Below are 72,089 nucleotides of genomic sequence, written 5' to 3'. Positions count from 1 at the left end.
TCAAAGATGCCTTGGCCGTGTTCCACTAATAGCGCAGAAAGCCATTAGCCGGAGTCGGCTGAAAAGGGAAGTGGCTTAGCTATCTGTAGTCTCACAAGAAACGCTTCTGTAATGTCAGATTGCGGTTACCGAGTGGTTCAGCTTCGCGTTTCTCATAGCGAGAGTTATTTATTACCCACGGAATCAACAGACTTTCCCTTGCTCACTTGCATAAAACCAAGAGTCCTTTCAAGTTGAATCAGTCTAAAAGGAGAAGCAACACTTAAAAAGGCCTGGCTTCCGGTTCCAGTCGGTCATGTAGGGAAGAAAGGGAGGAAGCACTTTCCGTGGCCTGCCTGCGGATGCTGCAGGATTCTCCCTTCCTCAATCACGAAGTTGGATTCACTGGAAATATTCCTTTGGGTTGAGACCGGGCTCCCAAGACAGTCTCTGCTCAAATAAGACCCTGTATCAATTCGCCATCATTAACCTAACAGAAGCACCTATTTTGCTGCGGGGAGGGGGGCTACTTCCTAGTCTTTTTCTTTGTGATTATTAAAGGCTGCAAACTCCATATCTCTATGGTCTTGGCCAGAGGTGGGTGTTGTACGTATTCCTCTGGTTGCACTGGTTGGTTCAGGAATGGACATGTGACAGAATCCTGGCCAATCAGATGCCGTTCCTCAGTTTGTTCTGAGACATCTTATGTGGGACAGGGTAAGGGTGGGGATGGAGAACTTCTCTCTCTCTCTCTCTCTCTCTCTCTCTCTCTCTCTCTCTCTCTCTCTCTCTCTCTCTCTCTCTCTCTCTCCCCTCCCTCCCTCTCCCTCTCTCCCTCCCTTTCCCTCTCTCTCTCCCTCTCCCCCCCTCTGTTTTCCAGCATCCTTCTATTAAAGTCCCATTTAGACTAAGCTTGTTTGTGCTGTGCTTTTGCCAGAAGCAAGAAACAACACACGGATGGACACTGACCTGTGAGGTTTTTCCTTCCATCAACAACCTTCTTGGCTGGGCAGGAAAGGGCCTACCTGCTGGCCTGCCTCTGCTAGCTATCACCATATTTGGACCAAGGTCTGTCAGAAATCCTCTAACTACCAGGAATGGACGTGAGCTAAGGAAACAGTACATTGAAAAACGTCCCCTTCCCCACGAGAACGGGAGCCAGAGAGTGCAGGCGTCCGGGTAGGGGCGGCTCTTCCTGGTGTTTGTTTGTTTTTTGTTTTTGTTTTTTCTTGAAGCAAGAGCTCAAAACATGTTTTACTAAATCAGCTGAGAAGATCTTTGCCTGCTTCTCTAGGGCAAACTTCCATCGTTGCACTTTCTTGCTCACCTGGCCTTGGCATGAGTAATGGAGCTGTTCAGGTCTGCACTATGGGCTGGCACAGCCAAGACCATGGAAGGGGAGGAGGCATCATGTGGCTAGAAACAGAAGGAAGCTCACACCAGGGACTCCAGTGCGCCCTCACCAACCCCCATCTCACACTTCTTCAGGACCCTGCTGAGCTTCAGCCTGGGACAGGTCAGCCATCTCAATGATCTTTCTCAGCTGAATCATTTTTTAATGCTCAGCCACAGTCAGCGGGCAAGCAGATGGTCGGCAATTCTCCGGTTCAGTAGGAAGGTGGCTGTCTGCCAAGGAGAGGTGCTCTGGGGCTGGGGGAGCTGGGAGGCTTGCCAGAGTGTGGCCAGGAGGAGCACATGGGCATGGAGACTAATAAGCCCCTTTTATAATGTTCGATTATAAACAAGCCCAGAATTTGTTCAGCGCTCAGCCACAGCTGCGGGTACCCTGTAGCTGGATGGGGCAGCCCATGTGACCCTTAAGATGTGGCAGCTTCCTGGCTCGCAGGCTTTCTGTGTGGCAGAAGAGAAGTTCTGGGAATAAGGCTGAAACTATCATGTAACTTAAGTCAAAGCTTTAGCCACACTCACTTCCTGCATTGTTCTAAGGTGTTAGAAGGACTGCTGTCCTTACAGTGACTATTCGTGTGTGTGTGTGTGTGTGTGTGTGTGTGTGTGTGTGTGTGTGTGTCTGCGCACGCAGGCGCAGGCACACACACACAAGCACACGCACCCCAGTCCAGCCCAGGTTTGTGGAAGGAAAAGGAGGCATGGGAGATACATGCTGTTCCTAAGTTCCAGCTGGGTTGGAGAGGCAGACACAAGCGTCACCTGGGCTGCTTGTTTTGAGGCATGGTTCGAAAGTTCTAGAATGGGCGGCAGAACAATGATGGGGCTGTGAGGGCCTTGACTTGAGGATAATTCTTTTGAAGGCATTAGTCCGGAAGAGTGAATTAGGAGCCCTGGAGGAAAAAAAAAGCTTAGGAAGCAACTGAGAACTTGAGGTCTAGCCCATAGATGCCTGCAGGATGGGAGAACCTCATAGAAGTAAAAAGGGTCTGATGGGAGTGCTGTGTGGAAGGCAAACGGCAGAGGGATCAAAGATGAGGCGTAGCACCTGTAACTGGGGGGTGGGCAGGCATCCATTGCAAGATTCCAGGTGCCTTGGCTAGCCATCATAACAATAGTGTTGTTCCCCTAGCCTCCATTTCCTCCCTGCCCTCAGAATTTACTGCCCCCATCTCACCCTACTTGGAATTTACTACCTCAGACCCCCATTCACCTAAAAGGTCACCTATTGTTAGCCTAACCACGGTTGCTGAGTTTTGCTTCTATAAAGGGTATTCAAACCCTCCGCTTTTACAGAACGGGGTCTTCCATCTCTTCGGAGTTGGTGGACCCCGGCGTGTTGACTCAATAAAATTCCTTTGCTTTTGTATCGACTCTGGCTCTCAATTGGGCTTCCAGGCATAGACTCTGGCGATTGGAGTCTAGCACCACGTGTAGGGGTGTATGACAACCTCTGCTGTTGGTCCTCAGGTGCCTTCCACCCTCTCTCTCTCTCTCTCACTGGCCTGGAACTCCTAGCTGCCTCATAGGGAATCCCCCTGTCTCTGCTTCCCACATCACAGCACTGGGATCACAGCTATGCTCCAAACCTGGCTCACTACCTGAATTCTGGAGAGCCTAGTTCAAGTCTTCAGCTTGTAAGGCAAATGCTTTACATACTGAGCCATTGCCCCGGCCCCACTCTGTAGGAATTCTGAATTTGCTGCAAGCACTGCTGGGCGGTGAGAGTCAGGAGAGGACACCAAATACTCTTCACTAACAGGAGGGAAGGAACATTTTGCACAGAACAGTTGTATGAACAGCCATGTGCTTCTGGTCCCTCTTTTGGAGACTCTGACACCATGGGCTCCAGAGGAAATGACCGAGCAGCTCATCGCAGTGTGACTGACACTTCCCAGAGCAGAATAAAGGCACCAGCGCTACAGTGTTTTGATGCTGGAAACCTATCTTCCTTTGGAAAGCATAACAACCAAAGGTTATCTGGGGCTTGGAAGGGACCTTTTCCCCAGTACTAAGGTGTTGTTTTGTTGTTGTTGTTTTGTTTTGTTTTGTTTTTGTTTCTTTCTTTCTTTTTTTTTTTTTCCCCCCCCGAATAATTTAAAGTTTACAGGAAGGTTGCTGAGGCAACCTTTGCAAAGAGTTCCTGAGTAACTGCAATCTGCTGCTGTTCACGTCTTTCTCTGCCTTTGTCCAGATAGAAAAGTGGGTGCTCACATGGATGCTGTTGAGACACTCACATTCCCCATTGATGCATCTGATAGGCTTCAAGTCACACAACTGTTAGATGCTGCTGCAGGGCGTGGCTGGCATGCCCTGCCTTCCACCTGTGGGCAGGGTTTCCCCTCTCCCAGAGACTCACTGTTCAAACCATACATTTTGGGTTCATTAGCCCCTTTTCTGCCCTTTTCCCACCTCACTGCCCTCTCTCCTTCCCTTCCCCCGACCCCCAACTCACACTCTCCCTTCCCCCACCCCTCCTGTGCTGCTTCCAATAAACCTGCATTTATAGACTATAGTTTCGTCGCCGATTAGCTCAGTCCACTTATTTAATCAATCATCAGGTTAGCATTCTGCTTCAGTCTGCCTACCTGCCACTTACTTCATCTCTTACCTGCCACGGGGGTGTGGCCCTGCCCAGGGCTATATAAAAGGACAGTCCTACCTCACCCCTCCCTCTTAATCTCTTCTCTCTCTCTCTCTCTCTCTCTCTCTCTCTCTCTCTCTCTCTCTCTCTCTCTCTCTCCCTCTCCTCATTCTTCTTCTGTCTCTGACTCTGGGGTGCCCCTCCCCCCTTTTCTTCTTTCCCCATGCTCATTTAATAAATTTCATATAACCTAATATCTGGCACCTGGTATCTTATTGTTACTTTGTTATCTTACAGCTTTATATATTAATCATAAAGCTCATGACCGGGGCGGGGGAGGGGGATTGAGCCCCATTCAGCCCAGCATGCCCGACTCGTGGGGCCACTCCCTGTACCTCATCGTTCTCCACTTGCTCCGATTCCATCGTCTTTAAACCCCGGAGAAGTTGAGTACCCAGCCTGGCAACTCAGGCCCACATGGGGACAGCGTCTCTCCCACCTCCCTCTCCGCCTGATGCAACTTTGCCCTTGGTAACTTTGTAAGTTATCCTATCCCCCAGCTGCTGCCGAGAGGCAACAGGTGTCTCTTAAGGGGGTCCTGGACTCTGTGAAGATGTGGTCATCCTAGAGCGAGTCCTCCAGAACAAAGCCAGACCTTTGTTCCGAGGTAATCCCACATTCCAGAGGCATCTGTTTGTGGATTTACCTCACCAAACTAACCAATCTAACCAATCACAGGGTATCGAATTGGAACGCCACTTCCATATTCTTGTGATTTGGCAAAGGCTAGGAGATAGGGTTGCCACTGGGTGTCTGCATGAAATTTTTTTCCAAACTACATTTGTCCAGGCTTTTTTCTTTTTCTTTTTCTTTTTTTTTTAAGCTCACTCTCATCCCTCTCCCTCCCCTCCCCAACATGGTCTGGTAAATTCCACCCCCTCTCTCCAACCCTGCCTCCTCCAAGAAAAGCCTGCACGCTTCTGGCATTCCTGAGGACTCTCCCTCCCCCCCTCACCTGGAGCCACCATTTGTTTAGATCGGCTTTCCTTTCAGATGATGGTCCTCAAACCTGTCAGAGAATCTGTAGAATAAGTACATTTAAATGCTTAATAAAGATGCTTAATGTGACAGAGATCCCAGCTTCTAGCGGTGACCCCAGGGCCTCCAAAAAGAGAAATGACTCCCCTTGGATTGTGATACTGGCAAGTCTGCCCTAACTGGCCTGCTGCAAAGGCCTTGCCCAAACTATGGACACCTGAAGAGTTGACTGCCCTGTTTTGCCTAGACAAAGTAAGGCGGTCATCTCACAAAGATCTCTCCACAGAAAGATCTCTCAGATCTGGTGGGCAAGGGCTGATGCTGCGATGCTGCCCTAAGATCTGTGCCCAGAATAAAGCCACTGACGCCACAGGAGCCTACAGGGAAGGCCACCTGGATAACAGGCAAGCCTCTGTCATATTAATCAATACTTAGGCCGCTTGGATTATGCTCCCTGCTGTAGTTTATCTTTCTCGTGTCTCTGATGGGTTTGAAGATCAGCTTAACAACAAAAACCAAGGCTTCAGCTGCCTTCTCAGAAGAGTGTAAAGTCTATGTACAGTCTGAGAATCTAAGAAGTGTTTGAGGGTAAGGTGGTGTTTTAAGGTCGGTAATATAAAAGCTCTTCCCCCCGCTAGGCTACTGTTGTGTTTAGACTCTTCAGGGCTTTAAGGTTAATCAGATTTTAAGTTGTCTCCCAAGCCAATTCATCTCTTTTTGTAAACTTAAGAAGATTCTAGTAAGCTTCAGGAGAGCCACTAGAAGCCACAGGTCACACTCCAGGCAACTATTTCCTATTTCAGAGGATGGGATTCCTCTCCCATTCCCTGATATTTTGGGACTCCCCTCCCCCCAACTACCAAGACCATGGGCCTAAAGGTTTCAAATGTAAACTCCTTAACTTTATCTTCTGCTCCTAACATACACATGTTCCAGCATCCTGCCAGGTGCTGCATCCAGAACGCAGGTGCTCGGGCCTAAGCCTCTCAGACTGCTTCAGCTAGACCTGCAGTTTCTTAGCCACAGATGGTCTCACAGATCCTGAACAGCAAATAGAGCAACCTGCTCTTCCCGGGCTTGTCCAACATTTCAGCCTTTTGACTCCCTGTCGCTGCCCTACTGTCAGCAGGAAGCAGTCAAAGATTAGATTTCTGTTCCCGTTATCCATTTATTATCAACAAAAGGCTGGGATGTTAGATGCTGTTGCAGGGCGTGGCCGGCATGCCCTGCCCTCTACCTGTGAGCGGGGCTTTCCCTCTCCCAGAGATTCACTATACAAACCAGACATTTTTATTTCATTGACCCCTTTTCTGCCCTTTTCCTAGTTCCCTGCCCTCTCTCCTTTCCTTTCCCCCACCCCGAGTTCCCACCCCCCCTTCCCCTCCCCCTCCCGTGCCACTTCCAATGAACCTGCATTTATACATTATAGCTTCTTCACCCATTAGCTCATTCCTCTCATTTAACCTATCAGCCACGAGTGATGGGAAACAGTACGAACGCCCCCTAAGAATTGCTTACGATTCTCCGTCCGGCAGTCCCGCTTCTATTTGGCAATAAAATGGAGAGGCACGACTCAAGGGAAGCTGGCTGTATGGAAAGTAAATAAATAAAGGGATACAACAATGAAAATCCTCCTCACCCTGACTCCACCCTAAGACCCTTCGCAAGCTATCCATGTCACGTGTGGGGCACAGCCACTCACCGAGGGCCACATAGTCTTTACCTAGCCTAGACAGGGATCTACATTTACTGCAAATCCCAACTGAGAGGCCTGTTTGAGACATGGGGAGAACCTTCTGGCTTTTCCTCTTCCCCTGTCCTCCCTGGCTGTCTTTGCCCCATCCTCTCTTTATTACTCCGTCCCTTATTTTGTTTGAAGACCGTGTTTCCTTATGTTGTCCAGGCTGGCTTGAACTCCTGGGCTCAAGGGATTCTCCTGCCTCAGCCTCTCCAGCCAGAGATAACAAACTCATGGACTATGCCCAGGTACCAATGCTATCACAGAATCCAGAATCCCCCGTCAGGGAGGACCCCAATCTCCTCTTTGCAGACAGAGACAATAGCCCTCACCCCCATCCCCACTTCCTCCTTTTCCCATACTTCCCTTCTACCATAGCTTTAGGCATTGAGGTGACCACGCTACATTTTCAAGCACCCCACTAATGTGATTATCCCATTCAAGAGCAAACGCAGGACCAAGGAGGATAGGTGAGCCCTGAGCCAGGCATCAGAGGTTCCGGTGGCCCTGGTTCTAAGGCTCTTTTATCAGCAATCAAATCAGATGCCATTTTTATCCTTCTTAGCCACCCGCTGGTTTCTGTGATGTGTAAACATAACCAAACCACCTTACTGCCTCACTTGTTCTCTTGTCCCACAAGGCCATGCCAAGTCCTTCTCTGTCTGTCCTGGCGCCTCAGCTTGCTCTCTCACTGTGCTCACATCACTTTTTCACTTGCTGGGTCACCCCTGCACTCCTAATCCTGACAGACGTGTGTTGAAGACAACGCGCTGCTATGTGAACACAGGCCTGGGAGAGCATTCCTGCTCTGGTACTTGATGTAGGCAGGGCATGCTCTTACATGTTGAATGAGCAAGAAGAACCAAGCAGGTAAACAAACAAGCACTGTGTGCAAACGTGTTTGCAAATTATGCAAAGGGCCAGAGCACAGTTCTAGCTAATTCCTGGTCATCTAACCTGTCCAGATCAGCCGCCTTCTCAAAGAACTTGCTCTGATCTGTGGCCTGTGTCTCAAACCTGACTCCCGCTCTCTAGCCCCAGTGATCTGGCAGATGCCGAACCTGAAGGCACCAGTCTCACATTTGCTTATCAATTGACAGATAAGTTGCCTTGACAGTTTATCCCACTGTCTGAACTACCATATAGACAATAAACCAGAAGATAAAAGTGATTGAATTGGAACATTATGTGGATTCAGAGCTGGGACAGCCATGTTGGTCCATTTCAAGGACCAGAATCCAACAGGGTAAGAGAAGCTGGAAAGAAAGACCTGGGAGAGATCATCTGCGCCTCTCAGAACTGGATGCCCTAAACCCCAATGGCACTTCCGGTTCCCTGATCTTCATCCTGTCCTTGGACTTCTAGAGATTGTTCCTAGGCATTATATATAAATTCTTCTTTGCATAACCTGGAGAAAGGCGGGGCTTAGGGCATCTGTTCCTTCCACAAAGGTAGCCTTTCTCAGAGACACTGGGAAACAGGACAGACTTACAGAGGAAGCATAGCGCAGGGAGGGGAAAATACCCATTGGGCTCAGCCTTTCACTCAAGTAAGAAGAGAACCAAGGACTCCTCTCTGGCCCACAGCAAACTCTGAGTTGATCATGGCACTTGCCCTCCTGAGGATAAACACACAAAGATCCTGTGCGAGGTAAGTAGAAAGCAGGCAAGGTTTCCAAGGATGAAACCCTTAGCTGGCTGGCATGTCACAGCTGGAGCTGAGGGCTAGCCATTGGTGGCCAGTCCCAGGGGGCCTCCCAGTCCTCTGTCCAGACTGGCTGGCTATGAAGGGTGTGGTACTCGACCAAGCCAGGAGCTGGCCAGGCTCACAACAGGCAGAAGTGCAAGCCAGCCACACAAGCAAAGGACTCAATCAAGAGAAGAGAGAGAGAGAGACAGCTAACTCGAGGCATGGCCACTAAGCAGATGAGCGTTCCCACCCAGAACTGAAAAGTAGCTTGAATGCCTCTTGTCACAGGCTGTGAAACCCTGGAATTTTGTGGTTCTAATTTGTCTGCCTCAGAGGACCTTGTGTTTATTGCCTTTCTTCTATAAGAGGCAGAATCATCAAATTTTTTTTTTTGCCATTGTTGAAAGCTCTCTGGTTTCTGCCCAATAGTTAAAGCAAGAATAGAAACTGCCCATTCCCAAGCTGTTGTTTGCCCTGAACATAGAGCAGATACGGCTGTAGTGGTGGCTTCCAAACATCTAAAATTTACATCTGTTTCAACTTGGAACCGAAAAATGATGGAAGGAGAATGAGCATTTAGTCAAACGCATGTACCCATTACACATGCCACAACACTGACGTGAGGGGCAGAGGAGTTGGTCCTCTCACCTTTATGTGGGTTCCCGGGGTCACACCCAGGCTTTCCCAACATGTCCCTTCACACTCAGCCATCTTGACCCTTCCACCTTAGTTTTTAAGGCAGGGTCTCCTACCCAACCTGGAGCTCATTGGTGGACAGGGGGAATGCCTGCGCATCGATCCTGAGGGAGGCACGGCAGCTTCAAGGCTGTAAGCGAGTGCGCCTTCCACTTTGAAAACATTATCTTCCGAGGTTGTCCCTAAGCATCCTTGAAAAGGCAGTCAGCACACGCACAGGAAGACGGGAGGCCAGGGGACAGTCACTCGCTCTCAGTAATGCGACGTAGCAAAAGGACGAACCATTAGGACCTGTTCACTCTTAGACAACAGCTACACGGATGTCATTACATTATTTTCTTCCCCAACCAAAAAGAAAAAAAAAATGAGGCCTTCTAGAAACGAACTAATTGCCTCAAGACTTAAGTTTTACAACAAAATATAGACTCCTCTTTGGGGTGCTACAGAACTCCTTATTTGGACAAGTGAGGCCATTCTGGCCCTTACAATCTATAGACAGTATTGACTGTTCAGCTCTGAAGGCCTTTCACTGTTGCCTCCTCACCCGGCACCCTCACAGATGAGCTAGGGACAGATACCCGGAAGTCACACACGCGCACAGTTACTCATTCACCGAATAAATGACGCCTTGGGCTATGCATATCTTTAATCTCAGTTTTTCATTGCCACCTTTGGGAGGACCGTCCCTGATGCCTCAGGGACAGTGGCATATGAAAAGATGGTGGGCACAGGAAAGTCAGGCGGTGGCAAGATACATGTGACCTTACTGTCTTGTAGGGAAGAAAAAATAAATAATAACTGAACAGAGCCCAGAGATGTAATTAGCTCTTAGAAATGCTAATTACCAAGTAACCGCCACCTCCCCACCCACCCCATCCTGGCGTCCCTTCCCCACTCACCACCACCTTTCTAGGGAACGGTCACCAGAGAGCTGGCAGGAATCTTGTGACTTTCCTCAGCAAAGTCACACGTAATTTACTTTCTTTTCACTTCTGAAATTGTTCTTTTGTTCACTTTCAAATTCTGAGACTGTAGGAGTTATTGTTGTTGAAATAGGGGCAAGACCAGCTAACGGCGCCCTCCCCGGCAACAGTAAAAATGTGGTCACAGCTCAACATAAGCAGACACCGGAATAACATGTCACATTTATGAAAAGCTTTAAATTCATATTAAGTCCATTTAACACTCCTTAGTTTGAAGAGGAATCGTAGTAGAACAGAATCCCTTTATTTAAAGAGCTCCTCCAGCAACTACGTAAAAAAAAATCTTTACTTTGAAAAATGAAATGTACCTGTTTTCTGATCTGATGTCAAATCAACTAAAGTCACATAAATAACAAGCATAAACACAAAACCAGGTTCTAGTTTCTCTCTGAAGCTGAACAAAGGTATAATCTACTATATGGGAAACGCTTGGCAGTCATAAATAATTTCATAAATAGGCTTCATCTGCCCCCTACTGGACAGAAGGTGAATGACAGGCTTTGCTACAACCAGAAAGGAGATGATGATGTTTGCCCTAAGAACCTAAGGCAGTAGTCCTCTCAAACTTCCTGACCCTTTAATACAGTTCCTCATGTAGTGATGACCCCAACCATAAAATTATTTTTTTGCTACCTCATAAATGTAATCTTGCTACTGTTATGAATCAAATGTAAATATGTGTGTTTTCCAATGCTCTTAGGCAACCCCTGTAAAAGGGTCCTTCAACCCCCTCCAGAGAGGTCTGGACCCACAAGTTGAGATCCACTGCCCTAAGAGGTGACCATGTAGCTCATTGCTGTGTCTTCACACATAGCTTGGCATCTGAGATACACTTACTATATGTTCTGGGTGAATGAAAAACAAGCCATGCTTACAATTCTGAGTAGGCATGGTAATTCCAAGAGTTATGAGGGGGGGAAAAAAGCAAATATTTTACAATGCTCTATCCATACATGCTCGAAAATAACTTGGTACCCACTGAGCATGCACTGTCACTTGGACACCAGTCCAGAACAATCTTCAAATAATACCTTCAGGCCAGATATAAGTGAATTTTCTAAATATGACTACCAAGAAATTATTTCTTTTGAGTGTCTACCATCTAAAAGCCACGGAGTAAAATAAAGCCAAAGAATTTCCTCCAAGACAACAGAGCATATTGGGAAATAATACAGAGTTCTCTGTGTCCTGGTGATTTAACTGCACTCAGCCCCCAGTGACATGTCTTGCAAAGATTAGTGAAGGCAAACATGGTGACATAGGCACCATTTTCGGTAGGGGTACCATTTATTAAATATAAGTACTTCATTCTGGGGCTGAGAGTTCAGCATTTCACATACCTTAGTAGCTGGGTACTTGAGAGAAATCAGGATTTCACTGAGGAGTGAGACATGACACTCATGTGCAGAACACTCCAAGGGGAACATACTTAACTGTCCTGTCCTGTTTCCAGTAGAGCACTCTTGTCTGCTACCCATGCTCACCTTGCCCTGTGCTTTTCTGTAGGGCGATTGCATTCTAACAAATGATAAAAATTTGCTTTGTTACATTCATTGCTGTCTGGTTTTACTACAAAGGCTTCCTTCCCCCTTTTGCTCACTACCAGCACCCTCATACCTGTTAACTACCACCCAATAAGTGACTGTGGAATAAATAAACAAACTGAATAAGTATTTCTACAATTGCTATGCTCTCCCTTAACAGCTCTCCTCCTTGGCCCTCCCATATGACACCATCTTACACTGTTGACTTATAACTGCTTTGTATTTACATATGACATGTTGCCTATTAGGTTTTGTGGAGTGATTAAGTTAAATGAGTGAATAAACACTGCTTCTATTATAGCTATAATCCCAACCCCACCACCGCCATTACTCCTCTTTCTTGGCTTTCTGAAGTTAACTATATTTTCCTTGAAATATTCCACCTGGAAAGAAAGTGAGCCAGAGAGCAGGAAGTTAGTCAGTGACTAGGATAATGTTTCCTGTGCTCCATCTATGTGCTCCATCTATGATTAGATGAAATGCCAATTTATTTTTGAGATGCCAAGAAGGTGGTGTAAAAAATATGTTGGGATTTTTCATTTGTTCATACTTAAAGCATGCCCTGAGTGATGAAATCTAGAGTGATTCATTCTAGATGTGCACCTGCTGAGGGGTGGAAAGCAAGGTAGATGGATCCCCTTTGGTCCTATAGGCTATCAGTGATGTGGGGAGCCTGTGACATACAACAGAGCAATGCTTATGAGCACTGAGCTTCGTCTCCTGTGGTACATCAGGGACTTTATAAAAGTACTTAGGAGACAACATAAAAATACTTATGAAACAACAGAGAAATTTTAGATGATGATTGGATATTAAATACTAGGAATCATTTGCCTTTTAGAATGACAAGCAACTATGGTTGCTAAAATTATGGTCTTATTTTACAATCCATATGGAAACATTTATGATTGAAATGATAAATAGCTGAGGCTGCCTTCAGAGTAAGTCTACTGTGAGATGAATGGAAGTGCACATGTGAAAACAACTTGGCTGTGTGGCATGCCATTTGATCTGGGCGATGAACCAATGGGAATTCATTATATTGTTCTATGCTGTGTTTGGAAATTTTCATTAAATGTCTTGAAACGTCCCTTTGTCAAAGTCTTCACTAAGTTCTCATTTGATGTCACATACCCAGCACCACTATTCTTCAATCAGGGGGGGAAAAAACAGTCCATAGGCACACACACAAGACAGAACAACCACCACAAAGCCTAACATTCAGTCAACACTACCATTTGCACATCTAAGCGCCAACTTTGGTGAGCAATACCACTAGAGGCAAACCGATATAAAACTGACCGGAACTTTTTTTTTCTTTTCTTTTCTTTCCTTTTCATTCTTCCCAAGGCCTCTACTTGCCCCACTCTTCTCCATAGTTTACCTACAATGTCCATTAAAAGGGCTGGAAAGATGGTTCAGCAGTTAAGGGGTCATACTGTTCTAGCAGAGGACCTAAGTTTGGTTCCTAGAACCCACACTGAGCAGTTTACAAGTACATGAAATTGCAGCTCCGCTGAATTCAATGCCTATGGGCACCTACACACTGGGGCCAGAGGAGGGGCGCTAATCTCTTTAACCACCACAGCCAGTAGAGTAATGATCCACAGGAGGCAAGAAGGCAGTTTGGTTCAACACAACTAAGTAGCTAGTGTTGCCTTAAACTTCAGGAGTCTGACCCCACATAGTTTATTTTTGACAGATTTACGCATAGCACAATTTGCTGAAAAATCTCCCGGTGCACAATGAAGCTGAAGACATGACTGCATTGACACTCTTAGTAAAGTAAATGTGACATCTTCCATAAAGATGGGTCTGGAAGAAGAGGCAGCGTGGCCTTGGCCACACAGCTAGCCCAAAGGTCACCCATACTGCTAATTATGACCACTCCCAGCCTTCCGGTTGGAAAGCAGGTTATACATCCCTCTCTTTGAAGGACAACCCTGTGTGTTTAACATTCCGTGAGCACAAGGACCTCTATACTTAATGCGTGTTCATACACACACACACACACACACACACACACACACACACAATTTTAAAATAATAATTTTAAAAGGTTTGTAAGTTTCACAGGACCTTTTTTATTAAATTTATTTTGAATTTATTCATTTTACATCCCTATTGTAGCTCCCTCCCTCTTCCCCCCTTCCCCCTCCCCAGTCCTCCTCCCCTACCATCTGACCTCAGTCTATCAAGTCTCATTTAGACTGCCTTCATCCTCTTCCTCTGTGGCGTGGCAAGGCTGCCCCACCAGGAGGGAGTGATCAAGCTGGCAATGGAGACCATGCTACCTATCAAGTCCATCTGAGCTGGGGGTCTAGGTCCTCTCAGTGCATGGTTCTTGGTTGGTGCATCAGTCTCTGTGGGCCCCCCCCCCCCAGCCCAGATTTCTTGGCTCTGGACAGGATCTTTTAAACATCGTGTATACCATATGAATTTGGATAAGTGCAGCTCTTTTTCAATGCCAATTAAATGTACTCATTCACTTCTAAGAAAGAGCTTCTCTAGGTTTTTGGCAGGAAGATATTTATGTGTTTGATGTGACACTTATTTTATCCAATAGCCTTTACTTCTGAAATATATGTTTTTAAACTGTGATACATTTTTAAAAGACTCGGGAAGAGCCAGACACAGTGGTGCACACCTGTAATCCCAGCACTGGGGGAGGCAGAGGCAGGTGAATCTCTGTGAGTTTGAGGCCAACCTACTCTACAAAGTGAGTCCAGGACGGCCAAGGCTACACAGAGAAACCCTGTACTGGAAAAAAAAAAAAAAAAAAAGAAGAAGAAGAAGACGACGACTCAGGAAGTTAATATTTGTGCATTCTGTTCACACTTGTGCCAGGTATTGTCCTATGGGCTAGAAATATGACTGAATAAAGACAAGCCCTGCTGTCTGGAGGCCAGCATAGTCAAAGACATACAAAAATGTGAGCACAGAGAGAGGGAGTGTAGGGTGTAAAAACTACAGTTAGTATTGTGTTATGGGTGGCAATAGAGATGCTGGCCTGTAAGCTTAAGACATGAGTTCAATTACCTATAGTCACATGGTCAAGAGAACCCACTCCTCAGGTTGCCCTTTGACCTCCACATAGTCACTGTGGCACATGTTCACACAAACACCCACACATAGACACACACTAAATAAATGAAAAATAATACAGTGTGCTGGAAATTTGCTGAGTTGATTTTAAGCACCCCTACCAACCACCATCTCTCTCTCTCTCTCTCTCTCTCTCTCTCTCTCTCTCTCTCTCTCTCTCCGCTCGCTCTCTCTCTCTCTCTCTCCTCTCCCTCTCTCTCTCCCTCTCTCACCACACTCCGCACCACACTCACACACACACTCACACACACACTCACACACACGGAACCATCATATAAAATAACAGATGCCGGTTTAGTTGGCCATAACAATCACTATGCATATGAAAAAGCAAATGTGTTGTACAGCACCAAAGTCTGAGACTGGCTGGCTGTTTTCGACTTTGCCATTTTCTATTAAGGGCTCACACTACTCGGTACATTTGTTTCAAAATACTCTTGACAGTGGAATGCAGCACTCCTGTGTTCCAATTCGCTGAACCCAGCTTGCCATCTTATTGGATTCCTCATTAAAGAATTGGATACATTCTGATCAGTTTATATTTTATAAGACAGTCATGTTTGAAGGTTGTATTTCCATAGCAGCCTGAGTCTCTGTTCACTTATAAAATGTAGATAGTGCTCTTCTCTGCAAAAGGCGATGAAAGAACACAGACTGTTGTAAAAAGTTGCACGCCATCTTTGAACACTCTCTAAATAGTTAGATTGCAATGATCAGCTATGCCCAAAACCAGATCCTTAAAGGAGTGATAACAGAGAGAGATCCAGGCTAGTCGGCCCAGACATAAAATAACATCTGAAGTTAAGAATGGATCTATATATGGGAGATAACCCTGACTTTTAAATATGAGATTATATTCCAACCCATTGTCAATATTTATCCTTCCTAAACAGGCTCCACCTCTCTCACAGGGAAACAACAGACTACATTATCATTTCATATGGCTGTGCAGAAAGTTTTCCTAATTAGCAAACAGACAAACCTGTAATCCTACTTCTAAGTACTTCCCTAGCACTAGATCTAACAGATCTGAATGATCTGAGATGTTTCATATATTCATAAAGAAAGAAAGAAAGAAAGAAAGAAAGAAAGAAAGAAAGAAAGAAAGAAAGGATGGATCACACAATCCACAAAGCCCTTCATCATCCGGCCCAGGTCTCTATGATTTCATCTCCACCTCTATACTTATCCCTGTCCACCATGGTGTTTTAATATTGTGTGTGGTCTTACCTGATGTTGATACAGGTCTCCTGTCTGTGGGGCTGCAGATCTGGCTTTTGATTCCAAAATGCCTTGGTAAATGTAAGTGACTTCCTTGAGTCTCAAGGGACTATAAAAGCGAAGGTGAAGGGTTGGGAGATATTAGTTGGCTAAGGCTCACAATTGGATTAACTACTCAAAAGCTAAGTAATTTATTTCAAACCTTACAAGGTGATAAGGACTTAAATAGTCTAAGAAATTATCAGCTGAGGCTGAGAGAGAATTGGCCCTGGTACAGAGGATGGATGCACATGTGTATCAGTTATATCTAAAGCTGGACTATATTTTAATTATTTTGCCTTCTACTCATTCTCCCACGGGAATTCTTATGCAGAGAGCTTATATCTTAGAGTGGATATTTTTAGCACATAAGCAGTAAAAAATTAAAGACACATTTAAAATTTTTTCTGAATTTATTCTGAAAGGAAAAAACGAGATTTCATCAATTAGCAGGAATAGACAGACCCAGCAGAAACTTGTAGCCTTTTACTAATGCTGAACATAGAAAAGGAGTATACAGTAATTGGGGGGAGGAGAAGAAATTAACAGCAAATGCTCTAAAAGCAAGAGATTTTGATTTATAAAAAGAACTAATTGGATCCTCCCTCATATAGTAAAAAGGACACCAATTTATGGATCCCTTATACTGATGCAAATAAGTCAGGAAAGGCAGGTTGTAAGTCAGAAAAGTAAAGTGGCTCAGAGCAATTATGCTTCAGTTAAAAAAATCAGAGCCATATGCCATTCTAGAATGTGACTGTCAATATGCAGAAAGAGTTGTTTTGCTTATAGAAACTGCTGAACTTATTCTGGATGATTCAGAATTGACTTGACTATTTATTCAACTACAAGTAATCAGAAATAGAAATCATTCTCTATATAACACATATCAGATATCATATGGGTCTACCAGGTCCTCAGGCACAACGACATGATGAAATTGACCAGCCATTAATATAAATGAGCTAGAAGCTTCCAAATTTTATAAGAAATACCATGTGAACAGCAAAGGTTTGAAGAAAGATTTTTCTATCACTTGGCAACAATCCAAGGAAATTATAAGGAAATATCCTACTTGTTCTTTGAATAACCAAACTCCCTTACCTGCAGGAAGAAACCCAAGGGTACCCAAAGAAAAGAAAGTTGATAAATGGATGTTTTTCACTATGTAGAGTTTGAAAATTAAAGTATATGCACTATACTATAGATAAGTATTCAGAATTTCAATGGGCAACTGCTTTAAGTTCTGAAAAGGCTGATTGCACATTCATTAGAAGTTATGGGTATTATTGGGATATCTGTTCAAATTAAGACAATGCTCTAGCATGTCTCTAGAAAAATCAAAGTTTTTTGAATATATAAAAGATATTACAGGTATACCACACAATCCTACAGGACAACCAGTTGTAGAAAGATCTAATCATAATTTAGAAGAGATGATTAATAAACAGGAAGGGGTATCAAAGACCCCCAAAGATAGGTTACATAATCCTTTATTAACTTTTAAAAAATGCTAACAAGTGAACAAAGCTCAGCAGCTGCTCAGAGGCATTAGATTTTGGGGGGAAATGCTGAGCTAAAAATCAGCCTGTTTTAAGAATGTCTTAAGCCAGGCGTGGTGGCGCACGCCTTTAATCCCAGCACTCGGGAGGCAGAGGCAGGCGGATTGCTGTGAGTTCACAGCCAGCCTGGTCTACAAAGCAAGTCCAGGACAGCCAAGGCTACACAGAGAGACTCTGTCTCAAAATACAAAAAACAAGACAAAACAAAAAAAATGTCTTAACTTCAGAATGGAAAGTAGGAAATGTGTTAATCTGGGGAGCAATTTTGCCTTTGTTTCAACAAAAGGCCCTGGGTTCCTTCAAAATTAATAAAAACTAGGCAGACTTCCTAGAAATATGCAATGGATACACACCACACTAGCAGCCAAGCAGTTAATCAAATGCCTACTCATTATTACCTGGCTAAAACACCACATTTGTATCTCAAAGGCCACTTGGGAGAGAGGAGAGAAAAACTGTGTATAGTGTGCATGTACACTTTCATGTGTGAATTAATTCGGCAATCAGGCCATGATGTGTGGCAGTCAAATGACAAAATTGAGGCAGGGTCTCTTGTGCACTATTACAGATACCAGGCTATCTGTCCTGAACTTCCAGGCATTTCCTGTCCCTGCCCCCCCCCCCGACCCTCCAACCACCCCATATTGCCATAGGAGCCCTGGGATTCCAGCTTTAGATAGGTTTGTGGGGAACCCAAACTTTACCCTAATGAAGAAAGAAAGAAAGAAAGAAAGAAAGAAAGAAAGAAAGAAAGAAAGAAAGAAAGAAAGAAAGAAAGAAAGAAAGAGAAAGAAAGAAAGAAAGAGAAAGGGAAAGAAAAAAAGTACCACAGAAAATACACCAATACGAAATGTTATTTCAGTGTTTGTCTTTAATCCATTTTGTTGGTTTTTTTGTTTTGTTTTCACAGTTTCTTGCTTAACAATGGCCAGAGCTTTCCAGATGAAACTGAAGCAAGCGCTTTCTTGGAGTCCTGAAGAGAATTCATGAGGGAAAATACTATTTCTAGTAAGAAATACTATGGAGGCCAATGGTCTAGACTTCACTTTTAACGTTGGGGGTATAAATCTGTGTAAGTTTTTAATTTCAGAACAATTGCTAGTATACAACAAACTTTTTATTTTTCATTCATAAAAACAATTTACAGCATTCATAAAACAAATCGGTCAGAGAAATAAAGAGAAAGACTTTTCAGATGGATTATTTTTGTGTAAGAACAGATAAGTAGGCAGCAATTTACTACAGATGGAAATAAACACAATCCATATAAAAGCAGGATTGGAATGGGAGTGGGAGGGAAGATGTACCAACCAAGGCAAATTTAGAACTTTCATGCATGCAACTCAACACTTGAATTCTCTTTACTTAAAATCCAAACAGGAGTGCATTAATAGGCCTTTGTAAAGGAGGTTATAAAAAGTACTGAAAAAAGGTAGCTTTGCATATAACACATACGCACACATACACATACTCTCTCTCACAAGATGGGGGGTGGGGTAGAGAGATTGGAGAGAAAAGAAAGAAAAATCAATAAATCCTCAGACAGGCTATCACAAAAAAATATTCCTTACATATACAGACACAGAAAAATAACTTTTTACAAGCTTAGCTTTGAGATACAATACCTTGAGCTCTAATTTGGGTGTACCCTAACCCACACTCTTTTCAGCATGAACAAATATGGGAGTTATACGGTGAGATACAGACTTGAAGAATTCCTTAAAAAAGAATCACAAGTTTCATTTTATATATACAACAAATTTTTAATTATGTACTGAAAATAAATTACAGGAAATAACTTTAAAATGCAACAGAAGACAAGTCACAATAAAACATTCCCATTGAATTCTCTTGGGGGTGGGATTGCAGTGCTCAAGGAAGATAAATATCACAAATATATCAAAACTTCAAATTGTCTATGCATTCACACACTGACATGAGCCACAAACATTCCTTTCACAGGGACTGCACTTATTAGCCTACCACAGAACCAGATTTTGCCATAAACTACAAAACTTTTAATACAAAATTGTATTTATATATTTATAATTCATATACATGCCCTACCTGTGATTTTTTAGAAAATAAAAGCTACACACTGTATAGACACTCTTAACTCATAGCTGTAGGCAACATTTTGGATGGAATTTCTCCCCCAATAAAATTAATGGCATATTTTATGTACATGAAGGCTACACTGCAAAGACAGTTCAGTTTCCCAGATAATGCATCTCCTTTCAGGGCAGCTTTACAAATTTAAAAGGCAAGACAAATATACACTTCAGAATTACCTTCTCAGCTACAAGAGTTGTCATGTGATTTCTGTGAAGTTTCTGGTACATGCATTTATGTAATACTGGCGTTGAAGGCAGTAAAGCAATATACACTTTTCATGTGGTGGCTCAATAAAGGCTTCATTGTCATTCTGATCTGATTCTTGATACAGTGATTCATAAATTCTCTAAAAATTAAATTTCAATGGGATACTATATTAAAGAGACTCTAAATAGATTTCTTAAAATATTTCCCTGAAATATCCTTTTACATAAGACAAATTTCACTAACATTAAATTCATTAAAAAGAAAGAAAATAATTAAACATGGCACAAATGTGCATGATAAACTAATGTTCCTCAGCCAATCTCCAGGTCTAAGGAGACATCGAAAGAAGGCTGAAAACCAACAAACAATGTTCACACTCTGTGGCAGCCATCTGTGAAGCCAGTTATACTAAACTACTTCTACAGTTGATTGTAAACTTTGGTTTATTTTTATTTGAGTTCTCATTGTACAGCAAGCATGAAAAAAGGGAGAGTGGAGTCCATGAGGAGATGAACTGTCAGTCTGTCTTTAATCGGGCATGATGAGACACCTGGTCAGTCAGGCCTGCTTTGATAGAGTTTGTTACAGACTGCCTTATGTTTTCCTCCATCAAATTATCACCCAGGGGCTTCAATACCTGTGGTATGAGAAATGTGCAAAACAAACAAAAACATGAGGTAAAAAAAGAGTACATATAAAAACAGATATAAAAAATTCAATTCAAATCAATGACAAAAATAATTAGGAATGTGAGAAATCAAAAGATGTTTCTCCAAAAAATAAAAAATAAAATAAGAAGAAAAAGTTATGATGCTACAAGCAATGCAATTAGACATTTTATAATACAACAAAAATTACTTTCCTCTTATTCAAACCATTTACAAATCCTATGAGAGGGATGTGCGATCCGTACCCTATGTGCAGCATTAAGTCTGGTATGTGTACAGCATGTGTGCAGGCCGGCCCCGACGGCCCTGCTTACTGTCCTACATGTGTAAGTGTGAACACTTCAGATAGAGAAAAAGTTAAAAACACGGTCTAATTTTTCTTCTTGTTATTGTTGGATGACAGTCTCTGCCGCTGTGCTGGTGAAAGAGCACGATGAACCACTCGGCGTCTAGTGACTTCCAACAGTTTGGAAAACACCTAAAACATGGAGTGACGTGTTAGGAAGCGACTCAGAGTGCCTTGGCGCTAGAGCTAAAGACTAGAAGAATTTCAGACTTTGTAGGTTTCTCACCTTCCTGGGACTCCTCTGAAGCAAAGGAAAAGAGAAATGCAAAGAAGTTTTAGGCAAGGCTTGTTGAACACAGCACAAGTCTTCCCTGACTAGGGATTGTGACTTGTGGCTCTTACCTCACTATACTGAAAATAACTTTACACACCTGAGATTCTGCCGTCAAACTGTTCTATAATAACGGCACTTCTAAAGTCCTAGAATCAATGTCAACAGACAGCATTACAAAAGACAGTGTACAATTACTGAAATCCAGGTGAGAGAAGAATAGTATTGGTTCAAAAATTTTAAGAAGATCATTTTTAAAGCCGTGATGAGGTGATAATTCTTAATCCATCTTCTACTAGAAAATATCAAAAGACAACAAAGCGGTAGGACTGATTTTAAGAGATGAAAATTTGAACTTAAAATGTCTGAACACAAACTCCAAAAGAGATCTTAATACACTAGGGTTCTTTTAAAAGAGTGGGTTAGCTTATATCAGTGGTTCCCAGCCTGTGGGTCAGGACCCCTCTGGCAAACCTCTATCCCCTAAAATATTTACATTATGATCTGTAAGAGTAGCAAAATTACAGTTGGGAAGTAGCAACAAAAACAATGTCATGGTTGGGGTCCCCACAACATGTGGGCCTGTAGTAGAGGCTCACAGCATCAGGAAGACTGAGAACCACTGATCTATATAGTCATAATGATGTTATTCTAATACCTAATCACTTTCCTTCAGAAAAAAAAAAAAAATGGTTGATTCCTTCAGTCTTTTAACTGAAAGCCAAAACAAACCAGAACCTGTAAATCCTAACTTCTGACAAGCCCAGTGTCTCACTGACCCAGAAATGGCATGGAAAACATCTCATGCTGCACCTCAGCAATAACTACAGCTTCATTCTGCTGCTCCATGAGGAGATGGTGTTTCAGTACTTAATGAGGACCATTTTAACAACAACCACGGGAGAAATTATCTATACTCAAGCAATCCAGGTAGAAATATATCAAACAGCTTTCCTTAATAGATAATTGCTGAGCAGAGATTTCAGCCTGGCTTTGGTCTCCGGTTTGATGTGAAAGATTATAGGTGATGTTGCTTTCGCTGACTATGGTGCTCTGCTCTACTCTGTTCTGCTCACTATATTTCCAAAAAAAACAGATATCAACATTTCTTTGGAAAGAAATCTCTGTGGAATTACTCCTTGGAGTACTGCAATAAATTGCCACCATTATCACAGAAAATACAAAGACCTAACATATTTCTCCTGCATTGTTTCTTTTTAATATTGGTTAAAATTTTTCATTTTCCTCCCGAAAGCACTAACTGTACTTCCAGACTTTTTTCTTACCTTTAAAATTGCTCATTGGCAATATTTTCTTTGCTCACAAATATTATTAGTAAATCTAGCCTTGCCCACTATCTGGCATAATCATCGGGCTTATAACTAAGAATCAACCAAAGATATTACAGATTGAAGCTAACCAAAGTAAACTGTAATTATGAATAAAGAGAAACAAACCTTTAACTGAATTGGACTCTATATTAAAAAACAATCAAAACACTACACCCCCTCCCCGCAAAAAATCCCACCAAACCCATCCTCTTGTCATTCTTCACGTAAAGCAAACAGTAGGTGTCCAAATAAGGTAGGAAATGGAAGCTAGAAATCAAACACAAGTGAGATCAGTCACAGCAAAACCAAAAGACAGATACCAACCTGTTCCCATAGTGTTTCAGCAATCTGATCAATCATTGTTCCAATTTCTCTGAACTCCCCAGAGTACTTAACATATGCCCAAGTACAAAGGGACGTCAGTGCTAGTCCCATGACAAGGTTGCATAAGACAGCTATAGAGTTTAGGCCAATGAAGCCAGTCAGTCCTGAGATTATATACATAGCAAACATGACTGCGAACAGTGTGGCAGGGGTACGAGCAGCATAGAAGATATTTTTGCCATCATTGTGCTTTATAAAATTTGCATAGGTTTCTTCGATTTCAGCTTCAAGCTGGTCCTGATAACGGCGGCAGAATTCATCTCCACCCATTTTTTTCACAGAACGAAACTGTTTAAGTGCCACTTCCTTGAGATCCAGGTGTTTTCGCTCCAAATCTGAAGGTGCAATGTAAGGCTTATCACCACCGCATACCTATACAAACCAAATTATAATAAGAATTACATGCTAAAAGTAATACTTGAAAAGCATTCCGTGCTCATAGATTTCAAGTCTCATAAAATTAAACCACTTACATGGCTGCTTCAAACTTAAGCATAACAACTCATAAGTAATCATATCATATGCTTAACTGTGCTGGCTAGTCTTATGTCAACTTGACACACAAACTAGAATTATCAGAAAGGAGACAAATCTCAATTGAGAAGATGCCTCTGTAAGACCGAGCTATAAGGTATATTCTTAATTAGTGATTGATGGGGGAGGGCCCAGCCCACTGTGTGGTGCCGTCCTGGGCTGGTGGTCCTGGCTTCTATAAGAAATCAGGCAAGGCAGTAAGTAGCACTCTCCCAAGACCTCTGCACCAGCTCCTTCCTGCAGGTTCTGCCCTGTTTGAGCTCCTGTCCCGACTTCCTTCAGTGATGAACAGCAATATGGAAGTGTAAGCCAAGTACACCCTTTCCTCCCCAGTTGCTTTTGGTCATGGTGTTTCATTGCATCAATAGCAACCCTAAGACACTGGCTCAATCAAGTTATTTTTCCAAATGAAACTAAATCACCAAAACTGAAGGCACAGTATTCACACTGTCCTCTCTTTATCCACTAGTAAACCAAAGCAGCACAATACATTACTAGCAAGAGAAAAAAGAACATAACATGTATTTAAAAGATGAGCAACCTTGGAGAACAAATTGCTATTGGTCTCCAGCTAACGTCACTTCCATCTCAGGCTGCTAATTCTGAATTCAGAGTCAGAAAAAACAACAATAGAGTTCATGTATCCTGCATGCTAGCCACGTGACTTACTTGCTAACAGTTAATTCCAGCAAAGACCATACAAAGACAATTACAGAATAATGCAACATGACACTATGTAAAGAGAGTAAATTAGTTCAATTATTTTAATTATAAAACATCTTCTATTCTTATCTAGCAGAAAGCTTAAACATTAGGTACAAACCTGCTCCATACTTTTACAATAGCTGTCTCTTGCTCCTGCTACTGCAGCAAGGTTATTAGCCTCAGCTGTTGCCTAAAAGATAAAATTTAATATAGCAATACTGTGGAAAAGTACTCTGTGACTGTAAATTCCTATTAATATAATAGATTATACACAACAAACAATTCTGGGAATGAATGAAAAAAATATCAGCCGCTAGTTTTACTTTCCTTTGGAAGAGTGCGTCAGTAAAGAGGATGATACAGGCTTACTAGGACTCCCTTTCTGGTTTTGTTTGTGTTAAAACAGATTTGTAGACAATATATCACATGTGTTCAGGAAATGGACAGAGAGAAACCAATGTAATCCCAAAATGTGCTGAGTCCCTGGGACTCAAGAATCTCTTGTATGAACAACCAGATTCACACAAGAGTCATTTTCTTTCTTTCTTTCTTTTAAAACATATACATTTATTTTATTATACATGAACTTCAAACACACTATAAAACTAAGGAATTGCCCAAAGTGATAAATTTTAGAAAACAGAACATTTATACAAATAACAGTGCTCCCAAAGAACACAAACACACAGTCTACCTACACTAACAGCAGCTCGTTACTGGCAAATGAAAGTAATCCTTATTACAAGCAAGAGCCTTTTATCAAAGACTCAGGGCAAAAGCATTTAGTCCAGAGGGGCCTATAATAAACCATCCTAGGCAAAAGCATTTTTGTATACTTTTAGGATCTAAAGATAAAAGTACCAAGGCTGATATTTCTAGTAGTCAATACTGTGCTGAGTCTACCATTTGCAGTTAGAAAAAAAATTTTTATTTTTATATATATGCGCAACAGGGGGCATGTCCCTCCATTTTCTGTACCCCTCTAAAGCCATAATTTTAATTCTCCCTCATTCATTCTTATTCTTACCTGAAGCATGGACTTTGGATGTGGCAGTTCCTCTCCTTGATATATTTTAATATATGCCTAAAATAACAGAATATTCACTGTACTGGTGTGCAATGCAATTTGATGCTATGTCCCCAAAGAAAGTCATTAAACATAAGAATTCACAAGAAAAAATAAATAATAAAGTGGTAAGCTTTAAAACCCATACACTCTAAGAACAGCAAAGTTGTGCTGCGTATCATCACACAGATACTGTGCCAAATAAAATACCCTAAAGAAATTTTTCTAAATATAATTCCAACTTGTCTAAAAGTTTTACTTCATATTTAAAATTTTTGTAGGTAAAATGTCATCTATTTTATAAAAAGAAATCTTTAATTCTCTACCTTCAATGTTTCAAATAGATAATTTAGAAAACAGGTTAACCCATCATTTTACTTTAAATAATTTAACTCAAAAGAAAAAGAAATCCTAATTTGTAGTCAAAGCATAAGAGTTGGCTGTTGCATAAAATGGGTTATTAATGTTTATTATTAATCCATAGATTATTCCATCAGTTAATCATTTAACCTGCTACCAGATCAACAAAAGACACAGATACCTGTTAGGTTTTTAATATGCCTTAAACCTGGGGCTGGGCAGAAACTACTCCCTAAGCTGTATTTTACCTCCCAGCCCCACATTCCATGCCAATTGCTGTAATGCGCTTCCCATCCAGTACCCCATGAATACTTGCACCTGTTTCTCATCTGGGCTGCCTTCCTCCATCACCGATCCTCAGTGCAGTGCACCACCCAGCCACGTGCTAGCTGTTCACGCTAGCCCATGGTAGCTCCGCCTCCTCTTCTCTCCCTCTCGTCTCTCCTGTGATCCTCTGTCATCACACCCCATGAACCCTGGCCCTGCCAATCTCACTTCTGCCCTGCCCCGGTGTAGGCATTTATTCAGCCAATCAGCGATCATTTGAAGGCAAGGTTACACAGTATCAGTTTGGTATATGTGAGGGTTTGCTGGTAAAACAGTGAGATTCTTGAGGGGCAAGCAATTATTTAAATAAAAAGCACCAGACCATGCTTTAACACTAGGCTTAAAAAAAAAAAAAAAAAGCACATGAAGTTTCAAGGGCAGAGTGGCGAGGGGCTAGAGGACGCGCTGCAGTGAGGGAATGGAGTGTGAATTTAATCAACACTCTATACACAAATAGGAAATTCCCAAACAATAAAAGAGGACGGAGGACACATTTATGGCATTCAAACAGGAGTCTTTGCCTCAACTTCCTATTGACTCAAACTTAATAATTAAACAATGATTGCATAAAAGTGATAAAAAGCATCTAACAAGTAAGCAAAAACACATTAACTTCATTAGCTGTATTCCCCACCCTTCTCTTTATAACTGCTATTAATGCAACTCTGTAGGATCAACTTGTTCCAACAGGAAAAGTAAAAAGGAGCAGAAAAAGATCTCCACAAGTAACGTCCCTAGACTCAGAAAACAGCATAGATACTTTTAACCCCTCTTACTAGTGCTCAGAGCTCTACGGGAAGACTTTTGTGAGACTTTAGGAGACAGAGTTATGCAGCCAGCCGCAGGTATCGCTCACAATGGCAGAGCTGTGTTACAGTATGACAAATGGCTCTTCTCTCCACATTAGAAATGCAGAAAAGAAGGATATCCCGAGAAAAATAGTATCACTGAATAAAAGACACAGGTTCCTCTATTTCCGTACGTGTCTGTCCATCTGTGTGCAGGCAGGCACTTCCACCTGTGACTGTTTAAGTGCATGCACGTCTGGGGGTCTTCTGCTACCTATGCTACCATGCAGAGACCAGAAGTAGTCAGTCACATGTTCTCCTGTCACGCGCCAACATTACTTCGATTCGTGGTCTTCTCTAAACTGGGGTCTCATATTTTCTCAGTTAGCTGATAAGCAGGAAGCCCTACTCCTGCTGTCTTCACCCTCTAGAAGTAGGTCACAATCCCGTGAGATGCCCAGCTTGTTCTGTGATGTCTAGGATGTGAACTCGGGTCCTCACGATTGTGTAAGTACTTTTAACAACTGACCCATCCATCGCGCCAGATCCTGCTGGATCCTTAATGTGGATATAACAAATTCAAGCAGAAAAATATTCCTTTTTTTTTTTTTTTTTCTTTTTTTTCTAGAAAGTAAACCTCTTGTCCATAAAGATGTTTTGAAAGTTACCTACATTTCTTTTTGCGATAGCATCATCTGGCTTAGAATTCACCTACCTTAAAATATTCTACAAGATCTCTACAAGTGACTTTAGATCCACTTATCTCTTTCTCAACAAGATTTTCAGGGGCAAGGAGCAATGGAACCAGATTTCGAAGCTCCCGTTTAAAGTCTTCATCGATATCTGATGGACATAAAATTAGCCAACATATTAGTGCAAACACACGAATAAATCCTCACTGACAAGTTTATGAAATTTTATGAAGAGCACACAGTATCTATTACTTAAATAGATTCATTTTTCTAAAAATGTCATCTAAATATGCCGTATGTCCTACGGGGGGGGGGGAATCTCTATTACTCTATCCCATTTCTCCCATAATTTTTTTTTAGCTCAAATGGTGGTTTTTCAAAATGAATTCTATAGTTAAAAAAAAAAAAAAGCAAACCATACAGGGTACTATATAAAATTTCAGTAGACTGTTTTTCTTTTCTTTCTTTTTTTTTTTTTGTTTGTTTTTTTGTTTTTTGAGATAGGGTTTCTCTGTTTAGCCTTGGTTGTCCTGGACTTGCTGTGTAGACCAGGCTGGCCTCAAACTCATAGCGATCCGCCTGCCTCTGCCTCCCAAGCACCAGGATTAAAGGCATGCGCCACCACGCCCAGCAAGTAGAGCATTTTTCTACCTATTGTATAAATCATATCAATCTCATCTGCTCTGCCATTATACTTAAATAATCCTGAAGTACACACACACAGACATACGCACATGGACACTTGAAAGAGAAATTCTGAGTCCATCAATTCAATAAAACAGTGAAGCTTTTTTTTTTTTTTTTAGCAGACTGTAATCAGAGAAGTTGTAAAAGGCTCTCAGCCTTCAGGACATGAGGCCTTAGCAAGACCACATTAAAACAGCTCATCAGTATGCTACGGAGTGGCCAAGCAACCAAAGGCAAGCTAGAACCAATACAAGAGAACACTGCAATCACACCGCTAACATAGAATAAGGAAACACTTACAGGCAACTAAAGAATGCTGAGAGGGGGAGAAATAGTCCTCCTCGAGGAGGAGCAAACCAAGTGGTTGTCCAGGACAAAACCACACATATGTATTTAGAAACAGATATGTATATACACATACATGTATCATGTAACAACAATTAATGAAAAAAAGAGGAAATGAATTTGAAAGAAGCACGAAAGGGTGCATGGGAGGACTTAGAAGGAGGAAAGAAGGGAGAAAGGCTGTAATTACATTATAATCTCAAAAACAGAATATAATACAAACTTTCAGCTGCTAACTAGCAGTAGTTTTAGCATGGGAATACCTACCTTTCAGTCGTCCATCAAAACTAGGGTTCGTAGCCACTTTGAGACCAGGATGTGGTAAAAGGAAGCAACCCAGATTTGAGAAACAATTGTGAATGTGCTTCCTGACATTCTGCAGCTCTTCATGCTGGTTTTGTTTTACCTGGAAGAAGAAATAGAGGGAGGCTGTAAGAAGATTTTTTAATTTTAAGAAGGACACACATACATAACCACACACATGCACACGGGACTCAAACTACTTTACTTCCACTGCAAGCTTATTTCTAGTCACTTTTATCAACTCGAAAGACATTTTGTCTTAGAGAAAGCTGTCTGAAATCCAAAAATAGACAAATAACTAATTATAACACCTAATACTTGACTAGTAAGTTGTGATTGTGACTTAGAAACTAATAAAGAATTTGCCTTTAAAGCACTTATGTCAAAATAACACTAAACAAACTGAAGCCAAAAGAAGCGGACATTAATTTGCCTGAGATTAAGACAGCCTCTGAGCAAAGTGAAAAGTCCAGTCAGAGCTACAGTGAGGCTGGAGGGGTAGCCTAGTGTTGGGAGCACACACTGCTCTTGCAGAGCCAGCGCTGGTCCCAGCAAAGCGTCTGTAACCCCAGCTCTACGGCACCCCACACATCTGGCCTCCAAGTGCATTGCACTCAGATGCACATATAGACAGACACACAAACAGACACATAATTAGAGAGAGAGAGAGAGCGCACGCGCGCACCAGGGCAGTCGAAACAGAGTACGAATTTCAGTGCTCTCAGTTATCTATTACTTATACCAATCATCCGATCTTTAAGAAGCGACTGCTATGTATTTTAAGTACATGCTTTTAAAATCATTTTTACTATATTTTATTTATTTTTGTGTGTACGCATGTATATAGGTTGGGGAAGGTATATGTGTGTTACAGCACATATGTGGAGATTAAACTTCAAGAACTGTTCTCTCCTTCCATCATGCGGGTCCTGGCACAAGAAACTAAGGTCTTTGGGCTTAGACACAAGTTTCTACACCTGCTAAACCATCTTACCAGCCCATGAAAGAAAAGCCTTAATTTTTAAAAAAAATAATTACTAACATGTCTAGATTTGGAGGTATTGTTAAGACAGGGTGTCTCACTATGTAACCCTGGCTGTCCTGGAACCTTCTATATGGCTTCTATGTAGCTTCAGGCTAGCCTCCAACTCATAAGTGATCCACCTGCCTCTGCCTCCTCAGTAATAGGATTAAAAGTATATGCCAATGTTAATATTCCCTGCCTGCATGTCTAGGCATTAATTAACTCGTGCAGTCTTCCAAATATTTTTCTAAAGGCCATTCTAACAAAACATTCACTGGTCACAAAACCTGCAAACTAAGTAAATATCCATCAACAGAATGAAAGACAGTTGTTCACCAGTAAAATACTGTATAGTAATAAAAATAAACTAATAAACTAAATGCAACAATATAGTTTAATCTCAGGAACAAAATACTGAACAAATAAGACACAAAAGAATACATTCTGAGCCAGGCATAGTGATGCAAACCTTTAATCCTAGCACTAGGGAGGCAGAAGTTGGTGGATCGCTGTGATCCTTTTTGTACTTCATATGAAATACAAAAACAAAATCTGTTAAAAGTGATTAGAGGTTTTAGAGAGGTAAGCATATGGAATTAGGTGATTCTGGGCACAAGTTATACATCTATGATTCTTTCACAAACTCATCAAGCTGCACTTAAAATTTGCACAATTCTATGACTGGATATATCACTATAATAAGACCTTGTCATCGAAGTACATAATTCCGTGTTTAATTAGCATTACTAATACGTTACATATTGATTTCTCCTAAGTAACCAGAAAAAATAAAACTGATAAATTATCTCACAGGTGTGAAAATGCCTTTCAAATAATCTAGGAATTAATCTGATTTCAAGAATAAGGAAGTCAGACTAGAGAGATGGCTCACAGGTTAACTGCTCTTCCAGAGGTCCTGAGTTCAATTCCCAGCACCCAAATGGTGGTTCACAACCATCTATAATGAAATCTGATGCCCTTTTCTGGCATGCAGGCATACAGCCAATAGAACACTGTACATAATAAATAAAATAAATCCTGGGAAAAAAAAAGAATAAGCAAGTCATACCGGGCCCCAAGTGCTTGAATGTGGCTGAGAAATGAAATGTACCATATCACTAACAAACTCTTCTGAGCCTGGCACAATAACACAAAGATCTCTCTCCACTGTCCTCTAGATGTGGAAATATAATCTGGAAACACCTGAGTATTCCCGCAGGAAAGTGCCTTACGGGATAAAGGATCATGACTTTGTTCATGAGGTCATTTTCCAGGAATGCTGTGTGAAACATACTGCATAGGATTAAGGATAGCTGGGTTCTAGACGGTCTAGATGGCTCAGCATGTAAAGTGGTTGTCATGCAAGCCTGATGACCTCAGTATGATATCAAGAATCCATGTAAAGGCAGGGACAAAGGTGTCTTCTAACTTTCATACATACACTGTGACATGTATACACCCTGACACACCATAGACACACAATAACAACAACAATAGTAGTCACTTTCAAAAATATCAGTCTTTGAATATTTGAATATTGGTAGGGGAGAGAGAGAGAGAAGGAGAGACAGAGGAATAATTGTTTCTCAAAGTGAATTGGTAATGTCAGGGTAGTCCAGGAAGCCCATTCCTTTGACTGGCTGAGGCACACCCTTTCCTCTCCCGACAATGGGGCTTACCTGCAATCTCTTCTCAAGGAATTGTTTTCCACCTTCTAAACCATACGAATGTTCATAAGGATAACTCCAATCTCGAATCAAAAACATTAACGTCTACATACAGAAAAAAATACAAATCACTTCTTACAAAAACCTAAATATACTGAAAACTTCCTTCTATAAATAACCTTAATAAGGTTATGACAAGTAGCTCAATGGATAGAACACATGACTGTCATTCTTGGGGTCCAATCCCCAGCACCAAAAATTTTAAAATAAAAATGGTTACAGTAACCAAACAATGAATATGTTCCTTGTGGTTCTAGTCAACAGCCCATCTAAGGCAAGTTCCCAGCCCTTGCACCAGCTACTCGGCTCCACTTGAGAACTCTACCACACACACAGAGCCATCGGCACAATAATACCGTACAAAGCCAAAAATGAACAAAAACTATACTGGGGAACTTAGATTATCACTTTAAATCAATCTATGTGACTACAACAACTACACTTCTAGACTCCTAACTATATACTGGTTAGAGATTTGGTATTAAAGAGACCATTTTCATAAATGTTTTATCCATACAATGTTTAATTTCTCAGCACTACTGGCATTTTGAACTAGATAATTTACTTGTAAATGGCTGCTCTTTACATTATAGTGAAGTGTTTCTGGCCTCTACATTACATGCCAGTAGCGTTAAATATCCTTCAAAACTGTGACAATCAAAAATATCCCAGACATAGCAGGCTACCGAGAAGAGACTTGATACCCTATGAGCATATACAGGGGGAGGTAATCCCCCTCAGTCACAGTCCTAGGAGAGGGGAGTAAGAGGAAAATGGCAGGGAGGGAGGAATGGGAGGCTACAAGGGAGGGGATAACCATTGAGATGTAATATGAATAAATTAATAAAATAAATAAATTTTAAAAAAAGAAAATGGCGGATAAGAAGTATCTGTAGAAAAAAAAAATATCCCAGACATTGGCAAATATTTCCCAGATAGATAAATTATTTTAGATTAGCTGATATAAGCCAAATATAGTATATTCCACCCATATAATTACAAGAGGAAGCCGTGATCTGTTCAATTATTTCATACAAGTGATTGCCTAAAACGAGAAGTGCCAGATAAAAATGAGGCAAAATTAATTAATGCCACTAATATTATAATCAGTAGAAAATCCATGACACAGAAAGAACTCCGCACACCAACAGGCAAACACAGTGATCATTCTCTCCTACTCACTGCAACTGAGTCAACAGTAGGAATAGTAGCCTGCAAACTAGTTGCTTCAAAAAAACTAAACCACCTCAGCTTGCCTATAGGAAACGAAGAGTAACAGGGGGTAGTGACTTCAACGGGCAATACATCACAAAAAAAGGAAACATGTAACATTTTGTAATAGTTTATCATGTGTAAAATACTTCTGTCATACTGTCTTAAATTCTCTACTGTAAGATCTGGAATTAAACAGCATCCAATTTAAAAAAACACCCTCTGCCAAGGTAAAACATTGCAAATTAACCTAGAGTCATTTCTTCGTTTCCCACCCTGTTAGGCTTCAGCTAGTAGCAAGCTGATGACGCTCTGCCAATGCTTTGTTTTGACTCTGGTGCTAAATGAGCTTGTGGGGTCCTTGGGCTTGAGGCTTCTCACCCCAACATTTTTAAAGTGCTAAAACACTTTCTTACCTGAAACGGCTTCTGGTAGATCTCTTCCATTGCAAGTCTTCCATATTCTGTAAATAACTATTAAATCAGGTTATTTAAAATAATGCCGCCAAAGAGACTGAAAGAAGTCATTTATAAAACCATCTATAGAGCACAGTAGTAAATGTCAGTCTCTTTTTTTTTCTCAAAGTCAGGCATCACATTTAGTGAATCAAACCTATCAGAAATGTCCTCTAGGTAAGCAATCAACCATTTCTTTAAAGCCATACAAAACTAAAAAACATTATAGGCTTCTAACCCTGAATTTACAATAAGAAAGAATTAAGTTTAATACTTTGGCATGCATTCTCTAAGACATACTTGTAGGTGTTGAAGATCATCTTCTTGAATATTCTGAGACAAATTATATACCTGTTAAAACAAAATGTATTGTTTTTATTAGTGTTTTAATGAGTATAAATTCCCTTTTAGTAAGGAAGGTCATTTTAGACCTCACCACAAATTAAGCACTTCGCTACTATTCTAACCAGTGGCACATGGAAAGCATTTTCTCACTAAATGGAAACAGTGGAAGTCATGAATGCACACGTACTCATGGACTAAGTGTATTGTGTGCTTTTTTTCCTTCTTTCTCAGCCTCTTTAATGTTATGCCGTGGTTGTTTTAAAAAGAAAAGACAAGCTGAAGCCAGGTGTGATGATGCACTCCTGAAATCCCACCATTTGTGAGGTCAGGGCAAAAGAACCAGATGGAATCAAAGGCCATCTTGGACTACACAGTGAGGTCCAGGCCAGGGGGAAATAAAGGTTGTGATTGTCTATTGGTGAACGTGAGGGCATTTTTGGAAAAATGTTTTTTCTTGGTACAGAATATATATTCATTCAGTAGGTTCTGGGTTTTTGGTTGTTTGGTTTACGACTCTTCTGCCTCTGCCTCTCATGACCTAAGATTTCAGAGTGCTGCAATTATTGGCATGCATTCTCACGCAAGGCATGGTCCCTTTCTACTTGAACTGATGAGGAGCCTAAGAAATGAAATGTTTACCAGGCCGTAGAAACTAGTAAAAATAACAGTAGGTGGCACTCTTGCCCTATTTAGAATTTTCTGGAGGCTTTCCAAGACATAGAACAGAACTGATCATGGATGTTCTCTGTTCTCAGAGAGAACTAACTAACTGCAGAGGGTTTGTCAGGTCCAATCCTTTCACAGAGACGGAGAAAAGAAGGTGCTCCAGAGACACCCACAGACACAGCCTCTCAGATGGAACTCAGTGTTGATCTAGACAAGCTTGAGAGGTCAAGAGGATAAACACCAAAAGGGGATGCTTAGTCACTCATTACCCAAACAAGGTACCTAAAATCCAAAAGGGTAACAACATAATCAGTTTACTCTCATGCATGTAGTCTTAAACTCTTAGAACACAGGTGTAGACCCTTTTCTGCAAGGGGTAGACTGTAAGAATAAAGAGAGATGGCACCTGTTGTATTAGACTATTAGGTCTCAGTATACTGCCTTGTACTCAGTAAGTCCTAAGAATCTGTTGAAAAAGTAACAAGATCAATGTGTTATCTGTCTCCCAGCTCAAAAGAGAAAATGTTTTCATCTCTTGCTATGTGGCCTAGTATGGCCTCTAACTCAGCTGCCCAAAGGCTGAGGTTACAAAAGTACACCACCATGCCTGGAAGCCACACTTATTTAAGGAAGAAAACGACTTTCAAAGGCCTGTTGGAAGTACTACTGAGGGCTGGGACTGTAGCTCAGTGGCATACATAACACAACACATCAGTACCATTAACACCTCCTCACAAAAGAACAATATATAAGATATACATACTAATACACTATATTTTATTATTAAATGCATTATTTCTTTTAGATCTCATCTCTTATAATACACAACTATGTATGAGACAGGCAGAATAAGTAAAATCCTCATTTTATAGATAAAAATGTGTCTGAGTGGTGTAAGTTGTCCAAAATCAAATCTCCTACTATCAAAAAGTTATATAAACAAAAGTAATTGCAACAAACAAAGTTTAGGATAGATAATTCCTTCATTATAGTTTAAGAGATGGGAGCCCTAACATCAGCTAACCTGAAAAGCTAAAATGTGAAACAGAACTAGAAAAAGATGGCTTCTGCTGCCTCTCAGGATCTTCAGTCATGCTATTACACAAAGGGGGGCGGGGGGGGAAGGCAGGACAAAAACAAAAAGATTTCTGAGGGTCCTCAAGAGCATCTCTTAGAGCAGTGGCAGATATCCTTGACCTTAACAGCAAGTAGGCTGAAAAGAACTCTCTGCACACAGTAATATCCAGTCTTCTTCCCACTCATGTGCTTCAAGTTGTGGAAGACGGGAAAAGGGAATTAAATGAGACTTTTTATATGTTTCAGACATTACTAAAAAGCATCTCAAAAGTTTCAAGACATGGTGAGAGTATTGCCTATGAACTACCACTGATAAGGACACTTTCTCATTGTAGGAGAATATTCAGATATCCTTCCTGGTGTACTATCACCAGCAAGATGTAGGAGACCATACTTCAATCATTAATTTTTGAGCCAGGGAGATACCAACACAAATGATCTCCCCCCAAAAAAAGAAATACAAAATGATGAATGTCACCTCAACTCAGTCACTCTAGATTATACAGTGATAAACTATCTTGAAGAGAGGAGGACTTGGTAGGACAAGTACAATTAGAGTGCTATAAACTCCTATCACTTGGGCTTTCTAAACTAAGTACATTTCACTGTTGACAGGTGGTGGCGCCCACCTTTAAGCCCAGCACTGGGAAAGCAGAGGCAGGCAGATCTCTAAGTTTGAGGCTAGCCTAGTATACAGAGCAGTTCCAGGACAGCCAGAGTTACAAAGAGAAACCTTGCCCCCCAAAACCAAAAGTAAATTCTTACATTCTTATTTCCTTTAATTCAAATAATCAAACGGCCAGAGAAACCAAATAGAAAACTCGGTTGCCATTTAATTATTTGGTGGTTTTTTTTGTTTTTGGTTAGTCACATGATTGATTTTAATTATAGATATTGCCTGTATCATTTCCTCTAAAGATCTATTAATTTTCAGCTTATGTGTATGAATGCTTGCACCAATGTATGTATGAACACCACACCATATGCGCGCCAATAACACAAACTGGACTTAATGATTTGCTGGTATTTTTAAAATGAAGACACTGTGAGTAGGTAGGGACGTGGGGAGGACCTGGCAAAGTTGGAGGAGGGGGGAAAACATCAAAATAAATTGTATGAAAAAATAATAGAAAAAGAAAAGATGAGGACACAAAGTTGGATGGGTAGGAAAGCGGGGGTGGATGTGGGAAGAGTTGGGGAAGGGAGTAAATATGATCAAAATACACTGAATAAACTTCTCAAAGAACTAATAAAATTGATTCTATGATGAGAAAAATAAATAAAGCAAAGGCGGCTTAACTTCATCCTTAATATCTATTCAAAGTACATAGTTTTACATCATGAGCCAAAAAGCAAACACAGAAAAGCAAATAAGTAATAAGAAATACCACCAGCACTCTTTAACTTCTAATCTACTTTTTGTTCAATCAAACGCATTCTGTGGAGGTTGCACAAAGGTAGGATTATTGTATGAACTGATCACAGCACTTACCTGGACAGAGCTAGTCATAGTGCTCAGAGCAAACACTGTTGCACAGTCTTTAATGGTTGACTGGCTATCAAAGGCACCCTGGGTATCCATTAGCAGCACAGCCACCTAGAAATATGCAAGTTTAAAATACTTAGTAAAAGAATCACCTACAAAAGTAAAAGAATGCCTACAAAAAAAAAATACACTAAATGATAAAATTCAAAGCAATAATTAAATCAAGAAAAGTATTTATATACTATATATTTTAACATACTAATCATTAAAATTAACTGACATTAACAGATTTGTGTTGTTTTAAATTTTAGTACTAGAAAATTGCTCAAGAAAAAAATACAGGAGAAAATAGCAAAGTGTCAGCAGGATTTTACTTTTGTTCCATTCGGTCTGTCAATCACAAACACTTCATTCCAGACTTGTATGCCTGTTGTTTCTCTTTCGCAACCCCCTCGCCATGTAAAGCCAGTCAATGGTTCATTGTTTCCACCAATCCAACTCTGAGAATCCTGTTAAAATCAAAGATAAATGTAAACACACCAAAGCAGGAACTGCAAAACCTCTAAGTCACCCATTCCCTATCTTATAAAAGAGAAGCCTATGTCCAAAGAGATAAAACACGCAATCTAGCATCATGCAAACAGTCCCAACAGTTCAAGTCCTGTGCGGAGTGCAGAAGAACAGCCTCCCAATCAGGCCTGTCAAGCCAGTTCAAGCTCCCGCATACTCTGCACTTCTAGGGAAGTGGATTACACACATATACTCTTCCCCTTTGGGAAGCTGTTGTGTAAGATCCTAACACTCAGTATGTTGTTGTACACAACACTAAACCAAGTTTCCGACAGCAGGCCTGTCAGGACAGCAGCCCTCTCCTAGAATAGTACATACAACAGCACTTCCCACTGCTGGGACTGTCTTTTAAAAATAAGTAAGACTTGTTTGGAACCTGATTCAAGCAATCTGGTCTGGAGGGTGGTGTGTGGCTTTATGAAACAAACAGATATCTGAACCCAAATTGTACTCCCCATGAGTTAATGTTAAATGTATATAAACACTTTTTATTTAAAATAAATTTTCATATACTATATTCCAATCATGGTTTCTCTCTTCCTATCTCCCCCCATATCCTCTCTACCTCCCCACTCATCCAGCTCCTTGTCTTCTTCCTCTTTAGAAAACAAGCAAATAAATACAAACTAAAAAATTTTTTAAAGGAAAAGAAAAGTAGAAAAAGCACAAGAAATGACATTTTTGTGCAAGAAAAATATAATTGAAAAAATATACTTCAATATATAAAAAATATATAACAGCTACAAGATATCTAAATATTTGTGATGAAAAGATGTACCTTACTGTCAACTGCTTTAAAACAGTCCAGGAAACACACACACAAAGAAAACAGATGAAACAAGACTCCCAATGTGTACAGGTACATTGCAGTTCATAATACTATTACTATTTTATTTTGAATTATGTTTGAGAAACTTACCATAACAAAGAACCTGGAGTTGAAAATTTAGCTTAATGGTAAAATATCTGCCTAACAAGGCCAAGGCCCTGTTTGTCCTCATCACCAGGAAAGACAGAGAGAGAGAAGGAGGGGTGGAAAGAAGAGGCAGGAGGAGAGGGGGGAGGGGCAGACACATATTATCTTTCACCTCAGGTCACAGGGCTACACCTACTGTAACTCTACAGTATGGCGCTGAGGTGTAGTCCAGTAGGAGAGCACTTGCCTATACACATAAAGCCCTGCCTTGGCGCAATATCCACCACCATCAACATTATAAAGAGTTACTATGTTGTCTAGAGTATTAAATATGTGATATAAATGTCTAACTCTGCCATATGTCAAGATACCTATATTTTAAGGTCTACATATCTCTATGTTTCAAAAGTATTTCAAATAAACTTGAATCTCTAATCCAAAACAAATTACAAAACCCACATTAGAGGTGGAGAGATACATAAGACAAGAGCAATGAGGGATGATGTAACTCATGAAAGCCCATACAGAGTAGAAAAACAAAACAAAGCAATACTCAATTACCATCTGAGAGAACACAGTCTATTACTATTCCACGGAACTGCATTCCCAGTAAGTTACCAATGCTGTGCATTACAAAATTCTCTTGCATTCATTTACTGTCTTCATTCTTCAATACTTTATCTTAGGCCCTCGTTTCTGTTGGTTACAAGAAAACCACACCGTACAACTCCACTCACAGTATTTTCTGGACTTGTGTTTCACAAAGTACCCTTCACAAGGCTTAGAAATTCAATGATACCCATAGACCAAAAAAAAGTCCTATCTATATCTCAGATATTTCAAATTGGACTCTTTGTATCACCTTTCCATGTCAGTTACTTTTCACAAGAAATGTCTCTATCTTCTGAAAATATATCTATGGCTTTCACACAACCTGTAAGGCCATCTGGAGATCTAGTACGTAACAATACATCTTTCATTTTCCCAATCTCTGTTCCCAGTATTCCAAACAGATCCCACACAAGCAAACACATAGACGTTCGTGTTTCTAACACAGCAAAATGATGAACAAACCCTGCACGCATGCTGTTTAGCTCATCTGGCCCTGACTCAAACCCTTGTTAGCACTGGAGGAAGGAAGTGTTCTAGGTAGGGAACTATTATTCACTTCCCCACAATGTCAAAGTAATCTGGTACTGGAGAGGTCCCTTTTTCTAGTTTAACTTACACAAATAAGTTAAAAGAATCTGTTCTCAGAGAATCTATTTTTATTCAATATGTTGCCTTGCTTCTGTGTCTCCTATATGAAAATGCAAGTTCCTAAAAACTGTAGTTTTGCTTCATTCTGCCCAGCTTATAAGGAAGCATTAACAACATTAAATGAATAAAAAGCTTTACTTATAAAATACAATATGCTTTCTTTAGAATATAGACTTCAGGCTTAAAAGAAATATGATTGTTCTATTGCTAGAAATAAGGACAAAACCAGTTAAATATAAAGTTTAAAAGAAGACAAAAGTTACAGACCTATAACATACTTGTAAACCCCCATGTCTTCCAAGAACCTAAAAAGAACTAGTGTCTCACAGAGATTGATCGCTATGTGTAATCTCTTCTTAGTTGACTCTGTCTAGTAAAAAAGATAAAAGTAAATTAAGGATTCTAGATAACAAAATTCTCAAACACAAAAAAAAAATCTATCATTTTTCTAACATACTCAACACTGAAGGCTTTCGAAAAATAGTTAATTCAGTGACCAAATATTTACTGACCTCCTACCAAATTCTGAAGGCTGTTAAAAATCTAGAGTTCTCTAAATGAACAAAAACATTCTTGCCCTCAAGTGGGTTCTGGAAGCTGTCTTGCTTTTAACGACCCTATTTCCTCCCAAAATTTATTAAAAGCAAACTTTGGAATTCAAAAAGCACTAATCTGGTACCATTTGCCACTATAGAGACACCCCTGCTCCTCATGGTAGAAAGCACAAGATCTTTAAAGTGACTCTCAACTGCAAAAGGCAGTCTAACCTAAACTTTGTGTCTGAATTTTAAGGGTCATCAAGCAATAAATGCAGTTCTGACCCAAAAGACTTACCTACATAACACAATTTATGAGCAAAAACTCTACCTAAAGAGTATGAAATTCACATTTCTCCTATGACAAGGAAATGCTCCTCATAACAAAGCCTAACAGCTGGTAAACTTCACACTATGCCAGCTTCCCTTTGTCAGCAGACTTGCTCCTTCCATGATGGTGAAACTGGGCAAACCTAAAAGCTATCACTCATCACACTCAATGGTTAGGTGGAACTATGGCCCCAAATTAAGGAGATAATCCCTCATTATAAGGCATTTTCCACAGAAATAATCACAAACAAAAATCTTAATTCTACATAAAGTCCAAATTAACAGACAGAACAAATAGTTTGTACACTTTAACCTCCTACTGTAGTTTAGTACTTTCCAGTGACTACGTGAAAGCACGAAGTCCTGGAACTCCTTTAAACTTTCCACAGTTTAAAACTACTTACTATCTGTGCACCCAACTGCCTCATGTCCAACTCCTCTACAAACAGAAATTATGAATGTCCCAGGGCACAAGCTCAGACACAAGACAATGCAAACAACTTGAGTACATTCTAAAGAGAAACTTGTGTCAATTTGTTTTTAAAGCTCATCTTGAATAGTACTCTTGACCATGAAGACACTTGGCTAAGTCAAATAAACCAGATACAAAAAAAGAAGTAAACACTGCATGACTTCTACTCCTAAAAGATGGGCACAGTAGACAAGTAAAGAAAGAGGAATGCTGGCATCCAGAGCCTGGAGGAGGGGAAATAGGTTAGTATCTTAAAATTTCTAAGCTTCAAAACAAAAAGGTAGAAAAATTCTGAATGAAAGATAGTAACTGCTACCAACAACGTTTGAACGCAACGTCACTGAACTGTACACTTGAAAATGGCTAACACAGTGAATTTTATGCTGCGGGCATTGCTTTTTTTTTTTTTTTTTTAAGTGTTGCTAGAATGGAAAGGGGAGAGTTTCAGTTACGGAACTGGTGTCTAACATAGAAGATCTGACTTGCATCTTCCACTGGACTTTCAGTTTCAGGCTCATTTGTAAAAGCTAAAGTCTTTACAGGTTCTTATAAGAAAAAACGTTACTCAAAATTATGACTTTCTTTTCCTTGTACAAAAAAAGTTCACAAGCAAAATACAACCCCAAAACCTAAGAGGCCAAGTATTGCCCCACAACTGAGTTTCACTAGCAGGAATGGTGCAGTAATGCAAAAATGCAATTTCAAACTGCTAGAATGAGTTAGCCTAGACTGAATTGAGAAGCCTGGAGGCAGATCCTCTAGAGGTGTTCCTCACAGAATTCCAAAGTTCTCAAGGCACAGGTTGAAGAAAAACAGCCATTTTTAAATTCACTAGGGGGAAATAATTATTTTCCATCACATACACCCAGAACAGTCCTTGTAACAAAGGCCTGCCTTGCAGGGCAAAACCTAACAGAGATTTATGTAAAGTTGACAAGGCACAATTAGCCAATTCCAGCCCCGCACCCCCTTCTTGTCTAGGGTTAAGAAGTATAGTAGGAGATAAAGCTGGAAAATGAGCACTGTGATCCCAGCACTTAGGAGACTGAGACGGAAGAATTCATGCACATTCACGACTAGGTTAGGCTTGATAGCAAGACCCTATCTCAAAAAAATCACATATAAGGGCTGGAGAGATGGCTCAGAGGTTAAGAGCACTGACTACTCTTCCAGAAGTCCTGAGTTCAATTCCTAGCAACCATATGGTGGCTCACAACCATCTATAATGTGATCTAATGCCTTCTTCTGGTGTGCAGGTGTACATGCAGGCAGAGCACTGTATACATAAAAATATATAAATCACGTTTTTAAAAATCAGATATAAGTAAAATGAAAAGAAAGAATGAAGGTCCTAGCCAGTCATCATCTGCACCATTTCACGAGGCACAGAAAGGCCTTTGGCAAAGTCCTACATCCCATCATCTAAGACCCTCAAAGAGCCTAGAAATAGAAGAAAAACTCCAGTGTAATAACGGCCACATAGAACAAACCTATACCAATATCATACCAAACTGGGGGAAGTCAAAGCACATCTTCTAAATCAGATTTGGACAAATTTGGTAGCCATTGACGAGTTAACTAAATCAGTAAGAGAAAGGGCACAAGTGAAAAAGGAAGGATGAGGCAAATCCCTCTCATTTGTAGACAAGATGCTCCTTTACCAAAAAAAAAAAAAAAAAGACCCTGGAGACTCCACTAGAAAGCACTGATGAAAACCTTCAACAAAGTAGCTTGACAAAAAATGAACACACAAAACTCAGCAGCTTTCCCACACAATGACAACTATGCTGAGAAGTCAGGGGGATAGTACAACAACTAAACAAACACTTAGGAACAAACCTAATTAAAGAAGTAAATCTCTACATTAAAACCTTTTAAACACCAAGGAAAGAAACTAAAGAGAACATTAGGAGACAGGAAGATCTTGCTCATGGATTAGCAGAATATTAGCAAAATTTTAATATAATCAGACTTAATAATCATCATAAAAATTCCAACAATGAGGCTGGTAGCATGTCTCAGTAGGCAGAACTCCTGCTTATGATGAGGAAGCCCGATGTTGGATCCCCAGCACCACATAAAACGAGATGTGATAGGCTATCCTGGGCCACATGAGCCCCTGTCTCAAAACCAAAAAGAACCCAAAAACCTAATGAAGAAAACATTTGTTTAGGTCCACCCCAACATCTACCCCATAGATTAACTGTTGGAGTATGTGAAGGGGTCAGTCCTACGGACCCAAAACTACAGGACCGCCATGACACAGGGCAACAGTAGGACATCCAAGGAGTCCCAGTAAGGTTTTAGTACCTATAGACTGGCAGAAGCCAGAGGCCTCGTACCAGAGCAACAAGTCACTGCAATGAACATTTGCACTCACTAAGTGTGGACAAAGGGGTACACTGTGGGACACACTGTGACACACTTTAGCTTACACAATCAGAGTTTTTTCCCTCTTTTTTGGAGGGAGAGGGCAGGGTTGGATACAAGGGAAGGGGGAGATGAGTAGGATTGGGGTGCATGATGCGAAACTCATGAAGAACCAATAAAAAGCTAAAAAGAAATTCTAACAAAGGAAAATACCAAAATAGACAATGGAATCATACGACATTAACAAGCTTCTGTACAACAGAGGAATACTCCACAACAAAAAGTAGTTTTAAGGAAACCCAACACAATAGAAGAGAGCAGAGGAAAGCATGTGAGCCCACAACTACAGAGAGCACTAGACAGAGGCCTCCCAGCTAAAGTAACAAGAACCTCACACTACATTCAGAGTTGTAGACTCACCAAGACAGGAAAGATGTTTCCTCCAAGGTTGCCAAATACAAATAGGCAAAACACTACGAATGTAACATTTACACAATTCCTAATGGTTCTGTAGTCCTTCTTGTATGCAGTTTATTGTATATATGTGTAATAAACAAATGTATATGTAAAAGTAAAAAATAAAAATAAAAAAACCTAAATCTTGGAGCTGCAGAAATGGCTCAGTTACTGGTTAAGAGGACTGATTGCTCTTCCAAAGGACCTGGGCACCCAGCACCCACATGACAGCTCACAACTGTTTGTTAACTCCAGTTTCAAAGGATCTAATACCTACATACCAATGCACATAAAACTATATAAAAATATTTTTTAAAAAAGAAAAAAAAACATAAATCTCTAAAATTCCAATAATCTGATATTCCACACCTGACTTTTAGATACCCAAAACTGAAATACTACAAGGGTACCATAATTCTTTATAATACCCAAAAAGGCAGTACATATATTCTGAAGCTTAAAGGTTAAAAAGTGAAACATAGCTACAATACAAGAACATGTTCTAGGAATTCATAATTTGCAATCAAAAAGGGCCCTCATAAAAAACTACACTAAGGATATCAAACAATGTTCTGTAAACTTCTCCATCTCACCCATTCCTACCTTCTGTACCTACAGCACCTCACCCATTCCTACCTTCTGTAACTTCAGGATTACATAACAAAATTTTCTGGCTAAAATCATTCACACTAATATAGGTTCTGTAGATGAAAACATATGAAAGACTGAAAAATTAATTTCAGTTCCAAAATCAAACTCTCAGAAAAGAAAGAGAAGAAAATAGTTCAGAGGCCACTAAACATCAGCGTCTCATCTCCTTAGTTTATATTTGGGGGACAAAGGAGAGAAACTAAATTTTTTGTTTTCACTGATTCAAAATTCTGAAAATTCAGATCAAGCTTTGTTTGCTGCTCACATTAGCAAAAATAATATAAATTAAATTTTAGGCAGCCTGTCATATTAAAGTTATAATGTTTCACTTATAATGAGTAAAATAGTAAATATATATCAAGAGTAAAAACTAACCAAGAGCACCCAGAATTTAGGAAAGACTCAAAAATGTTCTATTAAAAAATATTACAGCTGGGCAAGTGGCAGTGGCACACGCCTGTAATCCCAGCACTCAGGAGGCAGAGGCAGACAGATCTCTGTGAGTTCAAGGCCATCCTGGTCTACAGAGTGAGCTCCATGACAGCCCGGGCTACACAGAGAAACCCTGTCTCAAAAAATAAATAAAACAAAAAAATTACATAATAGGATACATCATCATCATCATCATCTATGAATTGCCCTTGCCAAAAGAAAAGTAAATTTAAAAAGAAAAACCCAACACTGACTGACATTAATCTAGTCTGTAGACTCAATTAACAACTTACAGAAAATGCACAGGACAAAGAAACATCAACTACACTGGAGCGAAACCTTCAGGTCCAGAGCAGGAACCTGCCAGACCAGCATCAGTCTTGTCAACAAATGAAGTGCCAGAAAAAAAGAGAGACGGAGGGCTAAGAACACTCTAAATACAGGCATTCACAGCGTACCTCAACCGAGTAACACACTTGAAGAAACTTTTAAAAATAGGTCAACTAGAAGATATTGTAAAACACAAGGGAACTGCTAGAATTTTTGTATATGAAAAAGATCCTGAAATACTTACTGATGCAACTTATATGTCTGAGTTTACTTCCAAACATCAAATAAGGTATGGGATAGTCAGATTATAGAGGAAAGACAACTGATAGAGTTCAAGTTCATGATTACAAAAACCTAAAATGATGCGCATGCATTATTACTTTTATATAGGCTTAAATTTTTATCATAAAAGGTTTCAAAAGAAAACTATTAGGAATGAGATAAAGTAGATACAACTGTATAGAATTAAGAATCTTCATTTATACTGTCTGTCGCTACTATCACGGAGTGTCAGTATTGTAAATACTGTGTAAAATTGTCCATATAGTAGGTAATTTAATTCTAATAAATCATTTTTCCCTTTAAAACTGACTCCTAGAACTGCAATTTAGTGAGCGTTGCTCTAACAATTCCTACTAACTCTAAGATAAGTTACTTCATTTCCAAAGAATGGGATTCATACAAGCAGCAGACTAAAAATTATTAAGGTCAAAGAAATTAAGTATCTATCAACAGATTAATGAGTAAGTAAACACATTTTAATCATGTAGTAAAAGAACAAGAGTTTATTGCTGCATGCAAAAGCATGAGTGCATCTTACAGTTACAAAATTGCTGAAATAAGGCAAAAAAGTTATCTATGGCGTGACTTCATTCGCTGGAGTTCCAAAGCCAGAAAGGCTCAGAATAGTAGTTACTCTGGGATGGTGGTCATGAAGATGTAGATACATGTATAAAGTTTCATCAAACTGTACAATATAAATTGATGTCTTTCAGTTTGTAAATCATACTTATTTTTTAAGAAAAAAAAAATGTATACATCTGAACTATCAGTAGAAACAAATTAGAATTCTGCAAAGCACTTGAGAGTATACACATACTTTGAAGAGGAAAATCAACCATTTCCCATTGCCACCACCAATTCTGACTCTGGCTGCATGACTTAATTTTCTCTTCTGTAACTCACAGCACATAAAGTGACTGTCATTTCTCCTTTACCTACATCTCATAGGAAAAGGATGACCCCACCACCGAGAAATCAGTATGTTATAAACAAAATTAAAAACCAGACACAGTCTAATCCAATTCTGATTAACAAAATAAGGTGACTTCTATCAGGTGTTCTATTATATATGCAAGTACATACAGAGAGAGAAACATTCTGACACTGAAGAACGTTACTCCAACTTAGAAGCCACTAGATATAGGTATGTAACCTTACGCAGACCATTCTGTGAGTGTAGCACTTCCTGCAGCAACACATAATAAATGAGAGATGTCTCTTCCCTCTAGACGGTAACTGACTACCCAGAGGTAGAATGTCGCTTAAGGTGAAACTTATCTATTATTCCTAGCAAGTGATCTACGGTTCCTTCCCCTCCCAACACTCCACTGCTTTTGACCTATTTAGAATCAAAGGTATTTGCAGTTCACAGATCACAAAGGTATTCTATAAAAAAAGCTAGCTTAAGGAATTAGAGAACCTCAAAATGCGGAAGATCTTTATTGCCTTCAAGTGCACAGATTAAAAAGTAAAAAACAGTAATATGGCACTATTCAAACATTTCAGTGTTTCAGAAATGAGTCTTAATGGTAAACTTTAAAATAACAAGCCTTCTTAATGGCTACACACATAATGTTCACTAATACAAACTACATTATTGATGCTCAGGTACATTTAAAAATGCCTGAAGAGATTCCTATGAAAGAATTTACTGCAATGCTTCCTGGGAAAACCAATGAGAATGTTTACCTTCTTTCTCATTTTAAGCCAGATGCACTATGAAGGTCAGAAGTCAGACAGGTGTTTAGATAATTACAAAATTCAGTTAAATGTTACTTTAGTGTCTTCCTGTAGCTTCTGAATGTCAAAGATCCCTGTAAAGCAACCCTAACCTAGTGTCCCACTCTAAAAATCCCCAAAACCTTCCTCCTGCTCCCTGTCAAATTCCCGTTCCCTCTGCTCAACTTTTAGCTATTAAAGAGCATTCTGACTAAAAGTGAGTCATTTCCCTCCACTTTTCTCCAGGGAAGAAAACAAAAACTCTCACGCCATCTAAAAGTGAGACTGTGTAGGAGGGAAAGTACCTATCCAAACATGCAAAGTATGCCTACTAAGAACGTTGTTGGTAGAAGATAGTTATGTAATCAAGAAAAGACCTTTCCTGAGAGAGTAAACCAGATAGAAAAAAAAAAAAATATGAACAACTAAAAACCATCATTAGTTAAAATACCTGAGCCATGAAAGGGCACATAACAAGCTCAGAAGTACATTATGAAAAGATCAGCCATGAATACGCCAAGATTCAACAAAGAGCAAAGCATATTCTCAAATAAAAAATCAAAAACTTTAGTACATTGACTTACAGGAAGGCATGAGGCTCAGGCAGCATGGAAGCCACTCTAAAGAACTGAACCTTTAGCACTACAAGTGATGATGTAAGGAACGCAGATTTACTTTACAAGGTCTCTATTTGCCTACCTCATTCACAAACAGAAAAAGTGTAAAGAAATAACAAAGGTAAAGAGATGAGCACAGTACCTCAGTGATCTTTCATGGTATAATCAGGGATTTTGTTGAAAGATAGAATTAAAATATATAATTGTGGCCTCTGTCTTTTTCTTTTTCTTTTTTTTAAAGGTTGGTTGGCAATGTTTTGTATTAGTTGGGGTCAGTTTAAAAGACACTATTCACCTTGTTATACATATATCTAAGCATGAAGTCCAGGAGAAATGATTTCCCTTTACGAAAAGCTCCTGCCACAGACACCACGACTATGTTAAGATCCCGTATGTGTTCCTGTAGCAATATCTGCTCCAAAGCCTCTTCATCAAGCTCAAAGTTATGGTCATCTTCATGAGCAAGAACAATCTGTACTGGGCATGGTTTCTTCATAACCTCATCTGAGTTTACTAGGTCATCATCTTCATAATCCTCACCTAGAATTTTAAAAAGAAAGAAAACAGGTTACTTTAATCTCTACATTACTAACTTCTCCTTAAGGACCACACCTAAAACAATATTTGAAATACCCCCTCTCTACAGAACATTTGAGATAGTTATTAAAAAGTGATATTAAAGTTCCTTGGATTTTGAATTCTTCTATAACAGGACAAACACTATCAGTGAGATTTTCCATTTTATAGAAAGAGAAGCAACTACACTAGGCCCTTTATCTCAGTTAAGCCGACTGAGCAGCTAACTAGGAGCAATCGCTGTTCTCTAATGACAGCACTCCACAAACACCTTTCGGGACTTTAGAACACTGCAGCTAGGCATACAGACACTGGCAAAATCAACTTCACCAGATAATTTAGAGTCTAACATTTCTTGTATTCATCGCCTAGAAAATTATTCCACAGCACAAAGATTTAAGTAGATAGAATGCTGTGATTTTTCTTCCTGGATTTTGAAAAGTAAAATTAGGGTTCTAAGGAGTATCTAAATATGACCCAATAAAGCAAACAAGTCCTGAATTTTTCAAACAAGACCTACAGCTCTCTTGCCAAAGCAAGGTACACAAGACTATTTTAGTGAAGAAAAGTAGCCACTGAGATCCCACTGGGGCTTTTTCTCAAGCACCACAGCCACAGCTTTTAAAACAGGCAGCTCCTATAAACAACCGGACCCTTTCTTTGTTCACCACATCTCAATACGGTAAGGAAATTTACTGAATAATGGTGGAGAAATAACTACAGAAAATATAAACGGAAACAACGGCCCAAAGTGTAGTTTTCTGTTCTTTGAAAAGCTAAAAATATCTAATAACTTTTGATATGTACCTTGCTCAGTTTCTCTACCCACCTCCTGGTCCCATGCAGTAATTAAGTTAATACTAGAGACTTTATCAATGTTCCTAGACCAAAAATTGTAAGCCACACTCCCTGAGCCTGTCCTCCACCTGTCAATTTCCACTCCAAGGAGCCCTCTGATATCTACTGTGCTCCATGCAATGACACTCCATTGCCTCATGAAAAGGGCCAATTTACTTAGTAGTAAAGCATTACTAGTCAACAATGAAACAGCCCATTATCCATATAAACACCATCCACAGAGCAGCACTTCTATCTCTAGTAATAGTTGTTTTAACAGAAGGAAACATCTAGCTTTGCTTATCTGATTTGCCTTTCCTGTCATACGCAAGGCACCCTTAACACTGTACAGCCAAATAAACAACATTAATTTTTTTATTTTATGTGCACTAAATGTGCTTTGAGTGGTGATAATAGATCACAAACAGCAAGCAAATTTAAAGGCAAACTTTTGGTAGTAAAAGCAATCAACATTTGATTAAAGAAGGCATTGTCATTTCCTTTTTCAATAACACTTGGTTGCAGTCTATTAAGGTACTTGAATTCACAGAATACCTTTTCAGGACAGTTACAGACAGTTAAAAATCCCAAGTTAAGAAATCATTAGGAAAGACCAGACCAGGTAAGTGATAAAACAGTATGCAGATTGTGTGGTTAAAGTTTACAAAGTTAATCAGTGGTTAACCAGAAGGAGAAGGTAAAATTCCCAGATCCCCACGAGAGCTTCTCTGTGCCTGTCCCACCTGTAAGTGGCACGTACATGTGCACCTCACGGTTGTCATCAGTATCAAATGAGTTTAAACAGTGTGGTAAGCAGTAAGCACTGTGAGTGCTTGCTACTCAGGTGGAAGTAGTTTAAAATATTCCAACAGGAACGTCTACACTTTAAAATGCCAAAATACTATTGTGACTTTCACTCCAGTGGCTATAGACTAACCTCACCACATACTCATTGGTAAGGCACAAATCAGGGCCATCCTGAACACACATCCCCTTTTCCTTGTCCTTTAATCATACTTGTTCCACTCACTACTTTTTAATCTCAGATGTCATATTTAAATTTATATTTATCAACACACTTGCTCCCCTCCCCAAAATTAATCTAATCTTCAAGGGACAACTAAATGTATCTCTAAATCTGCTCATTATTCTCAGTTAAAAATCTGTCTTGCAAACTGTTCTTGCTGCCCATCTCTCCGGCTGCCGCTTGGTGAAACTCTTCCCTCAGTAAACTGAGGCAGCCTTCCTCCAAGTCTTCACACTGCTGAGATCTTTCTTGACCCACGGTGCTGGTCTGCATGGAGTAGCACGCACTCTTCCCCACGTCAAGCCCTAATCAACTCATAGGTCCCAAGTTTCAACTTCAATGTAACTTTCCAAGAACAAGAAGTCCCCTAAGGCCCCTTGTCAAATCCAATGTCCCTATACTCTGTTACTTTTAATCTATCATTTGAATATTTAGGTAAATATGTATTTATTATATGTATTCCCTCCTAAGCAGCTAAAATACTAATAAAATTCACTGTGCTTTAATCAAAGAATACATGAAACAATAAGAAAATAAAAATCCTTATTTGCCTCACCATGGCCTCCAGAGTCCTGTGACTAAGCCTCTGCCTTCTCCCTTCACCTTGCAGCACTCCTGTCTATCCCCAAAGCACCAGGCAATCCAGCCTTCTTGGTCCCCTCAGCAAACAGACCTATTCTCCACCTTAGGATCTTATCCTGTACAGAAGCTCCCTCTGTACAGACTGTTTTGGACTTAGAAATTTACACCGCATCACATCTCCTTCTTCCCGGTGTCAACGCGGCAGTCATTCCCATTGTGTGGCCTTTCTGGACTACTCCCTCATCTAAAATTACAGCCTCTGTCCAATCACTTTGAAACAGGCTCCCCCGCCAGCCCACGCCCCCACCCCACCCTTCAGTAGCTATAACATTTTTATGCGTGCCTCCTGTCTCTCCCTTCATAGAATGTGTGCATCACCAAGCATCCTGTTGACTATCTGTCTCCTGATAGTTAACAGGATGCTTAACACCAGATGCTAGGCCAGTGGAGTGGCTCAGTGAGGAAAAGCACTTGTTGCACAAGCCTGACAACCTGAATTCAATTCTAGGAAGCGACAGAAGCAAATGCAAGCCACCTTCCCTAAAGTTGTTCTGACCTTTTACAAGCAAGCAATGCTGATTGTGTGAGCCCATGTGTTTGTTCTCCACTCCCCCACCCCACTCACTCACTCACTCTCACACAAAATAATCTTTAAAATGCCAGGTGTTTAATACTTAATAAATGTTATACTTAGTAAAATTTAAACATATTACTAGACATCTTATACCTACTCTTACATATTTCATAAATAAACGACAACTAGCTTGGAGGGATCCTACCAAATCAAGAATAGTAAGCCCACTTACTACAAAATTACAATAAAGGTACTTTAAAGACTTTTTGGACCTTAACATTTACTATATCACCTAAGCATTCATGAGCTCATTGTAGCCTTGAAGAGACTATACCTTAAGACCTGTGTTTCTAGCAACTTGTTATAAGGAAATAAATAAAAGTGTAAACAAATATGTACAAGTTTGTTTCCTACTTCTAGTAGTGAAAAATACTGAGCCTCTCAAAACTGGAAAATGAACCAAACTTTAGCAATAACTGATATGTGCTTTTTAAGATCTTCTGTTATCTTAGGGAGGGAGGGAGGGAGGGAGGGAGGGAGTTTTCTGTGTATAATATGGGTATATGCAAGTAAGTACCATAGAGCTGGAGTTGCAGGTGTTTCTGGAACGCACGAGGTGTGGGTGCTGGCTACTGAACTCAGATCCTCTGTAAAAACAGTTGGTGTACTTACTGTTGAACTTTTTCCTGGCCCCTAAGAATAACTTGTAAACCAGCATAAAATTAAGTGAGGAAAAAAACAGATAAAGCAGTAGGAATCAGCCTAAATTCTTCTTTGCTTTGTTTTCTTTTGCTTTGCTGGGTACACGAGGAGTTGGAGACTTAAAGTAACAAAAAGTAAACAGTGTGACACAGGCACTCTGCGACAAACACTGGCCAGCATGGAGCACATAACAGCACTCCCTAAGAAGGAAATCCATCAAGTGAGCACTATGCTCATTTCCAATCCCTTGGGAGGGAACAGTTTTCCAACTACAGTGTGAAGAACTGAGTTTACAGATACTAAAGCAGCAGGAAACTTCAAGGCTCAGAACTAGACAAAAGCAGCCAACAGCCCTGGAGCAGGGCCCACAAACCTCACAGGTGCTGGGGACACAGCCTTACACAAAGCTCACCTGAAACCTGCTATACAGGATTGGAAGGGAAACCACCCCCAGAGGAGCAGGCCCTTTGGAGTTCTGGCTGTGACAGACTGGAAGGATCTTACACATCAAGCATCAAGCTAAAACACTAGAAAAATCCTAAATCAGAAGTAAAGATCTTGTCTTCAAACAAGATCCTAAGATAATCCAAACAAAGCCTAGAGCCAGGACTTGAAAACATCTGTAGGGTGCAGTTCTGAACTATGCAGTGCAGGGGCTGGGGAATCAGCTCAGTCGGCCACAGTGCTTTCATGCAAGAACAGGACCAGATCCACTGCACCAACATAAAAAGCCCAGGACACGATGCACACCTGTAATCCTAGCCGAGGAGTGGGAAGCACAAGGACTCCTGCGTGTCCTGCCAGCAGGACTAGTCTAGTCCGTGAGTTCCCAGTTCACACATGTATGCCCACACACAGCACACACAAGAGAAACAGTACAATGAGAAGGGTCCTTCTCAGTTTTCTGAATTTACAACATCAAGGTGAACCTTAATTTATCAATTCTGAATGATCATAAATTTTAATTTATTACAACAAAAGCTGTAAAAATCCAGACTCCATAATGCCTAACAATATAATATGATCAATAAGGGATCCTGTTTCAAAAAAAATAAGCATCTAACATCAATCTCTGGCCTCCAATCATGTTTGTGCACACACACACACCTATACCACATTCATACCCAGATACCCGCACAAAGCAATAAACACAAAATGCTCACTACCGCACAAGCATCAGAACGTGAGTATGGATCTCTGGCACCCATTAAAAATAGCAGGCACACATCTGCAACCCCAGCACTAGGCAAGCAATACCAAGAGCCCAGCCAGCCTAGAGGAACCATGAGCTCAGGGTTCAGGAAGAGACCCTATCTCAAAACTAAGGAAAATAACAACTAAGAAAGACATGTCAACCACTGGCCTCTGTGTGAGCATGTGCATGCACACACACACCACCACCATTAATAAATAAAAACTAGATCTGAATAATATAATAAAGTAAAATATTCTCTAAATAAACATAAGTAATGGGAAGCGGCAGAAGAATTGATGACCTTGAAAACAAGGAACTAATCTGAGTAGCAGGGTAAAAGTCTTCCGGAAGCGTTAAGTCTCAGAGAAGTGTGGCGCAACATGCGGCTAAAAGAGAGTCCCAAAAGAAAAATGGAGCTGAGTTTAAAATGAACAGTGAAAGAGAAAATGCCACCATATTTGTTTTTAGAAACTTACAAACTCTGAATTCAGTCTAAACACTGTTAATGCCAAGCTAAAAAATCACTACGTTTTAAAATCCTGAAGCTGTCCTTAGCCCAAGACATATTGCTGCTTTCTTTGCACAAATTTTCTTCAAAGGTTGGATTTTTTTTACTTTGTCTTCTCAATTTAAATAATAATAATAATAATAATAATAGTAATAATAATAATAATTTAAATCTTTAAATGTCAAATGTTTAAAAGTAACCAAATTGTCACTCTGGAAATGTACAATGCTATTTTAAACTGTGAAAAACAAGAAACAGAAAGGGCATAAGTTATCTTCCAGACTCAGCCAATAACATCAGCAAAGCATAGCTGTGAAGAACAGCGCGACCTCACTGCGGGAGTGGATCTCTAGGTCAGTGTAATCACCAGTCAGTTCTGTTAAAACTGACAGGTTGATTAATGATGTGGGAAACATGATAGGATGCCTACCAGCAAACCTAGAACCAAAACAATTTTTTCAAACATACTTTAATCTGCAATCTTTAAAACTCATACATACTGTGAAGCAAGCTCTCGAAGGAGTAAGTTTTAGTGCAACGTATAAGAGACTGGGGTAAACAAATGATTAACAAGTGCCATAAAATATACTGAGGAGTTTTCTGGCAATGTTACCAAGACTTTAAAGGGAATTACAAGTTGAGAATATCATCAACAAAATAAGAATCTTCATGAAATGAATGCATTATGCTAAGCTACAATGAAAAAAAAAAGAGCAAACCAAAACTGTTTGGTTTAAAAGAATATTTAGCTAAATTACTAGACTCTTACTAAAACGAATTCATCAATAAAGTACCTTCAAAGTGGGGGAAAGAGGGAATCATAGAAGAAAAATATTTGTTCTCTGGTGTCTATATGAAGTTTTAGAACATTAACAAGAAAAATAGTAACCAGTTAATAATAATTAGAAAATCCTCAAATGTTTAAAATAATGTAGTCCTCCCAGGTTGCTAAAATCTACCAGAGAAAGGGTACCCTAAGCTATTTTATTCTATTCCTAGAACTGTACAAGGATTTTTGACACCTTTATCAATTTGCCAATCTACTGAGAAAGTTCCTTTAAGAGGCTGCATTAGCACTAACAACACAACAATTGTTCAATGTGCTTTAGTTGTTCTTAATAAATGCCTACCAAATATTTTCCAGTCATCATTTATTTTCAGATTTAATAACATGTAACACAAAACAAAATAGATTTCCTAAAGAATCCTACCTAAAAAATTTACAGGAGCTGGAGAAATGGCTTGTAGGTCTGAGCACAGGCTGCTCTTCCAAAGGAGGAGGATTGGAGTCCCAGCACCCACAAGAGGCCTCACAACCACCTGTAACTCCAGTTGCAGGTCACCCAACACCCTCCTCTGCCCTCCATACACACCAGGCACAAACGTGGTGCACAGACATAACACTCATACACATAAAAGATTGTTTTAAAGAAAGAAAAATAAAATTCACTAACATCTGGCTGACAAAAAAGGTGCTTACTAGTATGAAAGACTGAAAAAAATCAACTTTAAAATCAAAGCCATTGAATGTCCTCAAAGCAGATACAGCCGGGCACGGTGGTGCACACCTGTAATCCCAGCACTTGGGGAGGCAGAGGCAGGCGAATCTACAAAGAGAGTCCAGGACAGTCAAGGCTACACAGAAAATCCTGTCTCAGAAAAACTAAAAACAAAAGAGAGTACAGATGGCTTCACTAGTTAATTATACCAAGCATTTAAGGAAAAAAATAAAACCGATTCTATAGAGAAATGTTCTAGGAGAGAAAGAAGAGGAATGCCTCCCAATTCACTTTGTGAAGCCAAAAATGTTACTGATATCAAAGCCAGACAGAGGCAACAATAGAAAACAGAACTATAAGCCAATATCCCTCAAAAGTAGGCATCAGAATCTAATACTCAGAATATACGGAAACCCTTACTTAAGAACTATTTTTAAAAAGACAAGACATTTCTATCATATAGTTGAAAGAAGATACACAGACAGTAAGCTGGTACAGGAAAAGTCACACAATGCTATTGGGTGTTAGAGAAATATAAATTAGCACCACAGCAAAATACTACTGCAGAACATTACCAGACCAACATCAATACCTTAGATATAGCTAAGTACTTGTCAGCAATTACTTCTAGGTAGCTAAAAAAGTGAGAACATATGACAATAAAAGACTTAAACACAAATGTTTATAGCAGATTTAATCATAATACCTAAAACCTGGAAACAACCCAAATGTTAGTTCATCTACTACAAAGTAAATAAACTGTGTTAAATCCATAAAACAAACTGCTTCTTGGCAATGCAAAAAATGGGTTTATACATACTCGTACAAATATACATGAATAGAAACAGATACATTAAAAACGCAAGTAAGTGTAGATATAAGGCTAATGTGCGATTCAAGTCAGATTTCTGTATCACCCATATCTGGTTGCAAGCCTTGTTCAGAGAATCTCCTGTCTTAATGTTGTATAAACTCTGCTCCCAATTGCCCCTAGCCCTGTTATGTCAATAAAGCAGCTTACAGCCAATTGCTGAGCAGGGCAGAAAATAGGACTGAACTTCCTGTCAGCCAGGGGAGGAGGAGTTAGAAAAGGTAAGTAGGGATTCAGCTACAGGCAGAGGTGCAGGAGAGGTGCAGAAGATTCATCTGGAGCAAACAAAGAACTAAAGACCAAGAAACTTGGGGATTTTAGAAAAGATGGAGTCAGGATAACATAGAGAGTTAAGAACAGACTTAAACTACAAGATTGTGTTGTAAAACTTTATAAAGAAATATAAAAGTCTCAATTATTTGTGTGACAGCCAGGTTAGAAGTAAATGAAGAGAAACAAACACAGCTTTATAAAAATAACCTTCATCAGGTAAGCCTAAACAGCACTTTGCATATTAAATGAAAGATGCCTTCCATACATTATTGTACTGTATGACTTCATTTTATAAAATTCTTGAATTAAGCAAAACCACAATCACAGATTAGTACTTACCAGGAGCTGAGAATGGACATACTGACAACAACAGTAATAATAATAATAATGACAATAATAATAACAACAATAATACTTGTATATAACTTATTATATAATAATAATTATATAACAATGAGGATCAGGAGTTGACTACAAAGAGACTTTAAAAAAAAAAAGTGAGGTATTGGCGGCTGGAGAGGTGGCTCAAAGGTTACGAGCACTGCCTGCTCTTCCAGAGGTCCTGAGTTCAATTCCTAGCAACCACGTGATGGCTCACAACCATCTATAATGAGATCTGGTGCCCTCTTCTGGTGTGCAGGCATACATGTAGTCAGAATACTGTATACATAGTAAATAAATAAATTTAATTATTAAAAAGTGAGGAATTATTCTGTATTATAATTTCAGGTTATAACTATGTATTTGTTGATACTCACTTAAATATACTACCAAATCAGTGGATTTTGTGTAACTTATCTTAGCAAGGCATCTTTTAAGTCAGAGTGTGCCTAATTCCTCTTAGCAATTTCATTTCTTAATAGAATCAATACTACCAATTTAAAAATCATTTTGCAAAACAAAAGCACTCTAATCAGTACTGTCCACTTCTATGACAACTTTCAGAAAAAGTATACCAAAGTGATTAAAACCTGGAGCTAGAGAAATGGCTCAGAGCTAAAGGCACAAACTGCTCTTGGAGAGGACTTGAGTTGACTTGGTCCCCATGGCAGGCAGCTCACAACCCCACCTGTCACTCCACCAGTAACAGGATACAAGGTTTCTGGCCTCCCCAGGAACCTGCACTCACATGACATACCCACAGACAGACAGACGACCTCCCCAAGCACCTGTACTCAAGTGAACATACACACACACACAGATATAGAGACACAGACACACACACAGAGACAGATGCACACACTTACAAAATATTTAAAAACTGAAACTGTGTACTAACTCTAATATTCCTCAATTTAAAATGTTTCCTCATGAACTAATTATAGGATCTTGAAAACATAATTTTAAAATTTCTGATAGTGACAAATAAGAAATCTCTTGCCCACTTTAAAGAAAAAGATAGCTCTTTTTTAATTGTAAGTTACTCATACTTTCTTTGTTTGTTTGTTTGTTTGTTTGTTTGTCATTTTGGTTTTCGAGACAGTTTCTCCGTATAGCCCCTGACTGTCCTGGAACTTGCTCTGTAGACCAGACTGGTCTCAAACTCACAGGAGATCGGCCTGCCTCTGCCTCCCAAGTGTTGGTATTAAAAGGTGTGTGCCACCACCACCAGCCTTAATACGTAATTTCTTAAAGAATTCTTTTAGTTTGCTTTTATTAGGCAAAAAAGAGCATTTTCCTATATATAGGAATGTCTTGGGAATCAATAAAGTATGCATATATTCCCTAGAAGACAGGTCATACATACATTGAAATACTCATCTATGTGCTTAAAAACTAGCCTCAAGACTTAAAATTAAACGCCAAGGACTTCGTAGATTACACAATGCAATTCTCTTCTTCTAAAGCTGCACAACTAGGCTAATGCTGTCGGAGGCAGAAGGAGACTAGGTCATGGCATGTCTTCTACAACAGTCATCCTCAAACTTTTAATAAAAATCTAAGGATCTTGTTAAAATGAATATATTTTAACTCCTTCAATCTAAGGCAGAGGTTGAAAACTGAGTTTGTAATTAACTTCAAGATGATGCCAAAACTCAGTCTTACAAACATATGGAGTAGCAAAGGTCATAATACGTTACTGAAGTTCAGTGTATAAATGTTATCCATTTTATCTTATTTCAGCTAGGCTCTAATAATGCTCACACAAAGCCAAAGAAGGGGGAAAGTTGTCAGGCTGTGCTATAATACTGCATTCTTCCTGGGGACTGCTTGATGCTCTTATACAACCAAAGTCAATCCAACTGCTGAGTCTATAGGAAGCACAAGAGACAAAGAACTAAACCACTCTACTTACAAAAAAGGGGGCATGAAAAGATGAAAAGAGTGCTTTAAAATGTTAACATGTTCTACGGTCGGGACTGAGAACAACTGCTCTGGGGTGACCATCAGTCAGTGAGCACTCGTGAGCACTCATGGGAGTACTGGGGCTTACCTCCCACACTGATGAGGTCTAGGATGGGAACACTGACAAAAACACAAACATGAACGTCAATTAAATGCTTTATTGAAAGAGAGAAGCAGCTATTAGCCAATCAAATATTGAAAACCATTTTAACTCATAATTTGCTACCAAAACAAAAAGCAAAAACACTAGTAGAAACGTATAAAGCTAATTTTTTCTCTACAAAACTAGAAGTATAATCTAAGGGGGGAGGGAGGGAATTCAGACTCCAGTAGGGATTTGCTAACAATGTCAATCATACACTTTCCCCATTAGTCCTGCCCCTTGTCAGGCTACACTACCCTAAGGGCCTTAAAATGCTTTGCAGTGTATAGAAATATAGTTTACCTCCTTCGTTACACTCAAATGAGGAAACAAAGAGTTGTTTCTTCTCTAAGATTCACATATTATCTTCCATTTGAAATCTACCCCGTTTCCATAGCAACCAGCACTGATGCCATACCATTTTTGCTGTTCCCACATAAAGAACATTATGGCATAAAATCCTTTTAAGCATTTTATGGGACTAGATGAGGAAAATGTAAAATATATTATGTGTGGATGTAAATTACTTTTTCCAAAGACTGCCATGAAGTACTGACCAATTCTTTAAACAATATATTTGAGTATCACATGCATTTTAGGATTTAAAAAATTCTTAAGCTCTTAGACTTGGTGATAGCACTATTTTGTATTTAAAATCAGGTTGTCAATGAAAGCATCCCAGAGATAAGGACATCTCTCTGTCCCCAGAGAGGTCAGGTGAAGGCTAGGCTGAGAATACAGGGCATTATCCCTAAGGACAGCCATTTAAAAAATTGGAGCAGAGGACTGACAAGATCAAAGCTATACTGAGATAAATTGAAGGTGATGAGTGAGTAAGAGCTGAAAGAGATCAGACATAAGGCAACCAGAAGCACTTCACATACGGTGAGGCCCAGCCCAAGGTGACAGGAAACACGGTCAGACACACACAGGAGCTTGTTCATCACTGCTCTTCCTTGGCCTAGACAACGGGCTCACATTAAGATTATTCCATGTTTTTATAAGGGGTCCTACTTCCTTAAAAGCTTTTTACTAATGACAATACACTCCATCTCCACTTCCAAATTTAATACTGGCAAGATGACTACAAGGTTTTATAACACAGTCAGGAGGAATAAATCAAAAGCCAGAAAAAGCTTCCTTGCTTGACTTGGACAAATAACAGTTCTGCTTTTGGCCCAAAAGTAACTTTGTGGGAGTTAAAGGGTTAAAAAAATCTGTGATAAGCACCTAGCAAGGGAATCACAGAGAGAGGGGGTGGGGGAGAGAGAGGCACGCACAACACACACACACACACACCTGGACACAAAAGTCCATTTTGCCCTATTTCTACCTCGGACAACTATTATAGCAGCAGTTCAAAAACAGAACATATTCAAAACTCAGATTTTTCTCATTATAGCAAAATGTCTAGTATTAAATTGGTCATAAAGAGAGAGAGAAAGACAGAGACAGAGACAGAGAATGGTCCCCCAAACAAATAACAATCCTTCAAACTAGATAAAATCTAATTAATTTGAAAATACAAAGGACTTAAAAAGTAAGTTTGCCTAAGCCATCCTGGAGGCATACCTTTTAATCCCAGCACTGAGGAGGCAGAGGCAGGTGGATCTCTGAGTTTGAAGACATCCTGGTCTACAGAGGAAGTTCCAGAACAGCCAGGGCTACATGAAGAGACTGTCTCAAAAAACAAACAAACTCAAACTAAAAATTCCTTCCCACTCTACTCTCTCCCTTTGTTCCTTCTAGGACAATTTTAGGGCCCATGTCAGGAATCTCCATGATAAATACACCTGTTCAAAAACAAGGGGGAAGAAAAACAGCTCCAGAGTTTTTGAGCCACATTTTGTGTGACTAAGTTTTTCCAAAAATTATTCAGTCATTTAAGGTCTTTTTTTTTTTTTTTTTTAACCCAATTGAGAAACAGGACTCAGAACTAAACAGAGAATTTTCAACAGAGGAGTATCGAATGGCTGAGAAACACTTAAAGAAATGCTCAACGTCTTTAGTCATCAGGGAAATGCAAATCAAAACAACTCTGAGATTCCATCTTACACCCATCAGAATGGCTAAGATCAAAAATTCAACTGGCACTTGCTGGTGGGAATGCAAACTTGTACAACCACTTTGGAAATCTATCTGGTGCTTTCTCAGAAAATTGGGAATAGGGCTTCCTCAAGACCCAGCTATTCCACTCCTTAGAATATACCCAGAAATGCTCCACCACACAATAAGGACATATGCTCAATCATGTTCATAACAGCCTTATTCATAATAGCCAGAACCTGGTAACAGCCTAAGTGTCCCTCAGTTGAAGACTGAATAAAGAAACTGTGGTACATTTACACTATGGAATACTACTCAGCTATTAAAAACAAGGAAATCCTGAAATTTGTGGATGATCATAATGAGTGGGTTAACCCAGAAGCAGAAAGACTCACATGGTATATACTCACTTATAATTGGGCACTAGTCCAAAAGACATGTCCCACAAAAGTCTTCATTTACCAGGAGATTGTGATAGATGTGAGGACATCCTACTGAGACTCTAGGTAAGAGAAATATAGGAGAGGGGAAATAGAAGGACCCAGAGGGTCCTAGAAACCTACAAGAAGAACATCTTGACAGGTGGATCGGGGACCAGGGGGTCTGCTCAAACTATTGCACTAACCAAGGGCAATACATGTAGTAAACATCGAACTCCTACTCTGATCGAGCCAATGGACAGGACATTCTCCACAGCTTTGTGGAGAGCGGGGACTGACTCTGACATGAACTCTGGTGCCCCATATTTGACCACTTCCCCTTGGCGGGGAGGCCTGATGGCACTCAGAGAAAGAACAAGCAGGCTACCAGGATGACATTTGATAGCGTATAACCATATAGTGGGGGAGGAGGTTCCTGTTATTCATAGACCTAAGGGAGGGGAATAGGGTGAAAGCGGGAGGGAGGGAGGAACAGGAGGATACAAGTGATAGGATAACAATTGAGTTGGAATCTGAATAAATTAATAAAATTAAAATTTTTTTTAAAAAGTTGTTTGAGACAGGGTTTTCTCTGTGTAGCCCTGGCTGTCCTGTAACTCACTCTGTAGATCAGGCTGGTCTCCAACTCAAGAGATCCACTTGCCTCTGCCTCCCCAAGTGCTGGGATTAAAGGTGTGTGCCACCACCTCTGGCATTAAGGTCAATTCTTTGTTCCACTTAATTACAGAAAAATAGTCCATATGCCTTTGTGATTAGACATGCTTAACACCATTAGATTTTTCTAGTAGTCTCCAGTTGATTTAAACACTTTACACCTCTTTTAGATTGAAAATTCTTAGAAAGAGAATTTCAAGAATGCTATAAATTTCTAGAATGCTTAAACTATTTTGTAAAAGGATTAAACAATACACTACCTATCAAGGTACATGTCATATAGTTCCATGTCTAAGACCCACACAATCTTCAAAGCCTAATAAAGCCCACAATGAGACTAGGCAGATGCCTTGAGTAAGAGTGCTTACCACCAAGCTTGAGTTTGATCCTAAGACCCTACATGGTAGGAGAGAACCAACTGGCTGTAAATGGTTCTCTGACCAGTAGAGACACACGCACGCATGCACACACGCATGTGCTTACTCTGTCACCTTGACACCAACCAGAGTTATCTGGGAAGAAAGAACTTTAACTGAGAAAATGTCTCCATCATAGTGCCTGTAGGAGGCAGTATGTGGGAGGGCCCAATTCACTGTAGGTGTCCTTCCTGGACAGTGGTCATAGGTGGCATAAAAATAAAAACAGGCTCGGGTTGGAGAGATGGCTCAGAGGTTAAGAGCACTGTCTGCTCTTCCAGAGGTCCTGAATTCAATTCCCAGCAACCACATGGTGGCTCACAACCATCTATACCCTCTAATACATATATCTATCTCAGGCTGAACAAGCAAACAAGCTAAACGAGCAAGGCAGTAGGCAGTGTTCCTCCATGGCCTCTGCTGGAATTCCTGCCTTGGTATCCCTCAATGATGGACTGACTGTGAGCAGGCCACATAACCCAGCTAAACCTTTTCCTCCCTAACTGCTTTTGATCTGTTTTAACAGCAACAGAAACAAACTAAGACATACACAAATAAGTTTTAAAAGTAACAAATACATACTCTGTTATCTGCTTCCCACAAAAGCCTTGTTAGGAGCTTATGAGTACTACAGATGAAGGCTTCAAAACTTAGGCAAAGTCACACAGTTATATGCACTTCTTCTCCCCACATTACCATCCTTCTCTTCAACTAAAGACCACAGTCACAACTGGAAGTTTTGGGGGGAAAAAAGATGAAATGTACTGGAGAGCACAGATAACCATCTTTCACCACTAACTGACTACACTAGTTTCAGTCACAGAGATGCAGTTCTATGAAATAATCTCCATTAAACTAAAGTAAGAAAGTAAATCTTCTTTACTCTACTTGTACTGGCCAGGAAACTATTTACAAGTTAGTCAAAAGTGTGTATTATGTCATTGAGAAAGTGGCAGATTATTAATTAATCTTTCATGACTTAAATATCATTTCTAGAAGCTATCATATGCCCATAAAACCAACTATTGTATAGCCATTTATCCCAGGGCGGCGAAAATCACTAATTTACTACAAATTACTATCTGGTGTGTGCACAAACAGAGATGCATGTAACAACTGCATGAAAAACCCAAGTTAAACAGCAATCTGGGCTTTGTACTGCCTACTTCCTTCACAGGCGTCTCTGCTTTCTACACTACCTGCCTCTGCCCACCTCCTTTCACTCCATGTCCAGCGAAGGTAGTAGACAGGTCTGAGCCCGCACCTGCCTCTGTGGGCGAGGGCCTGGCTCAATCTTAAGCAGCATACCACAAGCAAACCAGAAAGCTCGGCCCACTTACTGCCCTGCCCGCGCTCTCCCTTGGACATGGCACGTGTGGGCCTTCCCATCTGCCTTTAACTTCACTTACTCAGCAAAGCCTTACTCAGTCACCTCTAATCACATGTGGCAGTCCACTGGGGGGCCCCACCTCCCGAGCGGATCAAGTATCTGAGAAGTCTGTGACTGGAGAAACAGCACACCCGCTCTTTAGTGGGAATAGTGACTGAACTCCCTCCCCCAAAAGGGGAGCCTTTAACAAATAAAGTGCAGGGGGCTAAAGGGCTTTGGTAGGCACCAAACAGCGCCTGACTGTCTCGCAATGCTCAGGTTGGTGCTTTCTTCTGACAACACTTAAAACAACAGAGATCGTCCTCTCTATTCCACATCTTAGTGACAAAAAAAAAGGAGATGAAACAAAACTTCAGAAATGAATTCATTGTGGGATCAAGTTCAGTTATTCTGTAGTCACTCTATCTTCCCGAAAGTTAAAAAAAGAAAGAAAGAAAGAAGGAAAGGAAAGGAAAAGAAAGGAAAAAAAAAAGCCAATTTCTATGAATTAACACACCTGGGCTTTAAAAACCTCAAATGACTACAAAATCAGAATACCACCGCATTTAAGGAGAAAAGGAGAGATAAAAATTGTTTCGCTGTAGAAACACAATTGGTAATTTTGCAAAAAGAAAAAAAAGGAGTTCCTATTTCTTCCCCTAACATTTCTGGCTTTGAACTTGGCTAGCTTGCCTCAAAAGGCTTTGCTCACATTTGTCTGTCAAACAGACGTCCCAACTGAACACAAACAAGAATTTTTAAGTATGTCTCACAGTTTAAAAACCGTCCTCAACTCCAGCATCATCACACTGGCTGACCTTCGGTCACCACCAGGAGCCGCTTAGTTCCAGCTGTGGAAAGGTATGATCTCAGAAAAGGTCTAACAATTTTATTTTGGGGAATAATCAGAAAATTTGTCATAAAGTTATATAACAAAGTCCACCCAAAAGGAAGGAAGGAAGGAAGGATGGAAGGAAGACAGGAAGGACGGAAGGAAGGAAGACAGGAAAGGCGGGCAGGCTGTAGAGATGGCTCAGTGGTGAAGACAACAGCGGTTCTTCCAGAGAACCCAAGTTCAGTTCCCAGTAGCCCCATAAAATGGCTCATAACCACCCATAACTCCATCTCCAGGTGACACCTCTGACACCTCCGGCCCTGTGGGCACCTGTGCCATGCACCTGTGCATTCATTTTTTAAAATAAATCTTTAAAAAGAAACAAACAAAAATCCTGAAAAACTTTACACCTATGTGGACGCCATCTACAGCTAGTCTCATTTTCTCTGACTTATTTCCCTATAATAAATATCCTTTTACTGTAATGTAGCTTTTTCTCCCCTCCCCATAAAAAAGAATCCCACAGAACTTTAAAAGCACTCTATCAAACAGACTGAGCCCTTACAGAACCCTGTCAACTTACAAGGTCAATGATACTGTTTCACTGAGTGTCACATCCTAATCCATTCTGGAGGTGAGCTGTAATGTAACATATAGCACTTACCCTAGTATTTGGAAGACTTTCGATTTGATCTTCAACACATGGAGGGAAAAGATTTGGGATTGTTTTCTTTTCTTTTTTAAACAAGAGTTCACACAAGCACATAATTTAGTTTGCAATACAGTAACAGGTGACTCAGAGGCAAATTAGCAGGTGCAGGGCAGTCTTAAAGTCATTTGATGGGAACGGCTATTAAGTGAAAGTCCTCCACAGGGCGACCACCAAAATAAAGACTGGTATCTATGAGCAGCGGACAACAACAGGTAATAACTGTTGGTAAGCACTACTTATCAACAGTCCTGTCTCTTCTCGGTGTTCAACAGAATAAAAATATGCTCTTAACCGTGACTGAATCAAATGTATGCTTTTCCTATTGAGTACATAAAGTATTTCAACACTGCATCTCAAACTGTACAGACACACATAGACACACACACACACACACACATACACAGGCATTCCAAAACAACTAATTTCTTAAACTCAACCATCAACTAAAGTTAAGAAAAAGCCTCTCTGAGAGTATTTCCAACTGTAAACAGTTCTGACAAGTGTTTGTAGTTGACGACGGGTAACAAAGTTCATTTTCTTTACTTTTGCTCTTTGGAAAATTCTAATTTATCCTCACCTCTGACATATGTCCAACAGCTTCTATGAATGATGACATGTAATCTCTAAAGTGTGGTTAAGTTTTTAATCAAAACATGTTTAAAATCTCCTCCAGTAAAACTTTTATCAGATTGTGGAAAAGGAAATATGAAAGCAATCTCACATTCAGTGTGTTGACTATACTCTTATCTTGACCTCGCGAATCTAATCGTAGGCTTTTACTATTTCTAGGACTTTGAAAAACTTTATGCCTTTAGCCACCATCACAATCTCAATAAAGACTCCGTGCGCTCAACTCACACCACGTTCAAAGATCAAATGCTAAACTCCTAAAAATAGGGGTGCTGTGAGTGAAAGCAACACACAACACCACGCTGCCAGCCAACGCAACTGCGTCTTCGAGGGGGCAGGGGCGCCATGTACACACACAGAAAGTAGGGAGCTCACATTCAGCAAAACCCGGGAGCGACGACCGATCAGGTGACTTCACACCAGACACTTTCAGCCTGAAGCCAATGACCGGCAGCCCCAGGGCTTCCTAAGCCCAGTTTGACAACCTAAGCCGACAACACTACTTCCAACCCTGGCCAATTCGAGCACAACTCGCGCGAACGAGTTTACCGGATCCACCAGCTCGGGACCCTGAGCCCGGGGCCCGAGTCCTGGCCTGCGGACTGCGGCTCCCACCGGGAAGGGTGTGTGGAGAGCTCCGCGACCTGGCAAGCCAGGTGGCAGCGGTTCCCGCGTCCTCCGCCACCGCCACGCCGCGGGGCCCAGCGCGTCCCGCTCGTCCGTCCCTTCCCGGCCCGCGCTAGGCACCGAGGGCAGCGACCCCGGCACCGCTGCGGACCTCGAGGCGTCCCGGTCCCGCGCGGCCCCAGCTCAAGGCCGCCCCCTCGGGTCGGGGCGGACACCGCTGCAGCCACGCGACGGCGGCGGCGGGCAGGGGGCCGGGCCGCCCGTTCGCCCGCCAGCTTGCGGGAGCCCGAGCCCGCCGCCCGCCGCCCGCCGCCCTCCCAGGCCGCGCGGCGGAGCGCAGGGTGCGGCTGAGGCTAGGCCCCGCGAGCGGACGCGGCGGCGGCGAGAACCAAGCCCAGCCGGCCGCGGTCTCCGACCCCGGGCGAGCGACCGGTGCCCGCCAGCCCGAGCGGACGCGGCCTTCCCCGTCTCCCGGCCCCCGGTGGCCTCCTCCGCCCCGGCAGGCCCATACCTAGGGAGGTCGTGGACGAGACGTGGTTAACCCCGACGCTCGGGTCGCTGGTCTGTCGCCGGCGCCTCAGCCCCTGGTGCGGCTGCTGCCTTCGCGCTGCCTCGTCCCCCTCCGCCATCTTGTACCGATTTAAAATTAACTCCCCACTGACGTCAAACGCCGCCGCCGCTTTATCAACCTCCCGGGAGCCGGCGGGGCGGCCTGCGGGTCCTAGCGCCGCCCTCCAGCTGCGCCACCCTGCGCGTCCCCGACACGCCCATCCGCGCCCTCGCTCCGCCTCCTCCCTGCCAGCCCGCCGCGAGGCTCCGCAGCTCTCGGGCTTCTAGGGAGAGTTGGGGGGGACCCCACCTTCCCGGGCTCGGTACCACACCCCTCTTGCCGCAGGGCGGAGAAGCCATCTCCCGAGAGCCAAGTCCCTCCTTTGCCAATCCTGGTCACATCTCTAACGTTGACTCGTGCCCTACACGTGAGGTTACCTTCGCGTCCTTTGCTTCCTTGCTTTCTGATCCGCACCCCTCTCCCCTGCGAAGCTAGCGCCTGGAGTCTCTTTGCCCTGCACAGAAAGGATTTCATCGTTATCCTACAATTTGTTTGCATTACCTCCCTATCTGCCTCTGAGAGCCGAGTTTACCCCCTTAACTAATGCGTATCTGGCGGGGGGGGGGGTGCGGGGGGGGCGCTCTGATCAGAGAATGAATTCTAACAGGTCCTTTCCTGTGATGAACCTCCTTGTGGGGATCCAGTGACATCATGTAGAAAGCTCGGAAAACTTTATAACAGAAATGTCAACCTGTGGAGGCATCCGTGAAACACGGTTCCTTTTCTCATGGACACACCACGGTTGCTTCAGAAATTCCCTTTTCTCTGATAAAGGTGGCGAGCCCAGGTGTCCAAGTGGCTGTCCTGTCCGGATCTCTTAAACCTGAACTTCGCAAACTTTAATTCCACGAATTAAAAAGCATTAGTGGCATCAAACCTTGCAGGGCAGTATCCCAGAGGGGCTTATTAAAGGTTTCTGGTTCCATGTGCCCTGAGTAGCCTAGCCAGGTGCTTGTTAATAATAGATTTGTTTGATTGCTCGCTAGCTTGCTTGCTTGCTTGCTTTTTTTCTCCCTTTGTTTTGTTTGGGGTTTTGGGGTTTTTTGGTTTTGGTTTAGGGTTTTGGTTTTTCGAGATAGGGTTTTCTGTGTAACAGACCTGGCTGTCCTGGAATCCACTTTGTAGACCAGGCTGGCCTCGAATTCACAGAGATCCAACTGCCTCTGCCTCCTGAATGCTGGGATTAAGGTGTGCACCACTATACAGGGCTTTAGATTTTCTTTCATGGTCTCCCTATGTGATAACTATTGAATACTGTACGCTCTGCTATATGCAGTTACTACCTTGGGCATGAAAGAAGAGGCCAAGACTACTGTTGACAGTTATGTGGCCCTGAGTGCCCATAGCCTGGGCAAGTTGGTTGTTCCCAAAGCTGCGCCGCTTGCCAATTGCTCTTCAAAGGGGCGCTGCTATCAGACCCTGAGATCTCATAGGCTACAGTGTCCCAGTCAGATCCACACCTCCTGCCTCCACCTAACTCAGGTGAGAATGAACACCGACCCACATCACCTCAAACTCAAGTTTAAAGAGCCGCCTTCTCTTAGTTACCTGTCTTCAATTTCAAACCAGAGACACATCCCAGATTTCCTTCTCTCTCGCTTATATCCTCTGTCCACCCAAGTCTTAAATTGTCCGTTGTGACTCCTGACTCTCTTCCCTGACTGACTTCCTCTCCGGAACCGCCCCAGCCTGCATCTCCATTCAGACCCTCAGCATCTCCCACGGCATCTCCCACAGCCCCTCTGTTAACAAGGGTTTTTCTTCTCTGGATTCTTCACCCAGCCACAGGATCAATCCACAGGATTTGGATGAAGTCCAAGCTGTAGCTGACGGGCCTTTTACCAATCTAGGCTCTTGCCATTCTTCTTTCCGTTTCTCTGTCTCGTTCTCCGGTCGGTCACTCATTCCTTCCTTCTTTGATTTCACGCACTAATCTTGCCCTGGGATGCTGAAGATGCAAGTGATGAAACAGACGGACAGAACGGGTTTCAGCCCCTCTGCTGCAACAAAGCGACTGGCAAGAGCACCAAGTCAGTCTTTGCTGTGGTGCCTCTAGCATGGAGACCAGCGCGTGCTATACAGCAGAGCCCCAATAAACACTTGCGGGGTGTACAAATGGGTAAATTAGCGAATGAGTAAATGAATTAAAATTCTAGTCGCCTTACTGGTTCACCTAATGCATCTAAACTTCCAGACTCCACAGTGCTAGACTACAGCATTTTCATGGGATCAAGTCAGCAGACTGAGAAAATGACTTTATGTTTATGGGATGCTGACTGTTGCAGGCACTGTTTAAAGTACTTTACAGGTTAAGTCATCAAGTCTTTAAGGTAATCTTGAGAGGTGAGTGCTCACAGCTGTGTGCTTGCAGTGCTGCCAGTGTGAACTGACCCGCCAAAGTGGCAGACGTTGTATTGAAAGGTAAACAGGACACCTCCTACGGCCATCCCAACTGTCCCAGTGCCCTGCTTGCTTACAGAGATGTCTACATGGTGCAACTCATGGATAATCCACAAAAATGCTATTGTTCTGCCTTCAGTTAGAATCAGTTACATCAAATGATACAATGCCAAATAGGCAACTTGAGGTTTTTTTTTTCTATTTCCATAGGATAAAAGTAGGCAGAAGACATCCACAAAGTCACTGCGATTTTCTGAAAATGGACCTTAAACATGTAAAAAATGTCCTTTTTATTCATCTGAGAAATATTAAAATGACAAACAGAAGCTACTTCAAACACAACTTGGCACCAACTCAAAAGTTTATGATTACACTATGCTGGCGAAGGAGTGAAAAACACTCTTCTCAGACATTGCTGGTGAGTGTTGGGGGATGGTCTGATGTATTTTGATGCTAATTACTGACTTACCTTTTGCTTAATAAAAAGCCATCCCACCTGGGTAGGGCAAAAGAGATAGGTGGGGCTAAGAGAGAGGAATTCTGGGAAGAAGAAGAGAGACCACCACAAAGAGGAAAAAGGATGGCCACGAGGAGAAAGGAGAGAGACCTGAAGTGAAGAGAGGAAGGCCGCCATGGGTTAGCTGGAGGAGAAACACATGGCCGGCGTGGATGGAGAATTCGGCCCAGATAAAGAACCTGAGCAAGTATATGGGATTATGGATGGGAGGTAGCTTGATAGAAGTTATTAGAAGCAGATGGCATGGGATTGAGACAGGAATCCCATGCCTGAGGCCCTACTATGGAAAGCAATTAGAGGATTGATATCTGCCTTGCCCCAGGTTAACTAAGGCTATTTTAAAATATAACAAATGTCTGTGTCTTAATTGATCGCTAGCCTGGCCTACTGATAACACATATAATAGAGGTAATACAGATAATTTTAAAAAACAATAGATGAGGATGCAAATCGATGTGACCCTACACAAAAGAACGCACAGCAGCCACAAAAAAAAAAAAAAAAAAAAAAAAAAAAACACTGCATTTTTGAAATGCTGGATCAATTTTTTTCCATGGACACATCTGAGCACCAATAATAAGACTCTAGAGCCAGGCGTGGTGGCGCACGCCTTTAATCCCAGCACTCGGGAGGCAGAGGCAGGCGGATCGCTGTGAGTTCGAGGCCAGACTGGTCTACAAAGTGAGTCCAGGATGGCCAAGGCTACACAGAGGAAACCCTGTCTCGAAAAAAAAAAAAAAAAAAAAAAAAAAAAGACTCTAACTCCCAGCAACACAGCAAGCCCAAAGTTGTCTGTCCATTGCTGTAGTGATTGTTAACATGTTTTTGTTTTGACCCCAAGTGTGGGATGTGAAACACACTTGTGTAAGGGTGTGAGGTGTTTTTCTGCTGGAAACAGACTTGCGAGAGAACAGGTGATGTTTGTCCTCTGGAAGAGGAAGTGCCTCTTGCAGGGCATGGTCTTTGCTCTGAGAGGAGATATATATATATCTCCTAAAACAAGAGGTGAGGCTTTTTGGTCTTGCCTGCTCATCACTCCACTTCAAAACGCTCCTACAGAGAACTGCTCCAGCAAACACTTTGAGGCTCCAGGCTCTGCCTGCTGCTCCCTTTTCCAGCAGCTGCTCCAGGCTCCAGCTGCTGCTCTGGGTTCCAGTGGTTGCAGTCACCTTCGATGAATTGCTGGTTTGCTCTTTAGGTGGTCTATTGGAATTCTGTCATCTAGGCCAGTGGAATCACTCCAAGGAACTGAGTCTTAAAAAGGGTCTATTTCTTCCGTTCCTATTAACCTTTTTTCTCTCCTATCTAGGGTAGATATGTTGGAAGGGAGATATAAGCATTAAAGAATCCCAAATAAGGTAGATTTTAAAAAGTTCAAAGCCATCTTTTCCTCTTCCTCTCTCCCTCTGTCTTGTCTGTCCGTCTGTCTCTGTCTCCTCTCTCTCTCTCTCTCTCTCTCTCTCTCTCTCTCTCTCTCTCTCTCTCTCTCTCTCTCTCTCTCTCTCCCCCCCCCTCCATTTCGTTCTCCTCTCATGCTCATTTAATAAACTCCTCTACAACATAAAAAGAAAAAAGAAAGAAAAAGTTCAAAGCCTAAACATTGCCATAGCTCTTGCAGCTGCAAAAGATTGAAAACTAGATGTCCAAGCTAGAGAAACTATGATTAATACTTATAATGGATCACTCTGAAGCTTTTATAAGGAAAAAAGAAGGCCTCTGCGAACCGACCTGGTGTGATATATGCGGGGGAAGCAAATTATAGAAAAACATATTCAGTATACTCTTACCTTTTGTAGGAGGAGGAGAAATAACAAAATACAAATATATCTCTTACCTATTCAAAAGGACATCTAGGAAGGCTAAATAGGAAGACATGAAGTGCCCTCCCATGGCAGAAGGAATTACACTCCCCTGTGGCAGGATGGAGTGATGCTCTCAGAGTGTACCTTTTGTATATAACATTGACTTTTGAAAACTGTCTATTTTAATCTAAAAAGTCAATATAAATGAAAAGCTAAAATTGCAAATAATCACAATAGCATTTAAATTTAACG

The 72,089-nt window shown here is 40.9% G+C and overlaps 1 protein-coding gene across 3 annotated transcripts; it reads right to left on the bottom strand.

The window, feature by feature from the left end:
- Window positions 1–18,436: 18,436 nt before the first annotated feature.
- On the bottom strand, window positions 18,437–67,184 carry Atl2 (atlastin GTPase 2). Of its 3 annotated transcripts, XM_051165356.1 has the most exons (14): window positions 67,020–67,184; window positions 47,943–48,187; window positions 37,081–37,215; window positions 36,713–36,817; window positions 33,433–33,483; window positions 33,094–33,150; window positions 31,418–31,510; window positions 28,679–28,817; window positions 27,403–27,530; window positions 25,174–25,230; window positions 24,265–24,336; window positions 22,848–23,279; window positions 21,148–21,162; window positions 20,867–21,053 (listed from the first exon to the last, which is right to left on the bottom strand). In XM_051165356.1, exons 1-14 carry the CDS (start codon window positions 67,135–67,137, stop codon window positions 20,946–20,948), a joined length of 1,755 nt encoding a protein of 584 aa, XP_051021313.1. In that variant the 5' UTR covers window positions 67,138–67,184; the 3' UTR covers window positions 20,867–20,945. The 3 variants fall into 3 exon arrangements, with proteins under 3 accessions (XP_051021353.1, XP_051021313.1, XP_051021385.1); XM_051165396.1 differs by lacking the exons at window positions 20,867–21,053; window positions 21,148–21,162 and adding an exon at window positions 18,437–20,544; XM_051165428.1 differs by lacking the exon at window positions 21,148–21,162.
- Between the last annotated feature and the right edge of the window lie 4,905 nt (window positions 67,185–72,089).

The sequence above is a fragment of the Acomys russatus genome, chromosome 1 (genome assembly GCF_903995435.1).
Source record: "Acomys russatus chromosome 1, mAcoRus1.1, whole genome shotgun sequence".
NCBI lineage: Eukaryota > Metazoa > Chordata > Mammalia > Rodentia > Muridae > Acomys > Acomys russatus.
This window is presented reverse-complemented; position numbering and strand designations above follow the sequence as displayed.

Bases quoted from the DNA above. Each gene is read 5' to 3' on its own strand.
- Atl2 (XM_051165356.1), bottom strand. From the start codon at position 67,137: ATGGCGGAGGGGGACGAGGCAGCGCGAAGGCAGCAGCCGCACCAGGGG. The intron at 28,818-31,417 runs GTAAGCCCCATT...TTCTTCTTCCAG, and splicing joins TCCTTGAGAAGAGATTGCAG to GTAAAACAAAACCAGCATGA. The intron at 27,531-28,678 runs GTAGGTATTCCC...TATGTCCATCAG, and splicing joins TTTTGATGGACGACTGAAAG to ATATCGATGAAGACTTTAAA.